This window comes from Trachemys scripta, chromosome 1 (genome assembly GCF_013100865.1).
Source record: "Trachemys scripta elegans isolate TJP31775 chromosome 1, CAS_Tse_1.0, whole genome shotgun sequence".
Taxonomy (NCBI): Eukaryota; Metazoa; Chordata; order Testudines; family Emydidae; genus Trachemys; species Trachemys scripta.
The window spans coordinates 210,505,929-210,569,865 of NC_048298.1; the positions used below are offsets into that span (position 1 = coordinate 210,505,929).

General features: G+C 41.7%; 2 protein-coding genes across 7 annotated transcripts in view; one reads left to right on the forward strand and one right to left on the reverse strand.

Moving 5' to 3' along the window:
- PHKA2 (phosphorylase kinase regulatory subunit alpha 2) overlaps positions 1–17,064 on the forward strand; it is a 70,951-nt gene extending 53,887 nt beyond the window's left edge. For 4 of the 6 annotated variants that reach the window (XM_034755834.1, XM_034755824.1, XM_034755816.1 and 1 more), the window contains 4 exons: positions 4,359–4,532; positions 6,458–6,511; positions 13,440–13,640; positions 14,502–17,064. In XM_034755834.1, coding sequence (XP_034611725.1) covers positions 4,359–4,532; positions 6,458–6,511; positions 13,440–13,640; positions 14,502–14,675 — 603 coding nt within the window. In that variant the 3' untranslated portion in view covers positions 14,676–17,064. The other 2 variants (XM_034755851.1, XM_034755862.1) reach the window with 2 other exon arrangements.
- Positions 17,065–28,305: 11,241 nt separating this feature from the next.
- On the reverse strand, positions 28,306–60,243 carry PPEF1 (protein phosphatase with EF-hand domain 1; the record flags this gene model as incomplete). Its single annotated transcript, XM_034771944.1, has 13 exons — positions 28,306–29,982; positions 30,179–30,263; positions 31,330–31,493; positions 33,636–33,742; positions 34,757–34,899; positions 36,859–37,044; positions 38,281–38,604; positions 40,286–40,435; positions 40,920–40,956; positions 42,701–42,867; positions 53,071–53,117; positions 56,951–57,065; positions 59,995–60,243. Coding segments are annotated over 13 exons (1,959 nt in total), but the record flags the coding sequence as incomplete, so codon positions are not given.
- Between the last annotated feature and the right edge of the window lie 3,694 nt (positions 60,244–63,937).

Below are 63,937 nucleotides of genomic sequence, written 5' to 3' on the forward strand. Positions count from 1 at the left end.
TGGGCTGGCCACTGTGGACAGGGATAAATATCACCCATTCTGAATATTGACAAAGATTACTGGTCCAAATCCTGGTCCAGTACAAGAAGATGAATTTAAACCCATGGCTTTTACTAGTGTGACTTTCTTCAGCCAGCCAGCCATCTTTCTTCAAGGCCTTTAATGGAGAGATCTTCAGCAACTTCTGCTCCAACTAGGCTCTCACTCTTGAGAGAAGGGAGCTCTTGTCCCCTTCTCACCATGCCTTACTCTAGTAACCTGCAGTTCCCAGATGCCCTGTCTGCTTCAGGCCCTCAAATTCCCATCATGCCGCAGTGGACAGCAGAAACCTGAAACTGGGCAATGCTAGACCTGAAAGCATCCCTTCAATGTCTTAAAGGGACAGTAAACTTCATTACTCCCACATTCACCCACCCCTTGTGGTTTTGGCCAGTGGATCCATGTGTGCACAGACCCACAATGCATGTTACGCCTCCCAAACCCCATGGATATTGTACAATGTACTATATCAAAACACTTTTCTGACACGGGCCATGTACCTCTTTGTGGTTTCTCCCTGGCCTGCCTGGTTCCTGCACAATAGGTGTGTTACTTTTTAGTCCTTCTGCACCAATGCAAAGAGGGACAGAATTTGGCCCATATTCTCAGTGCACTTGATTCAAATGTAGTGAGTTATTAAATGAGATCTGGATAAACTGCTTAGTCAAAACAGGGACAAATGAAAGAAGTGTCTATGCACACAGTAATTACTTCAGCACTGGCACTCCTGCTGAACTCCTTCATTACTTAACTGTCATCTCTGCTGAATTAGAGAAAGAAAGCTTGACTGTGCATCAGTCAGGATGCTGTACAAAGAAAATGAACATACTGCATCAAACCAGCAAAGGTAAGCTGGTTTGGGTTTTTTTTGCATTAGAAGGAAAAGCCATTGAGTAGGTATATCACGTTTTAGAATTCACGTCTGTAGTTTTCTAGCATTCCGATCCTGCAGACCTTACTCTGGTTAAACTTCCACAATCTTCAGTAGCAGTTTCCTTTGAGAAAGGACTGGTGGGATCAGGCTGTCAGTGAGCTCCTCTCTAGGCAGTACTCCAGGCGCAGTTATGCCTGGCCCTGCATGGGTGTGCAAGAGTGGGCAAGGAGCCTTTCGTACCTTAATACAGAACTGGGCGCAATCCAGTTGACTAGAAGGTTTATGCAAGTCTAGAGCCACAGCTAGTGCAAGACTCTTCCCTCTTTGCACAGGACAACAAAGCTGGTTATATGCATGTGCATCACATAGCATAGTCACTCTATGCTCTTTTTTGGGCACAATACATTCAGAAATTCTTGCAATAGTCTCTGCACCACTCTCAATCACCACTGCTCCCTAAAAGGCACTAATTTAGCCCTGAGAGTGTTTAAACAGATGAACTGTGGAAGTTGTCCACACTAGCAAGAAATCCCACTTTAATCTATGCACGCTGTTCTGGTCATGGAACAGAGCCTGCCTCTTAAGTATTTCCAAGTTAGATTCAAAAGGAAAGTCCTCTGAAATATGAAGATGTCTTTTAAGTCATTAAACTTAGATTTTACATAATTGTCTTTTGCTCTGACAAGCTCATTTGTCCAGTTGGTTGACTTGAAAATATTTGTGTAAGCACCAACAGATACAGTATAAATCAGCTCTCTTGGTCTAGCAGCAGGAGCCCAGCTATGAAAAGTTGCTTCTTCCTTCCCAAAAAATGGGAGGGACTGCTATTGTTACTTTGATTCCCCCTTTAAGACAAGGGGATACCAACCCCCAGATTGAGTACCATGAAGGATATTTGTAAGCAAGGGGAGAGACGCTTGCTTCTCTGTAAAAATCCGAGGAAGATGGGAACATTGCCCAGGAGTCCTATAGTTTAGGAGGATTGAATGATTCATGTATTATAAAAAGATTCCAGGATTGCCAGGCTGAGTCAGTGTGAAGCGATGGAAGAAACTACAAGCTGGGTTGAGAGCTGTTGTTTAGAATGTCACTAGGTTCAATCCCCACTGGGTTCCATGAGAACAAAATGGAATGTTGGCATCCAAAGGTTCTATGGCAGTTAGAATGTGAGAGTTGAGCAGAGGAGGTGGGAGTAACAGCTACACGGACTAACAAAAAGGGGGTGGTGCCTCCAGCCAGGGGGCACCTCTGTGTATGAACTTTGGGGAACAAGTACAAACAGCAACATGGCTCGTTACAACACACAGTGCATGGAAATAATAGCCCCTCAATTTTACCTACCTATGTGTCTTCACTATCTGATTTCCTATTCACTAGTACATGCTGCTTTGTGGTGTTAGCATGTTTACTGCTGTGGTGTTTTGTGTGTGTTTCCCGCTGTGGTGTTCGGCAGAATAATACACAAATGTACTGGTGTGAAGGGCTGCCACAAGTACTAAAATAATCTGATTCCAAGCTGTACAGAATTGGGCACAAGTGTAAACAGTCCCCATGTGTATCGCAATATGATGGCACTGTTACCAGGACCACTCTGAGCTTTGACCACCTAATGCTAGGAAAGCAAGCTACCCGCGCTGGCCATAGAAAGGCTAAAAGAAGGAAAATGCTATGGGAAAATAATCAGATAGAGAGCAAAGGTGGTGGTTTACTTGGCCTAAATGCCATACCCATATGACAGCACTGGCTTTCATCTACTGATAGTGTATGTGTGATTTATTGAGTGGTCCCATGTATCAAAATATGGGCCCTTGTCTCTCTCAACCTATGATGCCCTTTGCAATGCATTCCTTTAAATGGGTGGCTTTTGCTTCCCCAGGCTGTGGACTGGCTGCTGAAGAATGCCAGAGCCATTCTTATGCAAGAAGGAATGAGGGCTTCTAATGCAGAACACATGTGATTTCCACTGACCCTGGAAATAAGAATTTAATGATGGTGCCCCAACTTTACAGATAACAAAGAGCAATAATCTGTTTGCCCAATTTGCTCATGATCAAGCCTGAAAGAATAAATAACAGTGAAATCAAGAGCAATAATGACAGCATTCAGGATATAAGTCTGACATGTGGAGAAATGTAATATCTCAGGGGTTGGCAACGTTTGGCACGCGGCTTGCCAGGGTAAGCACCCTGGCGGGCCGGGCCAGTTTATTTACCTGCTGACCCTTGTAGCTCCTTGCAAAAGTGCCTTCCTGAAATTATGGACCCATCATTTGTCTTAAAACACAACTGCAGATCCTGTAATCTCTTTCACACTGAAGGCTGTGGTGCAAAGAATTTATAAGGTCTGCAGACATGCTTGGCAGAGCTGGTAAGTTCCACAAACCAAATAAACTCCTGTTCAAGGAAGTTATACACTCAGCTGGCAAGACCAGTAGAATTTTTAAAATTCCAGGAAAGGTCTGATGGGGGAAATGCCATTTCTGCTCCTTATGTCTCCCAGGGATTACTGAGATGGTCCAATGGAAGGTCTCCTCAATGGGGTATGAGGGCATTCCTTTGCCTAGCTCTAGTAGATAGCCGCAAAAGAAATCTGTATCTGGGTATCAGGAAACTGGAAAAAGTCCAAGTTAGGATAGTTGTCCCATATACTGCACTAGAGGGGGCAGAGAAGCAATCCAGATATTTGTCAAATGGACAGATTAATAATCATCCCTTGACCATGGCTGGCTGGATCCCTCTCCATACACATATACTATGCAGTGTGAGCAAACAAATCTACTAATCTGTTCTGTTTAGTTTAACCACTTTTGCATGCCTGTGACCTTTTCATAGTATACCTTAAAACCACCATTGATCTTACAACATATTTACAAAAAAGTTACAATTCCTTCCCCCTACTTTTAGCACTAAAGTTTACCTCTAGCCAAATCCCCAATATATATTTTGATCTCAAGCTAAGGAGAGTCCAGCCTGTTTAGTTTTTGAATGGGAGAGCAAGGGGAAAATAGCCGGTGCTGCCAAGTCAGAAGTGAGGCATTTGTTCCCAAGTTTAAGTACTTTAACAGCAGTGCCACTTAGAATTAGGATTCAGTCTGTGTGGTTGCTCTGTCAAGTAAAGACATCCCCTCTCCCCACCCCAACCATGATAGAAGACTTTTCTAAAATCACGTTATTAATTGGGTCAGATGAAGCTGCAAAGTCAAGCTGATTTTGTTTTGCTGACTGCTCATTGGTTCATTTTGAAATTGAGGCAAATAAGTAAAATGTGAAGAGATTTGTTGTGAAAGAAAAACGTTTACCTTATCCTGTCAACGTCTTCAAAAGAAATCAGTCAATATTCACCAAAAACTGCATTGAATTGAAACTGTAACAGAGTGGTGTAACATGCAAGAGTGGGTGCTCTCATGTTAACATGTTGTAGTTACTAAATGGTCTGTCTCTTGCAGAGGGGCAGTATTCCATCGTCTCCCACTAGGACTTCATCTCCTACAGGGTCTACTGGAAACGACATTAGTTGGGGTGATCGCCAAGGGCAATGGCTCCGCAGAAGAAGGCTTGATGGTGCCATTAACAGAGTTCCTGTAGGGTTCTATCAAAAAGTATGGAAAATCCTTCAGAAGGTAAGTTAGTAGTAGTAGAGGGTGTACAGTATCTTGGGAGGCTGGTATTTCAGATGGAATATTACTGTGGTCAGGAAAAACTATAATACTTCGTGGAATATGTCTGACTAATACACAAGAGCTCCATTCACATGTGCTCATAAATCAGTTTGTCAATGTATTTCCTCTGAAAACCAGCACTAAACTGCAAACGAATGATTAAATTCTACAGTTTCACATTTTTCCCCATCTTAAACAGGTCATGGTCATTAACACTGAAGGGCTCACAATCTGCACATCCTCAATTCAAGAAGATAAGTTGGTAGAATAGGAAGGGTTAAATAAGAAGCTATGTTTCTTTAAAATGTCTGAGTTCTACTGCTGGATTTCATAAAAGCTATACTATATTCAAAACCAATTTTTAGTTTGCTCTACTGTCACTGAAAATAATCTCTGAAGTTGCTCCTTAGTTTAGTAATATGGTGCAGTAGCTGAACTTGAGAATGATTTAAGAAACAGGGGAACATGAATTCCAGTTGACTTCAATGAGATTATTCACTTCCTTTTGTGTATTGCTGGATTAGGGCCAGAGTGTTCAGCACCCAGCAGCATTGAACTGTATTGAGTAGTAAAATGGAGGTAGGAATATATGCCATGAGTCTAGATAGCTCACAGTTGTGCAATTCAAAGCAACACTCTAAAATACAAGCTTAACTGATGCCAGCAAAGACACAAGTCTTTTGTGAATTCATCCACTAGGTTTATTAAAGGGACACTGCCAACTTAAATTGCCTTTGTCTGAAATGTACCATTTTTACAAATAATATCTAAAGTAACTAAAACTAACAGATCAGAGGAAAAACTATTCAAGTTTTCCTTATGGATGACAGCATTTTTTATAATCAGTGTCAGTTTCCCATGAATAGTCGGTCAGTTTCCCTTGTTGTTTGAGTGACTTCTACACAGCGACCATGGAAAGGAAAAACATTTAAAAGATAGCAAACTACAATTGTAAAATGACTGAGGTCGTACTTAATTTGCAATGTGGTGGAAATTGCGGATTCGACAATATTAGGCTTCCACCATCATTTTGATTTTAATTAGCTCACTTTCCTGAACTACTGTACATGTAAGATGGTTTTGGGGTTTTGTTTGTTTGTTTATTTTGGAGAATCAAATCGAATTTTATTTAGTCAAATTCAGCCTATAGTTTCCTTTGCTCATTATCATCCAGTTATTCTTAAAATCCCTTTGGACAATTCTTAATACCTCTCCCTCCTTGGTGTTTTCAGACTTCAGATACCTAGATGACCATCATGCCCTGGTCATGCCTTAGCCAAGCTACATGTATTTAGTTTTAAAAAAAACTCTTTCCTCATATGCCAATTTGTCTAGCTCCTCTGTAGTTTTTGTTGCCCATTTTGAATGGCACCTTTCATTTACTGATATTCTATTCTGGTGCTCCAAGTCATATATCCTAAAATAAGTGGTGTTTGACCCTAGAGCAAGAGAGAGGGATCTTCACTTTCCTGGTCCATAGTAATGCTTCTCTGTTGGTGGGCTTATAGTTTTTTTACCCTCCCCTAATTGTCCTTTCGTATTGCAAGCTCATATCTAATTTGCTGTACTTTCACCTTTAGATGTCTCCTGCTGTTACTGCTTTCCAAGTACCTCCCTCCCACTGAACAGTTGTGTTTCAGCTTAAGTGTGGCATAGGGTTATTTATAGTATCCAGTCTTTCTCTCCAATAGTTTTCTTGTCATAATGAACTTTTTAGGACAAATGAAATAACATTTTTATATGGGTTCACTGTTTTTAAAACTTGTCAGACATCAGAACAGCTTTTCCAGGAAGAATTTAAAACTCAAAAGGAATACAAGATTCCAGATATACTTTTAAGGATTGTGTTTTTAATCAACCCTGATTTTTTTAAATTTTTTTTTTAGTGCCATGGCCTGTCCATAGATGGCTATGTCCTTCCTTCTTCAACTACAAGAGAGGTATAGTAAATAATAATATTAATGGGGTCTTTCCACGATTTTATGATAAGTTGTATGACTCTCAAGCACACGATGTAACAGGATCATTGGAGAAAATGCTTTGTTTTAAAACATTTAAAATCTAAGCTTACAATGGAAGCTTTACAGTTTGAATCTTAACTAATAGTTCTGCTGAATGTATGAGTGACGGATGCTGTAGGGCAGATTTTAATCTGAGATCCATGATGTTCACAGATGCAAGTCTTGAAAATACTAGGCTTTCCCACGACAACATAAGATTATATTTAAAACATCTGAGGTTTGCATGTGTTGGTATAATTTCTATGGTGTACCATAATGTGAGCCTCATTCACTTATTCAACATCACTTTTAACTTGTATCCTTTTCCCTCTGTGCATTTAAGAAAATGAAGTTATTTTTAACCACAGGCAATGAAGTATCAGAGCTCTGCACCTGCAGTGAGTTGATCATTAATCTTGATGGCACATTCTGAATTTCGATGCAAGATTTCCCATCCTTGACCTCTGGATGCAATTTTCCTAGAAAATAGCAATAATGTAACATTTTTTTGGTGGCTAATGTGCAGTCAGTCTTTTTCTCTTAATTTTCCCTGTTCAAGTATTAATTTTTTACTAAAGACAGGTTAAAGTTTACTCAGTTCTGTTTAAGTATTAAAACAGAGAGTGGCAAATACAAAAGGGAATCGAAGCTGAGTTAGGAAAATTAAACAATTTGCTGAAATTAAACAAAGACAAATATCTGTTTAGAATTCTGTGACTGCAGACAATATTCCAGCACTGTGGTTATAAAAACAAATATGAATCACAGACATGTGGCTGACCCAAATTTTGTCTTTTTAAACCTTTGTTCTTTCTTCATATAATTTTTTGAGCTGTTTCAATCTGAGAGAACAAGTGCTACAGTCTTGCTTCCTTTGTGTGTTGCAACTATCCATCAATAGGACTCAGTGATTCCAAGTGATTCCCTTGTCAATGTAGATCATTTATGCTACACCTAGATGTTTTATTTTAGTTTTCCCTTTCATTCACGATCCTAGACTTTGAAGAGACCCACCTACCACCTCTGCCACCACCTGAACCACAAACAATCTTGCATGTTAGGACTTTGACGCAGTATGATATAGTATAATGATGCTCTGAGCCAATAAAACAGGGAACCAAGTCATAAGGCTACCGAGCTGTAGAGTGAGTAGGTTAAATTATTGTCTCTAAACCTTTCCACTTGCCTGTTTCTCAGCATCAGGAGAGTAACTGTTTCACAGATTGCAAACTGTAATCATTCTTGTCAATTGAAGAGATTTGAGTATGTTCCCTCCAGGAAAAGAGAAGCATGTGAATTTCACCCCACCCCCAACCAAAACCCTACAGTGCTCCATTCCTGTTTCCGCTCTCAGGGATTTTTGATCCCAAAATTGTCTTTCCTTGGATAGCTGCTTACCACCAGGGCTGCTTTGTCTCCAGAAATGATGGTTTTTCTTCACCGCAGGAGCAGATCTTACCTGCTCCTCCAACAGTTTCCAGGCAGCTCTTTGTTAACCATGATAAAAAACCTTCTTTTCTTGCTCTTAAATGCTACAGTTGATTCAATTGTGCAATTTGCACAGGTGGCATTACACTTGTGAAATGCAAAATCTTTCTGCAGTGCACTTGGTACAGCAAGCCATGTGTTTTAACAATTTCATGTATGCCGATGACAGTACCTCTGATGGTGTGACTGTCACCCATACCACTTATAAGGTGGCACCTCACTCATGGGTATATATTAATGAATATCAGTGTAATATTGCTGTTTGAGTAAAATGAATACCATCCCTTGTAAAAGTGTAATGTCTGCCTTGTATAGTGTAATACTGAATGATTCTCATATTCTGACTTGTATCAGAGGGGTAGCCGTGTTAGTCTGGATCTGTAAAAGCAGCAAAGAGTCCTGTGGCACCTTATAGACTAACAGACATATTGCAGCATGAGCTTTCGTTGGTAAATACCCACTTCGTCGGATGCATGTAGTGGAAATTTCCAGAGGCAGGGATAAATATGCAAGCAAGAGTGAGTCAGGCTAGAGATAATGAGGTTAGTTCAATCAGGGAGGATGAGGCCCTCTTCTAGCAGTTGAGTTGCATATTCTGACTTGTAAGCTTTATTGCCATTTAATTGGTTAAAACACTTGGAGAGCATTCACTCTCCTTCAAATCTGTTTTCAGAATTAACAGGATACGGTTAGATTGATAGGCCTAAAATTAGACAGTCTGGCTTTAAGTTTACAGATGTATTATACATGCAAACGATGCCATCCTGCCTATCTGCCTCACTCTTGTAAGTATGTAGAGTATTGAAATTCACAACAATCCTACTGAATTCCTCTGTAATGCAGACTCCTGTCTGCTCATACAAATAGAGAAGACAAGTAGAATGGAGGCACAGCTCAGTGTGCATATCCCTGTTTGAAACATAGGCATCACTCTATGTTATGGTGCTGGTAACAGCTGCAAAAGAATATGAAATTTTCTGTGGTATTGCAGTCCTTATTTTGTGGAAGTGATAAGTTTCCCCTCCTCCCCACATCCTCCTCCGACAACAGGTGTCAGGGCTGGATCCCCACTTTGAACTTTAGGGTACAAATGTAGGGGCCTGCATGAAAAACTTCTAAGCTTAACTACCAGCTTAGCTCTGGTTCGGCTGCCACCATTTCAATGGATTCCCTTCCTGGGAAGCCTTGAAAAAACCTTCACCAAATCCCTGGTGAAAACAAATCCAAACCCCTTGGATCTTAAAACAAGGAGAAATTAACCATTCCCCCTCCTTCCTCCCACCAACTCCTGGTGAATCAAGTTCCAACCCCCCTGGGATCTACAACAGGGAGAAATTAACCATCCCCCCTCCTTCCTCCCACCAACTCCTGGTAAATCAAGATCCAAAACCCTTGGATCTTAAAACAAGGAAAAATCAATCAGGTTCTTAAAAAGAAGGCTTTTAATTAAAGAAAAAGGTAAAAATCATCTCTGTAAAATCAGTATGGAAATTAACCTTACAGGGTAATCAAACTTAAAGAGCTCAGAGGACTCCCCTCTAGTCTCAGGTTCAAAGTACAGGAAACAAAGATAAACACTCTAGTAAAAGGTACATTTACAAGTTGAGAAAACAAAGGAAAACTAACACGCCTTGCCTGGCTATTTACTTACAAGTTTGAAATAGGAGAGACTTGTTTAGAAAGATGTGGAGAACCTGGATTGATGTCTGGTCCCTCTCAGTCCCCAGAACGAACACACTCCCAAACAAAGAACACAAACAAAAGCCTCCCCCCCCCAAGATTTGAAAGTATCTTGTCCCCTTATTGGTCCTTTAGGTCAGATGCCAGCCAGGTTACCTGAGCTTCTTAACCCTTTACAGGGAAAAGGATTTTGGAGTCTCTGGCCAGGAGGGATTTATAGTACTGTACACAGGACAGCTATTACCCTTCCCTATAAGTTATGACAACAGGCTAGTTACAAAAAAGAGGATTAATTTTTAGACCTGACCGTATTTAATTTCATTTCTGACCTTGACCGTATCTAATTTCACTATTAATAGGAATCAAACTAAATAAGCACAACTTCCTGAGGCTATCATTTCATGTGACATCTGCACAGCTCTGCCCATGCAAAGTAGGTTGTTTTAGCAGCAATGTAGATATCAATCTTTGGGATAACATTCACTCTTAGCAAGTGATGTTGGTTTTGTTTGTTTGTTTTTTTAATCTCTACAATATCTTTGGCTTCATAAACAAAACCTGTGATCCAAAAAGATGCCTACACAAAATAATGTGAGGTTAATATCGTGATCAAAGAATGAATTTGCAAGATAATAAGCATCAACATTCCCATATGTAAGCAACGTGTGTTGACAGATAGTAATAGTGTAACAGACTTTTCTGAAAGTTACAGAATTTTTTTTTGATTGCTAGGCCTTGAGTCTGCAAACAGTTTGCAAGGGCTTAGTTTTACATATGCAAGTAGTCCCATTCATTTCCATGGGACTATTTACATGTGCAAAGTTAAGCACATGTTTAAGTGTCTGAAGGATCTGGGCCTTATCTTCTTGCATTTATCTGTTTATCTTTTCACTAGAGCTGTCAAGCGATTAAAAAAATTAATCATGATTAATCACACAATTAATCACACTGTTAAGAATAGAATACCATTAATTTAAATATTTTGGATGTTTTCTACATTTTCAAATATATTGATTTCAATTACAACACAGAATATAAAGTTACAGTGCTCACTTTATTTTTGATTACAGGTATTTGCACTACAAAAAAACAAAAGAAATATTATGTTTCAATTTACCTAATACAAGTACTGTAGTGCAATTTCTTAATCATGGAAGTTGAACTTACAAATGTAGAATTATTTACAAAAAAAAATGCACTCAAAAATAAAACAATGTAAAATTTTAGAGTCTGCAAGTCCACTCAGGCCTACTTCTTGGTCAGCCAATCACTCTGACAAACAAGTTTGTTTACTTTTACAGGAGAAATCGCTGCCCACTTCTTGTTTACAATATCACCTGAAAGTGAGAACAGGCATTCTCATGGCACTGTTGTAGCCAGAGTCACATGATGTTTACGTGCCAGATGCACTAAAGATTCATATGTCCATTCATGCTTCAACCACCATTCCAGGGGACATGCGTCCTTGCTGATGACAGGTTCTGATCGATAACAGTCCAAAGTAGTGCAGACTGACGAATGTTCATTTTCATTATCTGAGTCAGATTCCACCAGCAGAAGGTCGATTTTCTTTTTTGGTGGTTTGGGTTCTGTAGTTTCCGCATTCTAGTGTTACTCCTTAAGACTTCTGAAAGCGTGCTCCACCCCTCGTCCCTCTCGGATTTTAGAACGCACTTCAGATTCTTAAACCTTGGGTCCAATGCTGTAGCTATCTTTAGAAATCTCACATTGATACTGTGACATTCCCCTCTGGTGTTACCTGGACCGGTGATTTGCTAGGTCCTTCCAATCCTTGACTCTGGGAGCCAGCCTTACCCTGCTCTGCTGTGAGAACTCCCACTCCTGGGCTGTTCACGCACAGCCTCTGGCATGTAAGCTGCTCCCAGCTACTTGCAACCAAATGACACTAGCCAATATCTCCGGCCCCAGACACAACCCTAGGAACCTCCGTCTTGCAGTGTCCAGTTATGCCCGCTGGACGCTGCAAGCTTATATGAGTTCGTCAATTTAACAAAGAAATGGATATGTACCAGGCTTGTTATCCCAAGGGGAGTCTCTGACATGCTTTAAACCAAACGCACTGCTTCAAGTAGAAAAACAGATTTATTAACTACAAAAGATAAATTTTAAGTGATTATAAGTCAAAACATAAGTCAGATTTGGTCAAATGAAATAAAAGCAAAATGTATTCTAAGCTGATCTTAACACTTTCAGTGCCCTTACAAACTTAGATGATTCTCACCACAGGCTGGCTGGTTGCTCTTCAGCCAGGTTCTCCCCTTTGATCAGCGCTTCAGTCACTTGGTGTGGTGTCTGTATGTCTGTAGATGTAGGTGGAAGAAGGAGAGAACATGGCAAACGTCTCTCCCTTTTATCTTGTCCTTTCTTCTTTCTTGGCTTTGCCCCCCCCCCCCTTCAGAGTCAGGTGAGCATTACCTCATCGCAGTTCCAAACTGCCCAAAGAAAGGCGGGATGACCCAGTCGAGAGTCCAACAGATCCTTTTGTTGCTGCCTAGACCAGCGCCCTTTGTTCCTGTGAGGCTGGGCTGGGTTTGTTCCATACCTGCCCTGATGAGATGTGAACTGCCTCTCCTCTTCTTGGAAAGTTTTTGCCTGGGCTTGCTCTAAGCCATGAGGATTCATTTTCAGCCTCTTAACTATATACATGAAATTGTAACCTATAACCTTACTATAACATTACTGTAACAATTACTATAACATCACTATAACAGCCATTCTCAGTGCATCATGAGCCTTCGGAAGACACCCAACATGATAAACTTTGCATTGGATACCACACAATCATTTTATAAAGATGAACATGGGAGTGTAGGGTGTTCCCCCAAGGTACAGCGTGTCACAGATACTTTCTTTGCATTTTGTGAAATCTGCAGTGAAAGTGTTCTTAAAATGAACATGTGCTGGGTCATCATCCTAGACTGCTATAACATGAAATATATGGCAGAATGCAGGTAAAACAGAGCAGGGGACTCCTCTGCCAAGGAGTTCAATGACAAATTTAATTAACGCATTATTTTTTTTAACAAGCGTCATCAGCATGTCCTCTGGAATGGTGGCTGAAGCATGAAGGGGCATATCAATGTTTAGCATATCTGGCACGTAAATGCCTTGCAATGCCAGTTACAAAAGTGCCATGCAAATGCCTGTTCTCACTTTTAGGTGACATTATAAATAAGTGTTTGTTTACATTTATCTCCTGTAAATGTAAACAAACTTTTTTGTCTTAGTAATTGGCTGAATAAGAAGTAGGATTGAGTGGACTTGTAAGCTCTAAAGTTTTGCATTGTTTTGTTTTTGAGTGCAATTATATAACCAAAAAAATCTACATTTGTAAATTACACTTTCACGATAGAGATCACACTACAGTACTTGTATGAGGTGAACTGAAAAATATTATCTTTTTGTTTATAATTTTTACAGTGCAAATATTTGTAATCAAAATAATATACACTTTGATTTCAATTACAGCACAGAATACGATGTATATGAAAACGAAGAAAAACATCCAAAACATTTAATAAATTTCAATTGGTATTCTATTGTTTAACAGTGCAATTAAACCTGCAATTAATCACGATTAATTCTTTTAATTGCAATTAATTTTTTGAGTTAATTGCATGAGTTAACTGTGGTTAATAGACAGTCCTACTTTCCACTAACCTATCCCCTAACTTTCCAGATGACCCCTTGTGAAATCAAGTTTGCTGTGCATGTGGAGTCAGTGCTGAACCATGTACCCCAGCCTGAATACAGACAGCTGCTGGTGGAAGCTATTCTTGTTCTCACACTGCTGTCGGACATAGAGGTGACCAGCATTGGGGGCATAATCCATGTGGATCGAATAGTGCACGTGGCTAACGATCTATTTCTTCAGGAACAGGTGGGTACAGCAGATTTCCAGTAATATCTGAGGGTGGGCTTGGGAAGGTATTGCATTTGAAACGGTCTAACTCCATTTTTGGTATTTGTGGGGAAAAAAATCCCCTCCTCAAAAAGCAAGTCATGGAAGCATCTTTTGAAAATGTATTCAGAAGATTAAAACCTCCTGCAATTAACGAAACACAGTTTCTTTTGGTGCAGTTTTACAGTTATAGCAGGGGAATGTTCTTTCAAGTCTAAATATCTGTTTAAAATCACTTTTTACATCAGCAGAATACTAAAAACCAAAGGGACACTGTTTAAGTAGAGATGGAAAAAATAGCTAGTTGTGTGTTACCAGAGAAATGCAAAAAATAAGGTCCATAAAGGGGAAGTTAAGAGAACTGAATTAGCATAGGTAGAGAAAAAGGTTCTAAATAACCTATAGGAGTACTTGTGGCACCTTAGAGGCTAACAAATTTATTAGAGCATAAGCTTTCATGGACTACAGCCCACTTCTTCGGATGCATACAGAGTCTGCAGCCCACTTCTTCGGATGCAGACTCTGTATGCATCCGAAGAAGTGGGCTGTAGTCCACGAAAGCTTATGCTCTAATAAATTTGTTAGTCTCTAAGGTGCCACAAGTACTCCTGTTCTTTTTGTGGATACAGACTAACACGGCTGCTACTCTGAAACCTGTAAATAACCTATGTTGTCCTACAGTCTTTGGAAAGGAATTCATGAAGGGAGAACTGTTTTCCATATTCAGTGCCGATACAATAGTAGTCCTAGTCTAGGATTTATTTTTAAGCTTAGTAATTCTGATCTGAACGTGGATATCTGATTTTTCTCATCCCCTCCTTTTTATTTTCCCCCTCTCAGAAATCACTTGGAGGAAATGATGACTTCTTGGAGCGAGACCTCGCCACAGGAATTTGCCACTTTTTCTATGACAGTGCTCCAAGTGGGGCATATGGAACTATGACATACTTAACGAAAGCTGTAGCCACCTATTTACAGGATTTCCTGCCTAGCACAGGCTGCCTGATGCAATAGGCTATGCCTCTTGATAAAAAACAAAAGTAAAGATTCAGAAGCTCTTTTTCCCCCTTTCCTCTCTCTTCCCTATCCATATCTCTTTCAGTTGGTGAACATGTATCTTTCACTCCACAGAATTTAAACACCACTCATCATGTGTGAGCACCAGTCTGTAGGGGAGGGCTGAACAATGAAGATGGAATTTGGCCTAATTCCAGAACTATGAGAAACAATTACAATGAGTTAGGCCTATTCTGTCCTAAATGCAATGTGCAATTTAAAGTAAATTATGTAAGAATTATGCACTTATGCCAAGAGGAAAATAATTAGTGTAGAGATGAAAAAATATAAATAGGGAGATGCACCTCTGGCATAAATTCCCAACTACAGAGAGTGTATTTTTTTTTTTTTTTTTTTTTTGTATATTGGAATTAATGAACTCTCTTAAGCATGGCTTCTGTAAGTTGATGTTGTGAATAGTTAAAGCACAGTTTAGTGTTATCCTTCTCTGATTTATTCCGTTTCCAGGTGATACCCAGGCATTATTTTTAATACACATTGAGCCGGATTCTGATCTCAATTACACCAGGGTGATACAGGAGTAACACCATGAAGTCAAGCATGAGATCAGAATTATGGCTTTCATAAGTTGGTAGCCTCTCTCTGACGACATAGCATCTGCCTTGGGGAAACCTACATCGTTTGGACCAATGCAGCTTTGAAGAAGCTGATCTCTGACTTCCCCTTTTAATGACAGTTTTATGCTTATAATCGTTTTGGCTAGATGAATAAACAGCTGTCTGTAGATCCAAAAGATACCTTTCCTTCACTCAAGCACTCTTTCTAAATCTTAATATCTTGTCTACTGTAAATGGCCTAGAAGATGAGATACATAAGCATCATCCTTCCAGAATACCATGTGTACTTACTAGCGGAAGAGTTGATGTTGTTTCATGTCCTTTGATTAGACAGATGCTCCTTCATCAAATGTAATAGAACCATTAGTGTTGTTCTCCCTAGTAGAAAAATCTCTCTCTTTGAACAGCACCATTATAATATTTAGTACCCTTTAATGTGTAGGCTCTTGTTTTGTATTTGTTTATATTAAATATACAGAGCCACAGTGCTCCCTCCTGTGGCTTAACCCAGGTGAGCTCAAGGTGGAGGAAGACAATGATTTCCCCTTGTTGACTTCCACTGAGTGGTGAGGCTTGCTCCTGTGGAATGGGCTGAACAAGTATCCACTGGTTCTTAGCTAGAGCCATGTTAAAGAGAGGTGACATAGTACTGTCATTTGTTGGTGTAATTACTGGCCAGTGCACAAGAAACGGTTGGAGTAGATTCCAAGTGGCAGATTAGTAAAAGGGTAAGTAGAAACTGTACCATCCAATCTCTCATTTTTACTTATTATAAGTGACCTTGAGTGGGATCTTTCCTTAAGCACCAACACCCTGATGAAGAAATGGCCCTAGTGCCGTTAGAACTTTTGAACAGCACTTATCTGAGTCTTTCTACAGGGAAATAGTTTTTCCATCTCATACATTTTAAAATGTTTTCCTAATTCCAAAATGTGTTGACAGAAGGAAAAACAGTATCATCTGCCCAACCCCCATGATCTCAATCAAGCTAGGTGGCAGGAGTCAGATTCACCCCCCAAACCTGGGTATATTGTGAGATACTACAGTGCACTGCTGCCACAGCAATGCACATCCAGACAGTATTTTGTGCAGGCTGGAGAGATGAGTGCCCTAGGTCAGAGTTGTCCCTTACAATGTTTTAGGCTTAGGAATTTCCCAAAGAGCAAGAGGATGCACAGCCTTTCTGGATAGACTGTACCTGGGGGAAGAGGCAGGTGCATGTGTGCATATTACCAAGGCAAAGACTTGTTAATGGTGTAAGGAGCAGGGATGTGTAGCTCAAATGCATTTGGAAGTCAGTATCTTATATATGCCCATTTGCACTTTTTTGTTTAGTCTTAGCTCTTAGTTTGTATACATGTGATGAGAGAATGATTTAGCTCATTTTCTAATTAAAATAAAAAATGTCTCCAGTTTAAACAGGGCAAGCCTTGCATTGAAAAGTAATTTATACTGTGTATGAATGTTCATATGTTGGGGACTTATATAAGCTCTTATTTTATTAGATTCCGTATAAAGCTTTGGTAACATCCCTTTTCATGTGGAGCTCTTTGATTGAGATGCAAGAAGGTTCTCTCTCAAATCTATTTTAATGTGCTTTTTTTATTCAGTCTGAGACATTAACAGTTTAAAATTTGTAGAACAAGAGAAGACTGCTGAAATCTGACATTTGTATGCTGCTAAATAGAGGTTTAAAATAGATTAGGGCCCACAGCAAAATACTACCCATTTACAAATTCAAATTTGAGTGTGTATGTAACTTTTTTTTTTTTAAGTTACCATTTATAATATGAACTAGCTTGGTATACATGGTTTAGAAATACTGGTTTTTAATCTGTCTAAAAGTGATACTAACACAATCAGTGAAGTGCAGTCATAGGAAAAATACTTTTATGTAATTTGGAAGTCTGGGACAGTTCTGTACAAAAAGGTGAGAGACAGTACAGCGAATTTTGAATTGCAGTGTGACTGGACCAATCACCCATTTATACTTCTAGGTTGACTCACTCATCTGTTGCCTTTTCCCCTGAACTTCTGTTTAAAGGAATATATTAAAATCTGTACCATTCATTGCTGGAATCATTGTTCCTGAAACAGGGCAAACTTAATTGGGTCATGAAGGTGTCTTGTAGCAACCTCTCTGGAGAGGATTCAGATGTGTTAGGGAGTTTATGAATCAACCATTATTGAGTCTAGAGCAGGGGTCGGCAATGTTCGGCACGCGGCTTGCCAAGGTAATTTACGTGCTGACATGGCAGGTTCGGCCGATCGCGGCCCCCGCTGCCCACGGTTCGCTGTCCTGGGCCAATGGGGGCAGTGGGAAGCCGCAGCCAGCACATCCCTCGGCCTGCGCCACTTTCCGCCGCCCGCATTGGCCCGGGACGGCGAACGGGAGCCGCGATCGGCCGAACCTGCTGTGTCAGCAAGTAAATAAACTGGCCGTGCCCGCCAGGGTGCTTACCCTGGCAAGCCGCGTGCCAAACGTTGCCGACCTGTGGTCTAGTGTGTGTTTCCAGCTAGACAAACTCTTTTTCAGTTTATTTAGGGTAAACTCATTACCAAAGACTTAATTTGGTTGTCAGGAATCCCCGAGGAGTGAAAAATGAATGAAATGTCCAACTTCTAACTCTGGGAACTAATTTATGGAAAATAAATAAGACAAGGGTAAACAGACACCTCATGTGTCTTGGAAATGAGGGCATTAATGGAATGAAAATAGAATCAACTGAGACCCACTGTTTTAGTTTGACAGGCAGTGCTGTTGCAAGAGCAGACTGCAGCTGTCACGAAGGAAACACCTACACTGCTTCCTTGAAATATCAGACATGTCTGAAAACAGAAAATTGGGCTGAGATGGTGCAGGAACCAGAATAATAAAATGGTACTAGCATACAGTGGGTACTGTATAGTGGTACTAGGTCCAACTTTTGCATGAAGTAGTATTAGGGTTCAGTCTCCATTCATTGAATCAATACTCTTTTTCTCCCCTCTCCCAATTGTATCAAATACTTAACTGTTTAGCATTGTTAGAATTTTGTTAAGCTTTTACAGTTTAATCATTGGTTCTGACCTGTTGCCTATACTTAGCACTCTTCACTTTCACTGTGTCTAATCAGTCCTCAGACAGCCTTACAAAATAGTGAGGAAAACTTACTAGGCCAGGGACAAAAATCTATTCATATTAGTTATGAGTTACTTACTCATCAAAAAAAAAAAAAAAAAAGCTTGTTACAGGGAAGTAGAATTTTGGAAAAGTTGTTTACAACATCCTTGAAGGTAAATACTATTCATACTTTACAAATGGGGAAACTGAAATAGAGCAATTAAGTGACTTGTCCAAAGCAACAGCATATGTCAATGCCAAGATAGCCTATCTTTTACCTAAGGATAAGTGATATGCATCATCATGAAGTTTACCTTGGCTATTAGTTACAAAGGAATCCATGACAGAAGTCACTAGGGCCATTCGCTTCTTTACAGCATAAAGGGAGAAAAAAATCAAGGACTGAATATAAACTATCGTTTCATTAATGCCCCATTTCCCCCAGCAGGGCCAAGCCTAATTTAGGGCCTCATCCACTGCCCGTTGAAGTCAGGGGAAAGACTTCCATTGACTTTACTGGGCTGCTAGCTAAGCACTCTTGAAAAATCTGGCTATTAACGTACAGAGAGAGTTCAATAGAATATTCCCAAGAGGCAGTCTGTATACTTGTTATGGAAGCATTTTTGCAGTTTAAGTACAGCAGAAATCTCCATTGGATATTGCCAGCCACATCTCTATGGATCACTGAGTGTTAAGCCAATGGTGCTGGGCTTGCCACCAGTGTCATACAAAATCGGGGCTAGAGGTAGTGTACACATCTCCCACTAACAACTTGTTTTACATACTAAGAGAAATTGATGTACTTTTAACAAGTGTAGTAACAAGTGCTCTGAGAGGTTACAGTAATGGATCTCTTAATATGCATCTAGCCTAATATCCTTTCTTTCCCATTGGCCAATGCCAGGTGCCCCAGTGGGAATGAACAGAACAGGTAATCATCAAGTGATCCATCCCCTGTTGCTCATAATGCACAATATAGACGGGATATGTGTTTTCTGAAGATGTTATTCAGAATGCCCCAGCAGGTCCTCCCAGCAACACCTGCTCAGAGTTGTATCATGGGCTTACTTTTAAAAAGTGTCTGCTCTCAAGAGAGGACTCCTCCAGGAGAGATTTTAAAAAATGTATTTTAAAAGTAGATCTTAAATACTTCTTTCCCATAGGTGCAGTTCTCTCTCTCCTAGCACTGGAGGAAGGTGTGGACAGCATGTGACCAATATCATTAATACAACATACACTGTAGGAGTGTAGGTCAATATTTAGGGCAAAAAAATGCATGCTATCTAGCCATTGTGGCTCATAGCCTTGTGTGTGTATATATTATGTCCATGCTATGATCGTCAGTACTTTTTTTAAAATTAGAATGCAGTGCCTCTCTTTGCACCAACTGTATTCATATGAACTGGACTATTTTAAGTGTAAAGTTGGACAATAATGCACCATGATTTACCAGCTGTAAACAGACTTTAGAAATGGTGGCTCAGCAGAGGATGTTACTGCATTTTGGGATTAATTTAAAAAGCTTTAAATGTAGTTATTTTCTTCTGCTCACCAATAAACTCTGCTTTGAGTATCTGAGTTATTCAGTAAAATTAACTCTGGCTAAATGTATTTTTCAAATCCATGGGCTGAAACTTTAATTTGTTTTTTTTACTCTATATGATGATATTTACAAAATTTGTTTTTGGCAGGGTTTCTTTTTCTTTCTTTTCTTGTTATAGGGGACCCCAAAATGCTTTTAAAACTGCACTCAGATCATCCCACGCCGCTTTCCGCAGCCCCCCCATTGGCCTGGAGCGGTGAACCGCGGCCAGTGGGAGCCACGATCGGCCCAAACTGCAGATGGGGCAGATAAGCCCCCTGGCAGGCCAGGCAGGTTTGTTTATCGTGGTGGGCCACGTGCCAGAGGTTGCCAATCCCTGATATGCAGGGTTTACAGTTCGGTTCAATGGCTATCAGCACCCCCCTATACAAATTGTTTCAACACTTCTGCCAGAGCTCCTCACCCGGAAACTGGCAGCATGAAGGGAAGGGACTTGAGCATTTTTTTCCTCTCAGCAGCAGCCCCTTTGCTTATCCAGGGAAGGGGCTCAGGGCACTATTGCCTATGACTGAGCATGAGGTGATGAGCTCTCCATTCTCCTCCTACCTCAAAATCCTCCTGCTGAGCAAGCTTCTCTAGGAAACTGCTAGGAACCCTAAAGGGGTTGAGGGGTATCATGTACCACCTCCAGCCAGCTGACCGAGGACACTTTTCTAGAGTGTGCTTCCCCAGTACTATTGTACCTGCTTGTTTTCTCCCACAATGGGCGATGTGCTTTGCCTCCACCCCCTAGCCCTGGCCCTTATCACTCCATGTGAAGGTTTTCCTCTGTCTTTTGAGCACAAGCTATTTTTAAGCCAACCCCAACTACCACGGGCAGAGTTTTTAACCACCGTAGTGGCAATGTTTAGGGCTAGCACTGATCAGAAAAACCTTGAGGGAACCATTTTCCCATCAAAAAATGCAGTTCTTTTGAAAAGCTTTGTGAAGTTGTGGTAATTCCACCCACATGGCATTTAGGAGAAAATATGAAAAAGTTTCAATAATGACAAAACATTTTGGGAATGAAACATATTGATTTTTTTGTTTTGGAATTACTTTGGACAATTACAAATTGTCAAAAGTCAACATCAAAATAAAAAAGCAATTTTCAGAAATTCTCCTAAGGCGTATGTGTCTACGCTTTCAGGTTTTGTTCCAATTTGAAATGAAGCCAAATTTCAAAATCCTCCAGGAAATGGAATTGCCTTTACCTAGCTGTCTCCTGGGACTATTTGGGGGGGGATGGGCACATGTAAGACCTTCCCCTGCCCCCAACTTGACACTTTTATCCATATTTAGCATCAAACTAACCCAGTTTGAGCATCTGAAATGTACAGAACACCCTCCACCACCACTCCTCCCTTTATTCTTTATCTGCCTTTGAACCTTCATATTCCAGCGATGGGTGCAGCATAACAACAGACTGACATGCCCAAATTCTACGAGTGAAGTGGAAGGGTATTCTGATACCCTTTGATGCAAAACATCCAGTCACTTCAGGTTAAAGTTGTTTACATTTCTGTGTGCTACATACCTGCCATTTGATTATTTTAAATGAAAGCCTGTTGTGACTCCTGATTGACAGCCCATTTTTTCCATAGGCAGGGTCACCTATTAGTATACTGCAACCTTTCAAATTCCTATTAATTACAGTGTGGTAGTTCGATACCACAGAGTTGGGATTTTAGATCCGTACCCACATATAGTGAAGAGGCATGTACAGCTTCATAGACATATTCCACGGTCTTAAAAACCTTTTGCATGCTATATAGGTGCTGAGGCATGGTAAAAAGAACCTGAGGAACATAGAATTCTAACTTTGGAAAGCAAAGTTATTGACATCTGCACATAACACAGCACCCTACACAGTTGGGATTATTTAGAAATCTGCCTGAATTTCATAAGGTGTCACACAACAAAGCGTTCTTTGTAGTTAGGTACTGCATTTCTGCACCCAAAGGAGCAGATCGTATGGAACAAAAAACTCAGCTCCCAAGCTTGACATTCACAATGTTTGCTCTTAACAGCCCAAAACAATGCAGCTGAAAGGGCCAAGGAATAGACTGTCACCGGAGCATACTAGGTGCTTTGAGTTTATTTCCAAATTGTTGTCAAGTAACTGGAGGCTTGGGCCTAATTATGAGGTATGTATGTTTCTAGAAGTGTGAGTATTCTTTTAGTGATTACAAAGGTAAATTTGCATGGATCCCGCTCAGCTGTACACTGTTGTTGTGAGCATTACAAACACCTTGCACCTTATCCTGCAATATTTACACAGCCGATACAGGAGCCGCCGCACAGAACAATGTGATGGCACACAAGCAGCCCTGCTCGAAGCCATAACATGGAGCAATTCGCAATTGCTGGCAACAGTCACGCATCACCTTGACACGGTTGAGTGCCGTTTCTGGGCCCAGTAAACAAGTATTGATTGGAGGGACCACATTATCCAGCTATGGGATGATGAGCAGTGGCTGCAGAACTTTTGAATGCCACTTTCCAGGAACTGTGTGAAGAGCTTTCCTCAGCCCTGAAGTGGAGTAATACTAAAATGAGAGTTTCTCTGACAGTGGAGAAGTGAGTGGAGATAGCCCTGTGGAAGCTTGCAACGCCAGACTGCTACTGGTCAGTGGGACATCAATTTGGAGTAGGTAAATCTACCATGGGATCTATTGTGATCCAAGTATGCAGGGCCATCGATAGACTTTAAGAAGAGAAATGACTCTGGGCAACATGCAGGACATAGTGGAGTTCCCTAACTGCGGTGGGGCAATGGACGGGATGCATATCCCTATCTTAGCACCAGACCACCTTGCCATAGAGTACATAAACCGAAAGGCATACTTCTCAATGGTGTTGCAAGTCCTGGTGGATCACAGGGGCCGTTTCATCGACATCAATGTGGGATGGTCGGGAAAGGTGCATGACTGTTCAGGAAGCTGCAAGCAGGGACGTTATTTCCAGACTGCAAAATAACCGTTGGTGATGTGGAAATGCCAAATGTGATTCTGGGAGACCAGCCTACTCCTTCCTTCCATGGCTGGGAAGCAGTAAGGATTGGTTCAACCATAGGCTAAGCAAGTGCAGAATGGTGGTGGAATGTGCCTTTGGACATTTAAAAGGTCACTGGTTTGTTCACTTACTAGGTTAGACCTTAGTGAAAGCAATATCCCCATTGTTATTGCTGCCTGCTGTGTGCTCCATTACATCTCTGAAACAAAGGGAGAAAAGTTTCCGGCAGGGTGGCAGGTAGAAGCAGACCGCCTGGCAGCCAATTTTGAGCAGCCAGACACCAGGGCAATAAGAAGAGCACATTGAGGTTTGAAGGCTTTGAAAACCAGTTTCAGCAATGACCCACAGTAATGTGACACTTGCGTGTGTTGTTCGTTACCAAGCTGTCCCCTTCATTACATGTACTCCCCTGTAAACTCCATCTCCACCAATCACTGTGTGTTGAACGAATAAGGAGGCTTTTCTCCTCAATCTGTTAAGTTTTATTATGCACACAAACGCTGAGAGACAGCAAAGAAAAGTAAGATAACCTTTTGCCCAAGGTTATCTGTTATACTGTGAGGGGAGAAACAAGGAAAGCTTGCTTACAGATGCACTGCAATAACAATCAAAGGTGTGGGAATGGGAGCCTTCTGGTCTTTGTACCCTCCCCTGCTGTTGAGTGCAAGGGATGCCGAACTTTCCCGCCCCGCCTCATAGGACGTTGGTGGAGGAGGATGTAGAAGTGAGTGATGATGTCAGCAGGTTCAGTATAGGCTGCAAAGGGACTCTAGCATCCAGCTGCCTTTCTTGAACCTCAACCGGACGCCTCAACATATCTATTTGCTCCCTCATAATCCGCACCATCTCTTCCTGCCTGGCACGCTCTTGTTCTCTGCATGCTCTCCTGTCCTTCCTGTCCATGTCCAGGTTCTCGGACAGTGTCATCCTCCATGCTCTGAGCTCTGTCTTGTCACTCTTAGAGGCATGCATTAACTCACATTGAACATGTCGTCTTGAGTCGTCTTTTTCTGCCTTCCAATCTGGGACAGTCTGTGTCCCGGTGTGGAGGATGCGCCAACGGACAAGGTCTCAGCTCCAAAGAATGCAAAGCACAAGGGTCACATTGACAGTGTATACATTGTTTCTGGTGCAAGGATAATTTTTTTAATTAAAAAAAACAGCCCTCAAAACACTTCACTTCAAGCTACAACGTAATCATAACCGCAGCTATTGCAAAATCAGTTTGCTGCTACAGCCATGGTGTGTAAGGCCACGAGGCATGGGCGAGAGGTCTTGTGCTGTTGCTTTTGTGAAGACATCCTTGGGATCACAGGTTAGAACTTGAAAAAAGCCTCCTTTCCCCCAGCAATCTGGATGGTGTTTGAGGGCAGGCACCAGCGTAAAGCCCCCAAATAGTTTGTTTTTTTACAAAAGTGACACTGGGTTGCGGGGGGAAGGGAGACAAACAGGAAGCCACCACCCGCCCCTTTTTTTCCCAATACTGCTTACAATACATGGTGATGCCTTCCAACCACAGCCATTGCATGCTCAGGAAAGCGTGGCTGCATGACCCAGATTTCACCAAACGGGACGGATTACTTGTTGAATTGTTTGCGGTTTAAGGGCTAGCAGTCAAAACTTCCCCCCGTTTCCCATAGGTGACCCTATGTGATTTCACTCTCCTGAGGGTAACAGAGGTAGCAAGGGAGCAGATGCTGTAAGTGTCTGGGTACAGACCTGTTCCTTATGCTGCAATGCTGGGTGCTGCAATGATGCCAGAAGAGTTAATACTGGCGTGGCATGGGAAAGTGTCCTACCGTGATGGACAAAATAAGGCAGTCCTTCCCAGAAACCTTCTGCAAAGGATTGCAGAGAACCTCCATGAAAGCTTCCTAGAGATCTCCATGGAGGATTCCTGGGCACATAAGCAGTTTTTTTCAGAGAGCACCCTCTGTATAGCTGGAGTGGCCACCGATACCCACTACACCTACTTTTTTGTTCAGATTAAACAAAAAATAATAGCATATAACCCTTACAGTTTGATTGGAAATGTGTACTCACCAGACATGCCTTCCCCGATATCACACTCTGCCGCCAACTGGTCCTGTGAGGCGATGGGCTCCAGGGTTAAAAACAGTTCTTGGTTGTCGAGGAGAATGCATCCTCCACTTGCCTGCCTCACATTCTCCTCCTCCTCAACAATGTTCTCTTAGTTGTTGCTCAAGTTCTCCCAGGGCTCCTGGGAAGCATCCACAGAACACTGTGGGATAGTGGTGGGATCACCGCCAAGAGTTGCATGCAGCTCCTCATAAAAGCAGCATGTCTGTGGGGCAGAGCCAGAATGACTGTTCACCTTCCTTGTCTTCCGATACACTTGCCAAAGCTCCTTTATTTTCACGCAGCACTGCTGCATGTCCCTGGGGTAGCCCTTCTCCCCTATGCCCCATGCAATCTTGGCATAGATGTTAGAGCTCCAATCCAGCAGAAGAAACACTGCCTGCACAGACTCTTCTCCCCACACAGCAATAAGATCTACAACCTCCTATGTGCTCCATGCTTAAGCACGTTTGCGGCCTTGAGCATCCATGGTCAGCTGTGCTGACGAGCTCTCCACGCCGATCAAACAAGAAATGAACATTCAAAAGTTCCTGGGGCTTTAACAGGGGAGTGGCTGTTTCCTGTGTACATGGCTGATGGGCAGTGGAATTGAAAGTGTTCTCCACAGCGGTCACAGCATAGCACTGTGAGATACCTTCGAATTACACAACACAGTGGCTACGCTATCCCCATGTCAACCCATGGACATCAAATCAAGCGCTACACCTCTCACGGAGGTGGAGTACAGAAGTCGACTTTACAGGCCAAATAGGTCGGCGGAAGTGACTCGGTAGTGTAGACACATACACATTATTAGATCGACTTAATGTGGCTTATGTCAGCCTAAGTTTGCAGTGTAGACCAGGCCCCAGTTTAAAAGCAAGAACTGATGCTAAATTCCAGATTTTGCTTTCTTCTTGAAGGAGTCTGCAGAGTATCATTTTCTTTATAGTACCTGTAAATCACCTGTACACACACCAGGACTTCCCAACTTGGAGATCATGTTAACATTAAGGTGGCCTGTTGTATATTTCCTAACTTTCCAAGTTAGAATGGTATATACCGAAGAAAAGAAAAATAATGCATTATCAAAAGCATCTTCATTCTCTATAAAGCAGAATCTTCTAAAGACACACTGCAACAATAGTCAAAGTAATTCTGCTGTTCTCCATCAGCCTGCTTGAATAAGAAAATGAGGGAAAATAAAAGCCACACACATTTCTATTTGGGATTGTCACTTTTTTATTTTAAAGCCATATTTTTCAATAAAATGCACCTTCTTATATTTCTTACAAGTGAATTTGCATTTTTGAGACAGGAGGTAGTCAATTTTTAACAGTTTCAAAAAACAAAAGAGCTCAATTTATCTACTATATTTATATCAGCACTGTAGCAAAGCGCCGACTCACCGGCACGGGGCCTCCTGCTGGTCATCCAGGAATTAGCTCGATTCTAACCTTGGAGCGCCTCCTGCTGGCCGGTATCTTCCTACCTGCTTTCTGTAAATCTCCACCACTTGTAGCACTTCAGGTCCCGCATCCCTCCTGGACCCCGGTGCCCCTTATCTTGGGGTGCTGCCCCACAGCAGTGTCCCCACACTCTGGGTCTCCCCTCCCAGGGGATCCCCAACCCCCTATACCCACCTTGCCTCAGTGGCTACTGCCAATCGTCATCTAGCCCCTTCACTCAGGGGCAAACTTCATTCCGTAATGGCCACTCATCACTGGCAAGGCAGTTTGGACCTGCTGCCTTTTAGCACCAGCTGCCTCCTTGCAGCCCTAGTACCTCCCCTGGACTTTAGCAAGGCCCCAGCCTGGGGACTCACCAGGCCAGAGATCTTCAGCTCTGCCTGCCTTTCCCCAGCCCTGCTCTGCCTCAGGTACCCTGCTTGCTCGCCCAGGCAGCCTGGTCCTCTCTGCTCCCCACTCTCTCCCACTCTCTCAGCCTGCCCTTTTATCAGGGCTAGCTGTGCCCTATTTGGGACAGCTACACCTGTGGATGACTACCCAAGCAGCCTCCCTTGGCTGCTTTTAACCCCTCTCTGACTGGAGTGGTGACCGCCCCACTACAAGCACTAAGCACCGAAGTATCTAAAAACTATGGGCATGACACAAAGTTTGTTGAAGTCAATTAAAAACAAGACACCTAGATCCTGTACTACTGTCTCAAGCAAAATTCCCATTACAAATAATAAATAATGGGAGTTTTGCTTGGATAAAGAGTACTGTTTTAGGCCTATGATAGTACTTGTCTATTAATGTGAGTAGACAATTCAAACTGTGAATTGTCAAATCACCTAAAACAGTCAAAATATATAAATGCAAATCTACAGTACAAGCATATTTTACCTCAATTACAACTGAAAAGTAAGGAAGATATTTGGAAGGAGGGATAGCTCAGTGGTTTGAGCATTGGCCTGCTAAACCCAGGGTTGTGAGCTCAATCCTTGAGGGGGCCACTTGGGGATCTGGGGCAAAAATCAATAGTTGGTCCTGCTAGTGAAGGCAGGGGGCTGGACTTGATGACCTTTCAAGGTCCCTTCCAGTTCTAGGAGATGGGAAACTCCCAAAAAAAAAAAAAAAAAAAAAAAAAAAAAAGATAATTTCCCTCCCATTTTGTTTTCGAGTGCGGTACCACCATTATTTTTTTCCAGTCCTGTGGTACCATCCTTGTTCTCCATGCTTGAAAAATAATTGGAATGATTCAAGTAAACTCATGAGTTCACTGCCTTCAAACCTCAGACAAGTGTCATCCAAACATGCTTCTTACTGATACCCCTTCATGCAGAACTCACAAGGTCTTCAGTGCTTCTAACTGGGACTGATCCTTCCAATGAAGTCAATGGAAAAATATTCTTAGACTTCAGTGAGAGTGGGATTAGGCGCCAGTGGCCAGAACATTTTGTTGTTAAAGTAAAACTTCACAAGCTCTCCTACAGACCTTCAGGGCCGGCTTTAGGCACCGTGGGGCCTGATTCAAAGGAGCTGCTGCCGAAGTCCCACCGTTGTCTTCGGCGGCAGCTCAATCACTGCCACGGAGGAAGGACCCTCCGCCGAAATGCCGCCGAAGACAGCGGCAACGATTGAGCTGCCGACGACGACAGTGCCGGGACTTTGGTGGCAGCTCAATTGGCTGCCGGTGCCTTTGGCGGCACTTCGGTGGAGGGACCTTCCTCTGCGGCAGCGATTGAGCTGCCACCGAAGACAGTGGCGGGACTTCGGCGGCAGCTCCTTTGGGACGTTGCGGGGCCTGATTCCAGGGAATCGGCTGAATCGCCCTAAAGCCGGCCCTGTAGGCCTTTATTACTCTACTTATCCCCTTTGTATCACACTAGTTGATTCTGCTTTTTTTGCAAGCTAATTCTCTGCACACACAAATACTACTTCTTCTGTTAACCCTAATATCACTAAGCAGTCCCTTCTAGAGTGACACTGGCCACCTATTATTCTTTCTTTCTTTTATTTTTTTCAGAGGAAGTGTCATTTGTTGCAGTTTATGATGGCACAGAATATTCCAGTATTGTTCCACACATAAATTTAAATACTTCCTCCCACTGCACCAAGCTCAGTCATTTTCTTAATATCTCACACGTTGCTTTCTTGAAATCTGAACCCCATTGTACGGCTGTGCTCCATGACCCCATTCCATATGATGTTGAAATCCAAGAACTTTTTCTTTGCTATGTTGAAGCATCTCATGCTCAGTGCCACCAAGCTTCCTTATTACCATCATTTTCTTAGTCAATTCCTCTTCAATAAAATACCCAAGTTATTTATGGAGGAAATCAATGTTCTACTGTGTGATCCATACAATACCAAGAGCAGTGAGGCAGGATAATATACCACATTTCTAATTGCTTTGAAAGCTAAGATTTTTATTCTGATATTGACCACATATTTATGCCCATTCAAGACAGTAACGTACTTTGAGTTTAAACTGACTGGATCTCCATTCTTATTATAATGAGACCTATTCAGAAAAAAAAAAATAAGGGCAGGCTTTTCAAAAGAATACTTATTAACTACCCTAGCGCATGGGGGAATCAGTAACAAGAGCAAACACTTTCTGTTTTTAAATAATAGGCTATGTATGTAAACAATAGTAAAAGAGGTAGTAGTGAGCTGAAACTATTAATTTATTATCATCATGCAAAATACTAGTTTAAATGTAGAATAATTTCTGTAAATGGGTGTTTCTCCTCTCAGTTTTCAACCGTAAGATAGCTGGTCTGAAGGATCTCTTTACTTTTCCCTATCAGAAAGGACTTCCTTCAGAGTACATCAATTCTTCTAATCTGTGAGGACTGTTGTTGAGCCACACAAAGAAGTTTATCTTAACTTCCCATAGGGTTAAAGGAGCTACACTGGCAGTGATCAAGTTCCCAATGGTCAGGCGATAAAGAAACAAGAACTGGAATCAAACAAGTTGCTAATATGGCAGTGTCCTGTTCTACCATCGGGCAACCACCCCATAAGAAGGATGTTAAAGTTTTTCGCCTCTTCTCTCTCTCATCATTAATATTCTCCAGTGTAGCAGCTGTCCATAGTTTACAACTGGCTAAGAAATGACTTCCCCAAACAGCACCATGCTTCTGGTTCTCCACCTCATACGTTTACCATGCAGTCCCTTCTTTCTCAGACAGGCATTACGTTTCTCAGTGCAGCATATCATCACTGGCAGATAGTCAAGCTCCTGACAAGAACTATTGAAATTAGTTCTGGTTCTACTTGTTTTCAAATTTATTAACCACATGAAAGGCCTCTAAAAATTCATTGAAGTCAATGCTGCCATCTTTGTTGAAGTCAATGCTGCGGGCTAGGTTGTCAATGGATTCATCATCTATGTCAATTTTGAGATGAGAATTGAAGAGTTTCCATGTCTGGCGAAATTCCTCAATGGAGATCAGACCTAAAGGAGACAGAAGGGAGAAGCAGTGCACTATTCAACTCACTTGTCTCCCCTCAAAAGGGCTATCTGCCACCTATCACCATTGGAATTTATTTGCTATGTAATGGCCGCCTAAGACACACATCACTTATACACAATAACAACAAATATATGCTTCATAGACTTTTAGTAGTAAGCAGAAATTACCCTAATGTACCTGAATGATCTTTGTCAATGATGTTAAAGATTATCTCCAGATCAGTTCTGTATCTGTACAGGGTTTCCACCAAAGCTGGTTGAACCTAAAAAGATTTTGAAATTACATGCTGTGGGCAGATCGTACCTCAATCTGATTTAGACTAACAAACAGGACAGACATTGTACCAATCTAAAAAGGAAACAAATACATGAAGCGTACATTTTCAAATATTAAAAAGACTCCTTTGGCACAGCTTCCAAGCAGGGATTTCTCCTTGGCCCTGAAAAAACAGCAGTAGACAATACCTGTCTGTCTTTCAATTGCCAGATATATTGCCACTAAATGGCTAAGAGAATTGTCGCTGGGATAAGGAGCCTTTCACATCTATAATCAGTGATTATTAATGAAAGCGCAGATAACCTGTTGGGGGTGCTGCATATTATGCACTCAAGACACACAACTTAAAGGTGCATATGGGAAGTGACCCGGCTGTTGTTACTTTGAAAAAAATGGAAACTTCAACTACAGGCCAGACTTGCAAAAGGGCTCAGCACCCAAGTGCTCCTATTTAGGTCTCCATGCATCTGAAGAAGTGGGTTTTTACCCACCAAAGCTTATGCCCAAATAAATCTGTTAGGCTTTAAGGTGCCACCGGACTCCTCATTGTTTTTGTTTAGGTAAATTCACACTGCAAGTGAAATCATGAATAAGCACAGGTAGGCATATCCATAGCAGCTTTAATCTAGCTAGCACAACTAACATTAGAAATGGAAGCACAGGCTTCAGCACAGCCTTGCAACCTGAGTATGTACCCAGGGTCCCCAGCAGACTTGCACTCAGGTGGCTAGCCCAAGTACAAGCTCATGCCACCATGTGTTCACTGCTATTGTTACTCATGCTAGCTAGATTAAAGGCATGCCTATCCATACAACAATCACACCTTCACTTAAGTCACTTTAATGAATGGAGAGATGTTAAAAGAGCTCACTTCGTATTTAGCACTTTTTGAAAATATGACCATTTTATTTAGCTTCCTGCATGGAAATTGAGCATTTTGAAAATCTGGCCTCAATTGTGAGTGCTGAACATTTTTGAAAATCTGGCCCTAAGCAGCCAGCCTCCAAGAAAATGTTCCTCTAAGATTTGGATATGACTTTTTTTCCTCTTACCTCTTTTATGGCTGGCTCTATTTCCAAATCATTAAAACATGAAAGATACTCGACACTTCCATCCGGAGCAAGCTGCACCAATCGAGAACGCAGAGTCCTCCATGGGAGATCCAGATGTAAAACAGATTCCACTGCTGAGGCCCATTCTGTGGCAGAAATTCTTCCTGTCAAAATGGATCATTTCATGGTTATAAATTATGCATGCCAAACAACACACTCTTACTAACTACTAGTCATTTTTGTTGCTGTTTTTTTAACAAGTTGCAGAATAGTCTAATGCAGATATTCTTTGACACAGAAAAACTAGACAATATTTGAAGTGTTTCAGTACTTTTGAAATAACTGTATACTGAACAATTATACAATTTTTGTGCAGTTTTGTGCAGTTTCCTTTATTCAAAAGGAATGTTACAGATTTGAGGTCCTGCAAACATGTACTGTAGCTATATTACCACGCACAGCTGACAGGGCAACATAAGACCTAGAAATTGTGACTTGACTGTTTAGCTCTGAAATGGTGTTTACGACCTGAACATTTGGGTTATCATTTTAAAGGACATTGGGTGAGGTACTGTCATGAGGAAAAGATTTTCGGTGCCCCAAGATTTCAATCCCTATTCCTATGCAAATAGTCCATCCAATGTCAAACAACCACAGATTTACCTTCACTTGATACCTTATGTTCTCTAGTGGCATTGCCCGACAGCTTCACCCATTCTAGGGACTTGTGAGACTATATGGCGGAAGTGCTCACTCTCTGACTTTTTACCCTTGACCTCAGTTCTACACCGACATAGCTTTCTGAAGATGTCTAGCAATGGAGGAGTTTGGAAATGCTCCCCAAGGCAAAGACTGACTTAGCACTGCTGGACTTGTGCCCACCCAAACCCTCACTCTCATAGTTGGGGCATTTTCTATCTGTGAATTTCTTCAGCTGCCTACTTCTTTCTTAGTTCGATTCCTCTTCCAGTATGATGCGTAAGGCCCTGAGGCCTGCACTTCAATACCAACCCCTTCACTCATTTCACCTGGAAAGAAGCATGCACCATTGACTAACTGTCACACCTAAAACCCACCTCCCAGGAAACATGAGATGGTTTCCCACACAAAGAGTAATTGGAGGCTCCCCAGCCACTGAGGCAGCAAATCAGGCTGGATAATCAAACAATTCCATACTTCAAAGCTCTACTATAACAGAGCTACACAGGATCCAACAGAATCCATCAGGCTCCTATATGAATAAGTGAACCGGTCAGGTTTCTGCCCCTCCCTCCCCCGTTTTCAGAAACCTTGGGCTGAAATACAGTGAGGGGCAGCTCTGGACACTCCTGACTTGGAAGAAGCTTTTGTGCAGTTCCTAATTCCCAGGAACAAGAAACCGGCTGGGCCTAAGTGGAGTAGTACAAAGTGCTATGTGTTATTCAGTGGAGGATGGTAGATTGACACTCAAAGGTATGGAATCTAACTGCGCAGCATATTCTTTGGACAGAAAATGGAGTGGGTGATGTCTTGTCCAGGGTGAAAGGCCTCCCTGAGCCAGGGACATTCTTCAGACTGTCATCTCACTTATGGGGAACTCTGGGAGCTCGGGAAACCCAGACCCACCCGGCATGGCTTGGGTCCGTTCGCCAAGCCTCACAAATGCAAAACCCTGAAATTCTTCACAAGACCTCCATCCAGCAGTGCACTATGATGCGTCCTTGATTCCCTGGCATATTCTTCTATTCTGCCTTGTACTTATATAAGCATTGGCAAAGATCCAGTGATGAAGGACAAAGCAGGAGACTGCTTTCTAGACCTACTCCAATGGCATCCTTTTCACAGGCATATTTAAGGCCTGATCCCTTTGAAGTGTTGAGCACCTCCCTTAGCTCCTATTGACTTCATTGGGAATTGGGGACACTCAGTCTCTCACAGAATTAGGCTCTTCCTTTGTTTAATCATGTATTTTACAGATTACAGTCGCCTCAGTGGATGTCATTCATGTGAAAAATATGTTGTGCTCCTGATCTGTATCAAGTATTAAGACAAACGGTACTCTTGATGCACTCCAGTTTGGGGGAAGTTTGTTCTATGCAGTGTTTGTATGCCTTTACATAGGAAACTATCCTAGTACACAGAAGAAATAATGTTATATTAATAATATAATAAAATAATAACACAAATCCAGATATTTAATAGCTGTTAACTACATTTTAGAGAGCGTGGATTTTTAGTCCTATTCGATGACAATGCTGGCAACTTAATTTCAAGAGCTAATTACTTTCATTTGCAAATGAAAGGAGACGTGTGGTTGGTTTCATTACCTGTGTAATTTGGGTCGTACTGTCTGAAAGCTGCAGTGAGTTCTGATCTCCGGGAGTAAAGTTTCTCTCGTAATGACTTTAATGCAGACCATTCAACCACACTCACCCTATGAGGAAAATAATCAGAGTGGACAATTAAAGGGTTGAAATTCTCTAGCTCTTCAAATTTTTCCATATGCAGTATTTATTGCATACCAATCCTCTGTAACACACAATCTCAGTTTAGGAGCCCCGCAACAAGCCCTCCTAAAACAGTGACATTAAAAAACCAAAAAGAATTGTCTGAGCTTATCTGGTGGCTCAGTTATTTATGGCAGACATTACACAGTCAAGTTATAAGTCCTTTACATTAGCAAAGCTGACTCTAGTGCCAGGCATGGCAGAATTGTGCTGACAAAATTCTTGGGCCTGATTCACACTAGTATTACTCCAGTTTTATGCTATGGCATTACACCGGTGTGAAAATGGTGTCATACAATGGCGAATCAGGCCCGACATATATCCTATACATTTGCTGTCTTATACAATTCAAATCCTTGATTCTTTTTATAGCACTACAAATAACTCAGAACAATCAAATTAGAGCTGTTGGAACCCCTTTTATCTGTTATCACATTTGTTTTAAATCTGTTAAAAAAAGAAAGAAAACCAAGTAACATAAAGAGCTGTGCAAATACAATTAAACCTCTCATGTAACTTCTACCGTGAACAATTAATACATTCTGGGTTCGTATTCATACACTGTACATGTATCCACAGGCGCCGGCTTCTAATTTTCCCTAGGGGTGCTCAATCCCCACTTAGTCCCAGGCCCCACTCCCACTTCACCCCTTCCCCCAAGGCCCTATCACCACCCCACCTCTTCCCATCTCTGCTCCACCCCCGCCTCTTTTCACCCCCTCCCCCGAGCACCCCTCATCCCTGCTCTTCCCCGCTCCATCCCAGTACCTCCTGCGTGCTGCAGAACAGCTATTCAGGAGGTGCTGGGAGGGAACAGGAGGAGTTGATTGGCAGGGGCCACTGGCTGGCGGGAGTGGGGTGGGGAGGGGTGAGCTTGGCTGGAGCACCCACGGAGTCGGCGCCTATGCATGTATCCATTAGATGTGTTGTCCTTACTGTACCTCTGGTGAAGAGTCTGTTTGCGTGTGGATTTACTGACTTGATACTGCACAAAGCGAGGTATCAAATCAGGATTCAATTTGAGATAAGCACCACGATTGCTGCCATCTTCATAGTAGTTAGAGGCAGAAAAAATAGTGATAACCTGATAATAAAAGAAAAAAGAAATAAGTGGGATTGATTAAAGCTGCCGCCCTCTTTTTGGACTTTAGAAAACTGAGATAGGTTACAAAATGAATTAAATCAAGTGTAAAACCCTAATAAATCTATAAGTCTGCCAATGGCTGCTCAGCTAAACAAAATGTCAACTCTAGTCCTGCTTCAGGACTACATTTTTTATTTGTTCCATGAGGACTTCACTTTATAAGACAGACAACATATAACTACACTTGCCACAAAGGCAACAGTTCCCTGGAGTCTAAATGGTTTTGAATTTCCTTCCCTTCCTTCTAGCCATGAGTGTCAGAGAGAGAGATAGACAGAGAGAGAGGCCAAAAAGATGAAGGAAATTACTTGGAGGAATTCAAGTAACATGTATATTGATATACATATAATACAGTGGGCCTTGATCTTACTCACACTGGAACTCACCTCCCATGTAGCAACACGAGAAGGACAGGGTGGTCATGACCTAAGCTGCACGGCAGCGCACCATGCTATCAAGAGCCATGCAGATGGGGAGAGGTGCCCCGCCCCTCCCCCAGCCTGGGAGCAGCTGCTGCAAGGCGCCCCTCCCCTGGCCCCAGCCTCAGAGCTTCTGCAGCCAGGAAGAGGCGCCCTGAACCTGGCCCCGGCCTCAGAGCTGCCCCGGCCGGGAAGAGGCACCCCAACCCTGGCCCTGGCCTCAGGAGCTGCCACGGCTGTGAAGAGGCGTCCTGGCCCCGGCCCTGGGCTCGGAGCTGCAGCAGCTGGGGAGAGGTGTCTCTCCCGCAGATCCGGGCTGCTGCGGTGAGAGAGGGCTGGGGGGAGTCCTCTTTCCCTGCCGCAGCTCCAGGGTACCCCAAACTCCTCATCCCTGGCCCCACCCCAGAGCCCATACCCCCAGCCAGAGCCCTCATCCCCCTGCACCCTAATCCTCTGCCCCAGCCCTGAGCCCGCTGCCACACCCTGAACCCCTCATCCCTGGCCCCACTCCAGAGCCCGCACCCCCAGCTAGAGCCCACAGCCCCCTGCACTCCAACCCTCTGGCCCTGAGCCTCCTCCCGTACCCCAAACCCCTCATCCATGACTCCACCCCAGAGCCTGCAACCCCAGGCAGAGACCTCACGCCCCTGCACTCCAACCCTGTGCCCCAGCCCTGAGCCGCCGCCCACACTCCAAACCTCTGGGCCCCACCCCCACCACACATCACCTCCATATTGGTGCACATAAAATTCATTCCGCACATGGCTGTAAAATATTAGAGGGAAAATTGGTCATGACCCTCAGTTCGTAAACCCATGTAATAATGAATGTAATTCATAATAATGGACTAGCATAGATACAAAAAGATTATTGGAATTTTAGGCTTAAGCAACAGCAAATGACCAAGAAACATCTTCCCTATCAATTTCCCAGTCCTAGAATTTACCCAGGGTAAGATTTCAGGCATAAAAATGTAGCTCAGATTCTTTCCCTGCCTTCATTGGTGCAGCTCTAACTAGCTTTTGAGCTGACAAATTTCCAGTGTGCAAAAAAAGAGTTGCAGAAGCACTTGCAGTAAGCTCTATAATGTTTCTATTACAAAGTGCCAGTCCTCACATTCAGTGGGCTTTTAAGTGAGCCTTTTGCCTAGACACAAAGACACGCTTTTTTTATAAAATGCACTTTCCTAAGGAGGAGATGGTGTGACTTGAGCGGAGGTTTTTAGCAACTTCAAAGCACAGATGGCTACGGCGCCATCTTGCAGTCATTAACAAATCTCCCCTTAAAGGTGAAGGGAGTTTTTCCTAAGAAAGAACTTCATGATTCAACCTCACATGAGTACTGTGAATATTCCCAATACCTATTTTATAGAACTCACTCTTTTTTGCCAATCATCTTAGCTGATAAGTTTGAAGTTACTCCTACAGGGTTTTCTGGGAAGTTCACAGCAGCATTTTATTTTATAAAGTGACGCTCTTACCTGCCCATCATGACTGATCTCATAACCTTCTTGTTTACATTCATGAGACCTGATCAGCATCTTCAGATTATACCGTTTAAGCAGCCTGGCAGTAACATCAGGCCCAAAGTAGCAACCACCTCCTCGAACTTTGTTTGGTGTGCAGCCATTTTTGTTTTTTGGATCACTCCAAAGAATATCAACCACCTTTGAATACCAAACCAACGCACATGATTACTGACAATTAGTACAACATCGGCAACAACCTGGGACATTATTTAGAAATGATGGCCATTACAGGGTCCCCAAGCACAATAAGATACAGCTAAGTGCCAGTATGGTCTTCTCAGGTTTTCTTTATTTCCTTAAACTAGTACATTCCTTTTGCTTGGAAAACCTTTATTTTTATTTGCCTTTATTATAAAAAGCCATCTGAGTTGAGCTTTTAAATGTAAATCACTGGGTAGATTTTATACTGTATTTCCAAACAATTTCAGAAATTAATACTCTCAAGAGAGAACAAAACACTTGCTTTTTGTTTTCTGTTGCCTTTGGAAGCCTCACATTTCAGAAGAATGGGCTAATTTCTACACTACAGTTTTATCGGTCTCCATTGTATTGGTTTAAGGACCTGCCTTCCTAAGTCACATGGGTCAGTGGCAGGTGACAGGTTTCTTATTTTAGAAGAGAGTTGCTTGTAGAGAAGCCAGTATAACCATCCACTTCTGCTTAAAGGAGCTGACCAAAGAGAAATTTAGAAAATATGCCCCTGCCTAACAATTATATTTTCAGATTCTAAGCAGCTCTGTGAATTAAAATCTCAGAGTTGTCACAATTTATTAAATTACTATACACCGGGGGCTTAATCTTGTTCTTTGGTAAACAAGGCAAACGTGGAGGGAAGATGACAAAGGTAAATCCCTTTTCCCTGAACAAACAGCAGGCCCTGCATACCAGAAATCCGAAGAGTTGGGATTTGTTGGGTAAGTCAGCGTCCAGCTCCCCAAGCCTGCTCGTGTGTGCATTGCAACCACAAAATAGGTGCAGTTTTTGACTGATGACTGGGAAATTATAGCCCATTTAAACTAAAAGTAACTTTTGTACTGTCAGATCCTACCACACAAGGACACTCAACTGCATCAGATACTACTCAAATGGATTGAAATGTTTGCTATTGAAACATTTTGAACACTGAGGAAATATAATACTTAAAACACATTTATTTGTAGAATAGAGTGTTGTGTCTTTAAACGCATCTGAATGACCAGAGGCAGAAGATAGATTCAGCTATAATGAAATCACCTTGACTGCCCAGAATGATGTCTGAAGTTAAAAGTTTTCTCTATTCATCTCAGAATCAAAACATCCTGTTTACACAAAATAAATTCCATTTGTCTATACAGATAGGGTTTTTTTAAGAAGTCTGTATTTGGTTTCACATACTTGTTTCCATTCCTTTGCTGTTAATTCTGAAGGCACACTCGGCATACGAACACTGGACTCTAGATACTGTGCCTCTAGGAGCGGGCCAGAGTTGACACTATCATGAAGCAGACACATGTGCTCCCCAACATCCGACAGATCACTGGTGTATCGTCTTCTATGGCTAGATGATGATGAAGGCCTGGTCATTCCTTTGACAGCAATATCCTGCCCAGGAAGGCATCTCTTGACTCTTCTTATAGGAGAGTACTCTGCAAAGTCAGTTCTTTCTGGGTCATGGTTTCTCTCTGTGCTTGATTTTGGTGGTCTCAGCACCGACTTCATCTAAAAGACAGACTCATTAGTGCATATTTACTGAAGCTTTTATAAATCAAAAAAGTCAAGGATGCACCATATTTCATCATATGCTCCATAGCTCAACAACAATTGCTTTAAGGAAATATTAACTCATCACAACTCTGGATTCAAACTCTGGGTTTTAACTTTTCACCAAATACAGTTCTTGAACTCAGGGTAGAAACTTTGGTACTTAATTCCATTGGAAGTTAGATACCTATGTTGAAAATCTGCCCCTTTATCAATAATATTGGGGATGAAATGGTATTCACTGAGAAACATGGACCTGATTCCCCACTCTTTACTCTAGCATTACTCTGGGTTAACTCAGTTGAAATCAATGGAATAACACCAGGATAAAACTGGAGTAACCCAGTAGTGAATCAGAAACTATATCCTTAAATAAACCTAAACTCCTTGATTGTTCACCAGGGCTAGTGCTCTTCTGGAGTTGTATAGGTTGACTATGGCAATTTATTTTAAAACAAATCTTTTCTTGAAAGAGTTGGGCTGCTTCTTGCATTCTCTTTTGAGATTCACTTGCACTAGCTCATTTTTTTAGCCAAAAAAGTGTGTGTATTAAACAATTTATTAAAGAAAAAGAAAATTGATTCTACTACTACTATAATTTTCTTCCACAGAGTCCTAAATATCTGAGCAGAAGCTGTCTTTCCCCATTATCTTGGCCAACCACCCAAACAGTTGTTATCTACCTAAAGCACTGACTCAAAAATATGAGCTGGCCCCAGTGGGGATTGTGTAGCGTGCAAAAAAATAATAGCTAGATATCAGAAACTGCTTCTGGCAGCAAATTGTGCCAGGGATCAGTTTGGAATAGCACAAATGCCAGCGCATAGCCTGGAATCCGGCCCACAAATGTCTGACTCTTACTGAAGTATTTCAATACCCTCCTGCGGAGGTGATTTCACATGTTAATTATGAGTTGCATAGAAGCTGCATTAATATCCGCAAATAACAGACCAAACATAGACTTGATGTTAGTAACTTCCACTGTTTTCAGCAGGAGTTGCACCTGCTTAATCTCAGGGCTGAATTTGACCTCTTGTCTTCTGAGTTTCTTTCAATTATGAAAAGTGGAATTTTGGCTGCCTCTGGGCCTGATCCTGAAACAGGATCCAAATAGGCAGAGACCCTTGACTTCTGTGGGATTTCATCCCGGTGTAAAGTAGCTCCACGCAGGCTGAGGGGTTCTCAGACCAGATTGTAGGGCTGGGGCCCCAGTGCAAAACTATCACTAAAGGAAAGTTGAACTGGATTGAAAAGGAAGAAATTCACACAGTGATGGATTTCCTAGTTCTCCTGAAACTTCCGTGAGTTGTTAAAATGAGGTAATTTTCATATTTTCTAGGCAAACATATGGTCTTACTATATAGTGGATCAGATGCTCAGGTGGTGTAAATTGGTGTAGCTCCACTGATCTCAATGGACCTACACTCTTTTACACCAGCTCAAAATGTCCATTGGCACCATTCATCACAAATGGCTCCTTCTGAAGCAGTCATTGTCTCGATTTTGCTGTATTTTCTTTAGGTTAGATCTACTGTCTTCTTTAAATCTATAAAATGCTTAGATACCTTTATCTTAATATTTTTACTAGTAAACACTTTCAGAGATCACAAACAAACAGTATAGAAGCATGGTCTCTTACCTTATTTCTCTTAAATAAATTCAGGAAATCCAAATCAGTGGTGTCTGATATTCCTCCATGTACTATTAGTACTTTGCTGTCAATGACAGTGGCAAGGGGAAGCCAGCTATAAACATCTTGCAGAAGATTTAAAATTTTTTTGCTATGGGACTGTAAAATGTATTATTTTATTAGATATCATTCTTGAAAGCCTTTGGTGCTAATCACAACAAGTAACTAGTGTAGAAGTTTCTTTTGACCTCATTGTTTTGCTCGGACTTCAATAATCTGTATGAACAATTCTGCCCATTGTTTTAACCCAGAAATATAGTATGAATATATACATTCCAAAATTTACCTTCTGCCTTGATTCTCCCTTGATCATTTCGTTGCTCTTTTAGCTTCATTTTTTCTGATGTTTATTGTTTGACTTCATAAACTTTTCCTATTTCACCTCATACATCTCTGGACATAAATAAAACTAACAGTTCAAATTCTAATCTCATGGTTACACTTGTGTAAATGCAAAATAATTCCACTGATCTTGATGGAATTATTCTGTATTTACACTACATTCCTGAGAGCAAACCTTGTTGACACACACTTCAGTTTGCACATGTTGGAAGCAAATAAGGGGGGAGAGAGGATATCTTACCCGGTACTTCTTCATAACTTCTTTTGTGAAGCCATATCTGAAAAACAGAGGCAGCATCATGAACTGGCTTTCTGCATGATCACTTTTCACTATAATCCTGCAATAGTTTCTATGATTCAACACATCTGCCATTATAGCTAGTGCACACGTTGTAAATCTTTAACAATAATAATTACAAAAAATGAGGACTACAGTAATTTCTAGGAATTCTCCATTCCCTCTTTTCCTCTTCCATCCCCATAACTTTTCCAACATTTTCCTGATTTAACCGTATAAACAAATGGCTTTCCTCTACTCTCTGATTCATTTAGTTGAGGATGAGTTTTGACCATTATACAATGTTAATGGAGCCAGAACTTTCTGGGCAGAAACAGAACTCAGAGCAAAAGGAATTGGTGGTCTCTTGCCCATTAGCAAAAGAGAAACTTCATGCAATTCAAAGGCACCTAAGTGACTTCAGAGCACAAGTCCCAGTGAAAGTCAATGGAAACTGTCCTCTTAAGTCATTTACGTTCTTTCCAAAAGCTTGCCCACCATGTCTGTGCTTCACGAAGGGTAGGATTCTGATCTTCCATTGGTTTTATATGATTGTAACTCCACTGATTTCAGTGGAATGAAGTCCCCACACCTCTCAGCCTTCAAATTAGCTAATGTGATACAACCACCCAAAATATATGACAAATGACCTTAATGTGGAACACCTTAGCTTTCTTGCACATCACACCATAATTGACAGATTTATGTTTTTTCACTATAAACCCCATTTTTAAGGATATTGTCTCACTGTGTGAATTAAACAAACCAGTTTTTTAAAAAACAACATTGGAAAAATAAATGTCATTATGTGCAACCATAAGGATCCTCTCCTATGGAACATCAACAAGATTTGAATTCTGAACCTGTACTCCCCTGCATAGCTCTCTAGCACTTGAGCTAATAGAGTAATTTATCCTCTGTGTAATGATCACAAGAGGGGGACACAACTATTTGGTCAGGCAACTATTTTCTAGACAGCAGTAGAATGTTGGGGAATCAGGATTGCTGGATTCTCTTCCTGTGCCTGGGAGAAGTGTTGTCCAGTGGTGAGACCCCTGGGAACAATCAGGATAGCTAATAATGTTGCTTTGGCACATCTTTTTCTGAGCTGCAGCATGGCTGAATGGATGAGATGTGGGTCTGCCCACATCCTTAGCTTTTCCCGAGATCACTTTGTGCAGCCTTTCAATTCTCTTATTTGTACAATGAAGGAGGTCTGACGCTAACCTGTCTCCTAAGGCTGGGGTACGACTCCTTGGTCAATAATAAATGCTGAGAAACAGCCGCCAGTAGCAGTAGGATTTTAGCTCATGGTCTCCTGGCTCCTATCTTAGTGCATTTCTCTTGGTGTTACGACGTATTTGGACAGGGAGCATCGCTTGTTTGTTGATGGAACACCACCTGCCTTATCAGTGCTGTGGAACAGGCAACCCGATTCAAACAAAATATGGATTGTGCCTCAAAATCTCGTACACTTGAAAGCTCTGCAAAGTCGATTGACTTCAGTGGGCTTTGAATTGGGCCCTGAGTGAGAAATGAATCAGATCCATGTTTAAGTTAGTAGAAATATCCCTTCCCCCTGCTAGATTAAGATGCATCATTAACATCTGAGTGCCCAATAAAACACTGGTTTCTGTATGAGACAAGCCTGTGGAAACTAGATTCATCATAACCTTAGCAAAAGGATCAAAAAGGTGTTCTTCTCTGTGACATTTGCATGGTAAAAGGACCGAAGAAAATGTTACCTCAGATTCATGATATGGTCTTCATGGTTCCCTCTGTTCAAGTGTAAATGGTTGGGGTAGACAAGAAGAAAGGCAAACAGGATAATAAGTATTTCTATGGAATTTTCCCCCCTATCCACAAAATCTCCATTAAAAAGGTAAGGGTTTTCTTCTGAAGGCAGGCCGTTCTGCAGGAGGAAACAAAACAAAGTTAGTGAGGCAATGTACTTAATAGGTATAGCTTGAAATTAATTTCCAAAAACAAAGGCTAGAGGTTTTCAGATTGTATGTCATGTTATGGTTGTTTTTATAATATGATAAAGTGGAGCTGCAAGCAACACAGGTTATATTGCTAGATCATCTACATAATACATGGATTTAGAGAGACAGTACTGTCACATTGTTCTCTCCTTTTTAGGACAGAGGTGCCCACACTGTGATCTTTGGACTACTAGAGGTTTGCAAAGTACTTGCTGGTGATGACTCATGGAAATCTGACTCCTTATGTGGTGCTAACGCTAAGCCTTGCTTCCACCTGCTAAATTATATTAAAAAGGAGCAATCAAATCATTACTCTCCTAATGTAATATTATTTTCCCATAAATGCCATTGCTGCGAGGAAGTGGTACAATTGGAAATGGCAGGGAGGAGGTCTGTTCATCATGAATAGGAGGCGAGGTGCCCATGAGACACTCTACAGTTAAGAGTGAAAAAGTCTGAGAAGCCCGGAGTTAGCATACTCAAGAAGAAAGCTATGATCTAAAAAGTTCTCAGACTCGGGACAAGGGATCTGGGATTTGTAGGTATAGTAATAATCCACACTTTGTAGTTCAGAAAATATAGGGTAATTCATTTTTATTCATAGATTCATAGATTTCTAGGACTGGAAGGGACCTCGAGAGGTCATCGAGTCCAGTCCCCTGCCCTCATGGCAGGACCGAATACTGTCTAGACCATCCCTGATAGACATTTATCTAACCTACTCTTAAATATCTCCAGAGATGGAGATTCCACAACCTCCCTAGGCAGTTTATTCCAGTGTTTAACCACCCTGACAGTTAGGAACTTTTTCCTAATGTCCAACCTAGACCTCCCTTGCTGCAGTTTAAGCCCATTGCTTCTTGTTCTATCCTTAGAGGCTAAGGTGAACAAGTTTTCTCCCTCCTCCTTATGACACCCTTTTAGATACCTGAAAACTGCTATCATGTCCCCTCTCAGTCTTCTCTTTTCCAAACTAAACAAACCCAATTCTTTCAGCCTTCCTTCATGGGTCATGTTCTCAAGACCTTTAATCATTCTTGTTGCTCTTCTCTGGACCCTCTCCAATTTCTCCACATCTTTCTTGAAATGCGGTGCCCAGAACTGGACACAATACTCCAGTTGAGGCCTAACCAGCGCAGAGTAGAGTGGAAGAATGACTTCTCGTGTCTTGCTCACAACACACCTGTTAATACATCCCAGAATCATGTTTGCTTTTTTTGCAACAGAATCACACTATTGACTCATATTTAGCTTGTGGTCAATTATAACCCCTAGATCCCTTTCTGCCCTACTCCTTCCTAGACAGTCTCTTCCCATTCTGTATGTGTGAAACTGATTGTTCCTTCCTAAGTGGAGCACTTTGCATTTGTCTTTGTTAAACTTCATCCTATTCACCTCAGACCATTTCTCCAATTTGTCCAGATCATTTTGAATTATGACTCTGTCCTCCAAACAGTTGCAATCCCTCCCAGTTTGGTATCATCCACAAACTTAATAAGCGTACTTTCTATGCCAATATCTAAGTTGTTAATGAAGATATTGAACAGAGCCGGTCCCAAAACAGACCCCTGCAGAACCCCACCTATTATGCCTTTCCAGCAGGATTGGGAACCATTAATAACAACTCTCTGAGTATGGTTATCCAGCCAGTTATGCACCCATCTTATAATAGCCCCATCTAAATTGTATTTGCCTAGTTTATCGATAAGAATATCATGCGGAACCGTATCAAATGCCTTACTAAAGTCTAGGTATACCACATCCACAGCTGAATGACAATTTAGAGATATACCTTAGTGAATCTATTGTACTATGTTTTACCTGCATTGGTTGTCAACATACCAGTGGGTACTGTCAGCTTACAGGAAGCATGACGGCAATGTTTGTATCTCCATCATTTCTAAGGGATATGAATGTTAAAACGGTTTATTCCACTTATGACTTGCTATAGAGATCACCCTGCCAGAAAGAAACCCACTAGACCTTGGCATACAGATGCATTACTGGCAGATTATCACCATACACATTAACACAGTACAACTCCAATACTGTGAAGTCATCCAAAGCATTACATACCCAGGGCACAGCACAGGTTACTCAGCATTTCTTGGACAGCTATGAGATTCCTTGACAAAGTGCCTCCCAATTGACTTCATTCTGGGGAGTGAAATGGGACACTAATGGGCCCCACCATTGTATGCAAGTTGGTGACCTAAGGCCTGATCCAAAGCCTGATGAAGTAACAGGGCATCTTTCCATTGATTTCAATGGGTTTGGATCAGGCGTCTGATGATTGGTGTTTGCCCTGCTATTAAAAGAGAGCGGTATTTGATTTCTGATTCTGGTCTCTCAATTCTCTGGAGAGCACAGGCTGGGAATGTTTCAAAAGCAGCATGCTGATCCCCTGCAGCAACTTCCCTCTGATTCAGGGAGTTTCTGAATTAAAGGTCACAAAAAGGACTATAACTATGAGAGTCTGAAGATGAATTAAAGTAATAATTAAAAAAAAAAGGAGGAAGGAAGGAATCCTTGAGGCTTCAGAAAGGGCAGGGACATCCACAGAGGAGGAAAAGGCAAGGAACTGATATTAGTATGTGGAAAGTTGGATTGATTGGAGTAACATCAACTGGCGTTAGTTCTCTAAGCTCTACCAATTCTCTCTTGGAAAAGCTTGAGACAGCCCTACTTTTTAAAAACAAGTTTAGATTTTGAATTTAAAACACAATTATACCTGGATTCCAAATTCAAAGTGGTATTTTAGCTCTTCGATGTTCTCTTGTCAAGTTTTAAAGTGATTTCCATTTCTCCAATGTTCACTTAGAAACGTAAATAGCTGGAGAACCGCATGGTGACTTGCCTGCCTGGTGCAAAGGTTGCGGATCTCTTGAGGCATCTAGACAGACTTATGTGTAGTGCTGGGGAGGAGCCGGTGGTCCTGGTACATGTAGGTACCAATGACATAGGGAAGGGTAGGAGAGATGTCCTGGAGGCCAAATTTAGGCTGCTAGGGAAGAGACTGAAATCCAGGACCTCTATGGTGACATTCTCAGAAATGCTCCCAGTTCCACGCGCAGGGCCAGGTAGGCAGGCAGAGCTTCAGAGTCTCAATGCGTGGATGAGACGATGGTGTAGAGATGAGGGGTTTACATTCATTAGGAACTGGGGAAACTTTTGGGATGGGGGGAGCCTATACAGGAGAGATGGGCTCCACCTAAACCAAAGTGGAACCAGACTGCTGGCACTAAACATTAAAAAGGTTGTAGAGCAGTTTTTAAACTAGGAGATGGGGAAAAGCCGACTGCTGCAGAGGAGCATGTGGATTGGACAGAGACTTCTCTTAGGGGAGAGTCTAACGATAGAGAATTTCCAGGTTATAGTCAGGAGCAGAGGATGGAGGAGGATAATGTAAGGGCCAGATCAGATGATAAACATTCACATAAAGAATCGGACACATCAGAAAAGGGCAGACAAATAAACAGTGACAAGTTTTTAAAATGCATGTACACAAATGCTAGAAGTCTAAATAAAGGAGGATATTGATATAATAGGCATCACAGAAACCTGGTGGACTGAGAGCAATCAATGGGACACAATCATTCCGGGGTACAAAATATATCGGAAGGACAGAACAGGTCGTGCGGGGGGGGGGGGAGGAGTGGCACTATATGTGAAAGAAAATGTAGAACAAATGAAGTAAAAACCTTAAATGAATCCACATGTTCCATAGAATCTCTATGGATAGAAATTTCATGCTCTAATAAGAATATAACATTAGGGATCTATTATAGACCACTTGACCAGGACAGCGATAGTTATGATGAAATGCTAAGGGAAATTAGAGAGGCTATCAAAATTAAGAACCCAATAATAGTGGGGGATTTCAATTATCCCCATATTGACTGGGAACATTTCACTTCAGGATGAAATGCAGAGATAAAATTTCTCGATACTTTAAATGACTGCTTCATGGAGTAGCTGGCACAGGAACCCACAAGGGGAGAGGCAACTCTAGATTTAGTCCTGAGTGCAGCGCAGGAGCTGGTCCAAGAGATAATTATAAAAGGACCGCTTGGAAATAGTGACCATAATACAATAGCATTCAACATCCCTGTGGTGGGAAGAACATCTCAACAGCCCAACACTGTTGCATTTAATTTCAAAAGGAGGAACTATGCAAAAATGAGGGGGTTAGTTAAACAGAAGTTAAAAAGTACAGTGACTAAAGTGAAATCCCTGCAAGCTGCATGGGCGCTTTTTAGAGACACCATAATAACTTCAATGTATACCCCAAATTAAGAAACACAGTAAAAGAACTAAAAAAGAGTCACCATGGCTTAACAACCAAAAGAAGCAGTGAGGGATAAAAAGACTTCCTTTAAAAAGTGGAAGTCAAATCCTAGTGAGGCAAATAGAAAGGAGCATACACGCTGCCAGATTAAGTGCAAGAATGTAATAAGAAAAGCCAAAGAGGTGTTTGAAGAACGGCTAGCCAAAAACTCCAAAGGTAATAACAAAATGTTTTTTAAGTATATCAGAAGCAGGAAGCCTGCTAAACAACCAGTGGGGCCCCTTGATGATCGAGATACAAAAGGAGCGCTTAAAGACGATAAAGTCATTGCGGAGAAACTAAATGGATTCTTTGCTTCAGTCTTCACGGCTGAGGAAGTTAGGGAGATTCCCAAACCTGAGCTGGCTTTTGTAGGTGACAAATCTGAGGAACTGTCACAGATAGAAGTGTCACTAGAGGAGGTTTTGTAATTAATTGATAAACTTAACATTAACAAGTCACCGGGACCAGATGGCATTCACCCAAGAGTTCTGAAAGAACTCAAATGTGAAGTTGCGGAACTATTAACTAAGGTTTGTAACCTGTCCTTTAAATCGGCTTCTGTACCCAATGACTGGAAGTTAGCTAATATAACGCCAATATTTAAAAAGGGCTCTAGAGGTGATCCCGGCAATTACAGACCGTTAAGTCTAACGTCGGTACCGGGCAAATTAGTCGAAACAATAGTTAAGAATAAAATTGTCAGATACATAGAAAAACAAACTGTTGAGCAATAGTCAACATGGTTTCTGTAAAGGGAAATCGTGTCTTACTAATCTATTAGAGTTCTTTGAAGGGGTCAACAAACATGTGGACAAGGGGGATCCAGTGGACATAGTGTACTTAGATTTCCAGGAAGCCTTTGACAAGGTCCCTCACCAAAGACTCTTACGTAAATTAAGTTGTCAAGGGATAAAAGGGAAGGTCCTTTCATGGATTGAGAACTGGTTAAAAGACCGGGAACAAAGGGTAGAAATTAATGGTAAATTCTCAGATTGCAGAAGGGTAACTTGTGGTGTTCCCCAAGGGTCAGTCCTCGGACCAATCCTATTCAACTTATTTATAAATGATCTGGAGAAAGGGGTAAACAGTGAGGTGGCAAAGTTTGCAGATGATACTAAACTGCTCAAGATAGTTAAGACCAAAGCAGACTGTGATGAACTTCAAAAAGATCTCACAAAACTAAGTGATTGGGCAACAAAATGGCAAATGAAATTTAATGTGGATAAATGTAAAGTAATACACATTGGAAAAAATAACCCCAACTATACATACAATATGATGGGGGCTAATTTAGCTACAACAAGTCAGGAAAAAGATCTTGGAGTCAACGTGGACAGTTCTCTGAAGATGTCCGCGCAGTGTGCAGAGGTGGTCAAAAAAGCAAACAGGACGTTAGGGATCATTAAAAAGGGGATAGAGAATAAGACTGAGAATATATTATTGCTCTTATATAAATCTTGAATACTGCATACAGATGTGGTCTCCTCATCTCAAAAAAGATATACTGGCACTAGAAAAGGTTCAGAAAAGGGTAACTAAAATGATTAGGGGTATGGAACGGGTCCCATATGAGGAGAGATTAAAGAGACTAGGACTCTTCAGCTTGGAAAAGAGGAGACTAAGGGGGGGATATGATAGAGGTATATAAAATCATGAGTGGTGTGGAGAAAGTGAATAAGGAAAAGTTATTTACTTATTCCCATAATACAAGAACTAGGGGTCACCAAATGAAATTAATAGGCAGCAGGTTTAAAACAAATACAAGGAAGTTCTTCTTCACGCAGCGCACAGTCAACTTGTGGAACTCCTTACCTGTGGAGGTTGTGAAGGCTAGGACTATAACAGCGTTTAAAAGAGAACTGGATAAATTCATGGTGGTTAAGTCCATTAATGGCTATTAGCCAGGATGGGTAAGGAATGGTGTCCCTAGCCTCTGTTTGTCAGAGGATGGAGATGGATAGCAGGAGAGAGATCACTTGATCATTGCCTGTTGGTCCACTCCCTCTGGGGCACCTGGCATTGGCCACTGTCGGTAGATAGGATACTGGGCTAGATGACCTTTGGTCTGACCCGGTACGGCTGTTCTTATGTTCACTGACAGTCATAGTTCCAAAGCAAAACAAAATTAAAATCTATAGAAGCTTGAGACACTTCAGAGATGAGAACAAAAAATAGCTCTCCAATGATTTGCAGACTAGTTCTGTGAGGCTGTTTGCTGCTGGGCATCATTATTGTCTCTTCTGTGTTAGTGGTTAATTAGCTTCTCTTTGTTATCTGCCTTCTATTCAGCTTCAGGGTATCTCTACACATCAGTTTAACAGAGTCTAATTTAGCAATAAACAATTTAAAATTTCAAGGCGTTGGGTGAATGACTGGCAACACTGTAATTTAACAAAGACTCATGCACGGAATGAAGCATCTACAAATTGGACACTTCGGTTAAGAAAAGGTGAGATAATCTTCTTTAAAAAATGAAAGCAAAAAGTATCAGGCATAATATTATGTAAAATACTTCAACTGATCATCAATTTTTTCATTTAAACCTATGTAACTCCTATCCTTTTTTTTATTCATTAATGGTTCAGAGATGTGTATACATTGTGGCAAAAATCATAAGGATAGAAAACCAATGAGTGTATAGTAAGCAACATCTGTAACTGAAAAGGGGGTTAGCAGCCATGTCCAATCCACCAAGCTCAGTAGACAGCTGAGTTAATGGAATTCTTCAGCTGTGTGTGTTTAGAGAGTTGTATCACTTTGTCCCTCTGATGGGGAGCTAATAGCCCTTGTTAGCTCAAAGGAAGAAATTCCTTTTAAGTTTAAGAACGTGGTGCTGATAGAGTTGCAAATGGATCCCAGATGTGGTGCTGGCCAGATCCCCAGCTGATATAAACTGCAGCTCCATTTCCTTCAACTGAACTATGCTTTACACAAGTTGAGGGTCTGGAGCTTGTAGGATTGGGCAGGGGGAGGAAGGAAAATTCATTCCTGACCTGCAGCCCTTTTGTGCTGACTATGCCCATGAAAAGTGGCCACAAAACAGCCATTGCCTATAAGCCACCTCCCCCACCCAAGGACACACCTGACATATGGTGCATCCCTGGGATGTCCAGAGCCAGTATAGACCGTTGCACATATATAGGGCCCTACCAAATTTACAGCCATGAAAAACACATCACGGACCACAAAATCTGGTCTCCCCCTCTGAAATCTGGTCTTTTGTGTCTATCATATACAGATTTTGCAGTGGAGACCAGCATTTCTCAAATAGGGGGTCCTGACCCAAAAGGCAGTTGCAGGGGGGTTCACAAGGTTATTTTAGGGGGCTTGCAGTAATGTCACCCTTACTTCTGTGCTGCCTTCAGAGCTGGTCAGCCAGAGAGCAGCAGCTGTTGGCCAGGCGCCCAGCTTTGCAGGCAGCATCCCACCAGAAGCAGCGCCGGAGTAAGGGTGGCAATAACATACCAGGTCATCCTTACTTCTGCGCTGGTGCTGGTGATAGCTCTGCTTTCAGAACTGGGCTTCTGGCAAGCAGCTGCCGCTCTCCAGCTGCCCAGCTCCGAAGGCAGCGCCGCTGCCAGCAGGAGCACAGAAGTAAGGTTAGCAGTACCGCAACCTCCCTACAATAACCTTGCGACCCCTCCTACGCCCCCAATTGCTTTTTGGGTCAGACCCGTTACACTGTGAAATTTCAGATTTAAATAGCTGAAATCATGAAATTTATTATTTTAAAAATCCTGTGACCATGAAATTGACCAAAATGGACTGTGAATATGGCCACTGATTCCAGCAGAATCACGATTTCATCTCTCACACTGAGGGCTGTTTTCATTATTTCATCCTGATTAAGAGACAAACCCTGTTCTCCAATGTCATATTTTAAAAGGGTACATCATATCCAGGGCTGTTTACAGCTATAAACATTCCAGTATTCCCTCCCAAAATAGAGTGTTTTACCATGTCATGTGTTTTGAGTATTGAAAGTGTGCTGAATCCAGCCGTTCTATCATGCTGGTCTAATATGCAATTTGGAAATGGAAAAGTTGTCTCATTGAACTATCAGCTAAAAAGCAGGGAAGCAAAGAAGTAGCTAAAATTGGTAACTTAATAACATGGGAAGTTGACCCCTGCATAGGTCAGTATTGTACTAAATTTTTTTAATTAGGTTTCTGCTTGGACAAAATATTCACGTTTTCAGCTGACAGATGAGTGGAAAGTCTAACGGAGCCAATTAAACAAAGAGGGATTACATCATTCAAGCACCTGGATTAACTCACGCCAGCCTTGGTTCAGTGCAGATGAATACAGAATAATCAGTCACAAAAAGAAATCAGAGGGAGTATCTGTTAAACGGTAAGGTGGTGAATCATACTCAAAAGAAAAGAAATTTGGAACTTATTGTAGGAAAATTCTTATGCCTTCAGCTAAATATACAACTGCAGAGAAGACAGCCTGGAGTTTTATTTTTTCCACGTTAGCAAAGCATAATTATGTTTTATTTAACATGAAACACATGAACAGCTGCTGCAGGCTAAATAGAGGATGCCCAAGATATTTTCATTTTGTGCAAAATTGCATGACTGCTTTCAAAAAAGGGAAAGCTTTTAAGCAGCTAGAAGTGCTCTGCACTTCACTTCCTGTAAATAATTAAAAAAAACACTTTTGTAGATATTGATTGAAAGTGTAAATGGGTTTGGAGAGGTTTGAGAAAACTGCTGCATTCTTCATGATGGCTAAAATCAGCCATGATGTAGGGTTACACCAGAGATGAATTTGGCTCCTTCTCTTTGAAGAACTGAGACTTTACAAAATATTAGAGTAGCACCAGGACTTTGTAGAAGGTACAAGAAGCCATCTCTCATTTTGGTTTATCACACGAGTCCAGGGGCGGGCAAACTTTTTGGCCTCAGGGCCGCACTGGGTTTTGCAAATTATATGGAGGGCTGGTTAGGGGAGGGGGTCATAGCCCAGCCACCCACCTCCTATCTGCCCCCCCGCCCCAGGACTCCTGCCCCATCCAACCCCCCCTGTTCCCTGACGGCCCCTCTGGGACCTCTGCCCCATCCACACACACCCACACTCCCTGTCCCCTGACTGCCCCCAGACCTCTGCTTCCCCATCCAACCCCCCCTCCTTCCTGACTGCTCCCCTGGGACCCCTGTCCCCATTTAACCCTCTTTTTCTCCCCCGGCCACCATCCACACACACCCCCAACCACCACCCCTAACTCCCCTGCCCTCTATCCAACCCCCCCGCTCCCTTCCCCCTTACCACACTACCTGGAGCACCGGTGGCTGGCGGTGCTACAGTCGCGCAGCCCAGCTGGAGCCGGGCCACACACACCCCACTGTTGCCACCACCATGCAGCACAGAGCACCGGGTCAGGCCGGGCTCTGCAGCTGCGCTGCCCCAGGAGCTCACAGCCCTGCCACCAAGAGCATTGTGCCGGTGGCATGGCGAGCTGAAGCTGTGGGTGAAGGGAAACAGCGGGGGAGGGGCCGGGGGTGAGCCTCCCAGGCCAGGAGCTCGGGGGCCGGGCAGGATGGTCCCGTGGGCCGGATGTGGCCTGTGGGTCATACTTTGCCCACCTCTGCACTAGTCTATGCCCTCTGCTTGGCATTCAGTTAAACCATTTGGTTGCTGAGGTGGAAAGATAGCAGTAGCCAAAGAATTGCACAACCTACTGTTCTGTGACTATATATCACATATACAGTACCTAACAATACCTATGTGGTATGCAGTTGCTTTCCTAGTGCCAGCCTAAAGAGTGAAAATGCTCAGGAATAAAGCATCTAATTACCTTGTAGAATATCAGCAAAAGATCATCCAGTTTTCCATGCAAATCACCTAGAGGGAACAGGATATTCAAAGTTTTGTGACAAAGTCTGTTATACCACTCTGATTAAATGAGGTGTCAATATGATTTTATCACATTTTCCCTTGTAGAACTGTCCTTGCACTTGGATTATACAGACTAAATTTTCAAAACGGTGTGCCTGAGCTGCACATCTAAATCTGGCAATTACACACTGCAGTGAGCCTACAATAGCCTTGCATGAAGCTTTAATCTTTTTATGTGGGCCTGTTGGAGGGTAGAAGATCACTTGCACCCTTGAAAAGAGTTAGGTATTTGAAGAGATGGGTACACTATGGACAAACATATTATGAATCTTAATTCTTATATCTGTGCTTTGTTATCAGTGAAGGGTGCCCTAGAAATACTTATGAGAAAAAGACAGGAACCTAGAAATAAGTGTTTAGCATACCTATCATAGAATCATAGAATATCAGGGTTGGAAGGGACCTCAGGAGGTCATCTAGTCCAACCCCCTGCTCAAAGCAGGACCAATTCCCAACTAAATCATCCCAGCCAGGGCTTCGTCAAGCCTGACCTTAAAAACCTCTAAGGAAGGCGATTCCACCACCTCCCTAGGTAACCCATTCCAGTGCTTCACCACCCTCCTAGTGAAAAAGTTTTTGCTAATATTCAACCGTAAGTGCACGCTGGCACTTAAGCAGATGGCCATGCTTAATTGGGCAACTAAATTAATGGTATGCTCACATGTAAATTATTGGGATTTTAAAATACTATTTTTTTTTTTTTAAATCACCTTGTTATCTGACATATATTATATAGCATCTGTTTTATTTGTCTAATTCTGGACCAGAGTTTGGCTGTTATGGCCGGGGATGGGCAGAGAGAGTATAAATAATCTTTCCAAGAACAAGATGCACCAATAATCTCAGTTTTAGCTCTGTCAGGGGGGTTTCTTGTGGAATAGTATACAGTACTATTCAACAGGAGGAATTCATCCCTGTGTAAAGGGATCCTGCACTACTTTAAGTCTTCAAAGTAGACTAAGGAGTGAATTTCCCCTGGATGAGAAGGGGAGCCAGAATCGGGCTCTTAACTTGTATCGCATCATCCAAATAAACATTAAAAAAAGTCTTCCAAATTTACATAAATATATTCAATGATTTCATCCTTTCACCGTCAGTATTAAAAATGGGGTGAGCAGAGGCATTTTTACTCTGTTCATAGGACATATATGCAACTATGTCAGAGCTTGAATCAAGGCCAATTTTAGTCAATTTAAACACTCCCGTAGACTTCAATGGGCTATGGGGTTCAGATAGGAAAATATTTCAGAACAATATTTAATCCTCAGTTTCTGTATGAAGTTCAAAGGGGATCTGGAGGCAGGAAATCTTATTTTAAGTTAATATTTTGGTCTCAACATCAGTAAAAATTAGGCTTTCATCTGCTACAAAACATCTTTTTGGTTTCAAAGGCCATTATTTATTTGAATGGCAGGAAGGGACATCTTTTATGCTGCTTAAATAGTGCAAATGAGGCTCCAAATAGGAGGATACATGTATATTGATTAGCAAGAGAGTACTGATCAGTCAGCAAACGTGAACATACGCGTATTTGGTTCAGATTTTTGGTTTTGTTTTTTTAAGTCTAGTGAACAATAGTTTATCTAAAAGACCTCAATTAGGTGCACAGCTGCACATGTAAAATCCCTTGTTTGCAATTGTATTACATGCTCAACCAACTCTTATGAAAATTGTACACTTAATAGCACCTTATTATTGTAAGTAACTTTGGACAAGTTATAGTTGTCATTTACTATAGCCATTACCATTCTGTTTTGCAGCTAAAACTCCCTACCCAGGCTCTGTTGTCCTTTTATCTATAATCTATGACAGCATAATCAAAATGGATGGATGGTTGGCACTTTTCATTATGAAACTTCTTCCCTGTGTCCCACTACAACACCGCATGAAGATTAAGCCCTATAATGACATTAATCTGTTTAGAAGGCAGAAGGTTTAATAGGCTATTACACATGTTGTTAAATACAATATAATCTATTCCAGAGGCAGGCACGTTGTCAACCAAGGGCCTCATTCTGCCATCTCCATCAATGGCAGCAGTCACGTGAGTGAGGTACGACTAAATGTAAAGATGGCTGAACTTGGCCTGAAACATGGTGAATTTCAGCGTACTGACTACACCCATGGCAGGATGTTTCTATCATATACTCCATAACTCTAATCTTATTAACTGGGAAATATAGGGGCATCATGTGCTACCTCAAAGTAGCACCCTGGAACCTCCATATTCACCATGGTGATACAATTAAGATATGTTTTGTACAAAGTATGCCTTGTGAGGTATCATTTTAAAAGTCTTGATCTGTTGAACATTAATATCCTGTTGGATTGTATGTCCTGTCATTGTTTGTGGAGTTATGAAGTATTGCTATATGTGTGTGTTACTGAAATATGTTGTGAGGTTGGGAACACCCATAACCAGCCTTTCAGTTACAACAAAAGAGTAGCCGTCAATAGCCAGACAGTATTAATGGCTCATCAACACCCAACAAGAAAGAATCCACTATCCCAGAGATTCCTTAGAAAAGGCAAATATAAAATGGAAACTGCTTGATCAATGGGAACTGCCTGGTCCCCACATCACAGCAAAGAGCTTTCCAGCAAGCTGGAAGAAAGTAGAGAGACAGTTACATTATTACTTGGCCTCTCTCTCCTCTCCCCCAATCTCAGCACCTGGAAGCATGTCTGGGAGACAAAGTTTTATAACAGGGGAAGTTTGATCTCAGGCTGGAAAGGGAGTCCAGTCTGTGTTTTGGGGAACTGTAACCTGCTTGTACCATCTGTCAGGGGGGAAAAAAGATGTTCATCTACTCTTGCTTAGAGAAAAGTTTTGGATTTAGAACACGTGTTTCTATTTTTATTTTCTTAAGGAAACTATCTCTGATCTTTATGCCTACCACTTATAATCACTTAAATTCTAGTTTCTGTACATTTTATCCTTACCAGTGAGTTTGTCTAAAGTGCTTGGGAAATCTGTTCAGATTACAAAGGCTGTACATGTCCACTTTCTGCTTCTGGCCAGTGTAAAATGGTACAGTTCTAGGGTGCAAGGCTGGGAAGCTGCGGGAATGTGTATGTGCAGTGCCTATCAGAGGTTGGTAGCTTGATATCAGCATCACAGCGTGAGAGACATCCCAGGCTGGTGGATTTTGGAGAGCTCAGTGGTCCCACAGTCCAGGTTGCACCCTGGGGACCCCGTCACAATGAGTTTCATACCCTTCAGCCCTATTAGGAAATTTTACATCAACTTTGAAATTTTAGGAAGTTCCTCGTGATTTACTGAACATAGAGTTTTAGTCTCTTTGTTTATTTGATACAAAGCATAGCCCAAGAGGGAGCACAGCCTAAGCATTACCCCTTAACTCAGGGAAACACTTACTGAAATTATTGTTGAGCAAGACGTGATGGAAAGTTCTCTTTCTCAAGGACATGAAAGTCAAGCAGTGATGCAGAAAGTAAATGTTGACAACACTAGGTGGCATTTTATATATGGTTATGCAACTTTCAAAAAAACAAACAAAAAAACCCACAATCCCTACTATACTGCAGGTTCCATGTTTTAACACTGACTCACCAAGCAACATCTGACAGGGGGGGGAAAGAGAGGAGGTTTTTGGCTCTCTTAAAATATACCAGTGGTGACTCAACAGCATGAGTTGTAGCAGTTTGGGGAGATTTGCACTTTTCTAAAACCAACTACAAAATTACAGTTATGGCTGCAGTCAGTAATATCCATATCATCCTGTGGCCAAAACCAGCTATATGCCCGGTCATCTTACCACAGATGGTTATCTCCTTGGAGTAGGAGGTCGACAGATGAATGATGTTAGGCATCTGTTTAAGGAGTTTCTTGGTTTCGTGTAGCAGCTGTAGGACATAGCGGGCATGAAGGTGCTGTGAAAGGAATGTGGTGAGACAAAGGAGGCATATTATAAATATACATAAACCATACTACTTCATAAAAGTTCTGCCAACACAGAGACCCACCCACTACCAACAAGTTTGCTACAGGTACTTGCCATTTAAAGATTGTTTACAGTAGACATTTACTTTCTAAACACAATTACAGGCAGCACGGTCTAGGATGAAGAATCAGGAACTCATAAAAACATAAGAATGGCCATACGAGTCAGACCAATGGTTTATCTAGCGCAGTATCCTGTCTTCCAACAGTGGCTGGTGCCAGATGCTTCAGAGGGAATGAACAGAATAGGGCAATTTTTTGAGTGCTCTGTTCCCTGTTGTCCAGTCCCAGCTTCTGGCAGTCAGAGATTTAAGGATACCCAGATCATGGGGTCTTAGAACTCCCAAATTCTAATCCTAGCTTTTCCAGTAAATTGCTTTGGAGAAGTCACTTCACCTGTGTGCCTCAGTTTTCCCACTTGTACAATGGGGTTAATAGGTATTTAATATAGCTCTTTGAATAGATAAAGGCTATACAAATGCTAAGTGTTGTTAAATAACAAAAACAGACTTCCTTTTAGCTGTGAAAATTTAATAACAAGTAGTAAAGTACAAAAGAAAGAAAAAAAACAAGAGAGAGAAAACTAAAGTCAGGGCTGTAAAGTTAATAGTTAATCTGCCTTCTTGTATATAAGCTACTCCTGATGGAATTCTGAGCACCTGCATGGATGCAGAATTCTTATGGTCCGCAGATTTCTGTGCTGCTACGCAGAAAAAATTTGAGTGAGACACATGCCTCTTCCCCATTAGCCCAGGTGGCACATCTGTTCCAGCACCTGGAGCAGCCCTCAGAGACACAAATCACGGGGAGGGAGAGGAGAGGAGGGGCTGGGCATACATGCCTGCATAGGAGACATTAATCACCATCACGGGCTGGGCATGCCTGCCTGCGAACAAGCAAGAGAGACTCTGTCCTTCACCCTTGCTACTGTGGAGCACCCGGCGTGGAGAGGTAGGGCTTTGGGTTGTTAGGCATGAGGCAGGCTCTGTCCCCTGAGGCAGAAATATGGCAGCCTGCCTGCCTACATTCCTTCATTGCAACAAAGCAAGCAGCTGTTTTGCCAGGGTTGGAAATGCAATCAGCCAGTGCTATCCCTTTAAATTGCCTGGCGGCTCATTTTATAGCAGATAACAAGCATTGGAGTGATAGAAAATTCATTCAGTTTTTGCTTGAGAGGGGATAAGGTGTGGAAGAATAAGAGTCTGCTCTGTGCATTCCTACAAACTGTTTCAATGTTTGAAATAAAACACAGTTCTTGATGTGAAAAAAATACATTGTTAATGTTGCTATTGATAGAGAACGAGATTAATTAACTGAGGCAGAAATGTAGCAGCCTGCCTGCTAGTGACATTGTTAATGTTCCTATTGTTAGGTAACTGTTTCCATTCTCAGTAAATTCCCCCAGCAACATAAAATCTGTAAAAGTTTTAAGGCTCCTTTACATTGATATAAAGCAGCCTTAATACAAAAGACAGTAAGGGAATCCTCAGCTAGGAAAACTATGTGCTTTCTCACTTTTTTCCTGTGCCAAAGTGGCACAATGGGGTTAGATTACAGCTCAGGATTTATTTTACTTACACATTAAAAAAAAGACTTTGAAGGCAAATAAAACATTTACCAAGCAGTCAATAAAATGTCAGGACAATCAGAACCAAGCACTTCCCAAAGTACCCAGCCAGGTCCAGATGAAGTTACCAAAGGGCAAAGGGATATTGGTTCTTTTGCACAATGTGAACAGCCTTTACATCATGCATCAAAATCGGCTCCACCATCTTCTCATGCTCGAGAATTCTCTACAAAACTGCATGCAGATGGGGACAAATTATTTTGCACATCCTGGAATGTTGTTCTCAATCATGATTGATGGTCTGTAATTGTGGATCATTTTGCATAAAAAACCCACCTTATTTCGACAAAATATGCAGAATTTTAAAATATTGTGCACAGAATTTTTAATTTTTTGGTACAGAACTCCTCCAGGAGTAAGTAAGCATGAGAATGAAACTCTCAATCTTTAAAACTCATCCATTCTATCTCTTTAAATAAAGCAAAAATACTTTCCCACTGAGATTCCTTTTTTCTTGTACTTCTTGCTCTGTTAATAGTGTCTAGGATGATCCCATCATCCAATGATTGCAGGTCTTTTCATTTAAAAATAGCCATCTCAGAGCACCATCCACCTGAAATTCTACTGAGACTTGCAACCTCTTCCGCTCTGGAAGGTGATACGGGGAGAGGCAAATTCACAGCGGCTAATTACCCCTTCTCCAAAAACTTTTGATCAAAGAATGAGCCTTAAGTCCCACTTGGGAGCGAGAACATTGGTGCTCAAAGATGAAGCCTGTGTTTGATCATTTACTCTTCTATTTACCACAGCTCCTCTTCCTAGATCCATCATTCGAGATATATATTGGAAGCCCCATTTACTCAATAAATTTAAAACTAGGCTGGACTATTAATAGTTAGCACTGAAACTGCAGTTTAAAGTTTCAACTTAATCACTCCCCATAACACCCACCAATGTAAATATTAGCACCATTGTACAGATGGGGAAACAGAGGCAAACAGGCCAAGAATTTGCCCAAGAGCACATACAAGGGAGTCAGTAGCAGAGCTAACTTCAGCTTTCCTAGCTTCTTGACTCATGCTCAGTACTTTAGATCATAACAAATAATCAGTGAATGAACAGCAGAGAATAATCCTGCATTGCCAGAAAGAGTAGAAAGATGTATTACGTCACCTAGTTCACTTAGTTTCTATGACCCTATAATTTAGTCTTCATAACAACTTTTGACATTTCTTAAATTTAGTCAGGATAGTCATAGTCTAAAACCAATACAGTCCCAACTCCTAACTTGCCTGTTGATCCTTGAAAGCATGAAGAAGTGAATTAGTGTCCGCAACAGTCAGGGGAAATGACAGCCGAGGTCCACGGTAGGAGTCTGGGACCTCTATCGTCCGCTCATATTCTAGTAATTGTACATCTGAACCTGTGGTATTAAAATCACTGGGACTATTGAAAAATTGATAAATCAAATCTAGAAAGGGAGGGAGGAAGACAGTGTAGAAAGTCTCATCTTGGAAGGCAACACAAGTTCTGAACTCACATTAATCACTGGTATTTATACTGCTATAACAAAGTGGTTAATTAGTTCCTGCCATTAGTTTGTGGATCAACTACAACTTTCCAACAATTATCTCTGATTTATAAAATAAAAAATACAGTGTCTAAAGTCAGATTGAACATTGCTGCAAAATATTTTTCAACCACAGCCTGTAATTCTAGATTAGGAGAAATTTAGCTATCCAATCTGCCCTCCCTTCCCCCAACATAGATTTGAAGTTTATTGTTAATGATCGATAGCACCTTCTTTATTGTTAATCATCAATAGCTCCTTCACCTGTTTAAAACAATATAACGTTAAACTTTTAATGGGGTTTAAAGCTAATTAGTTTTGTTGTAGTTACTTTCCTATATAGACTCATAGACTTTAAGGTCAGAAGGGACCATTATGATCATCTGGTCTGACCTCCTGCATGCTGCAGGCCACAAAACCGTCCCTACCCTTTCCTTGACTCTGCTAATGAAGTCCCCAAATCCTGTGTTTTAGTGACTTCAATTGGCAGAGAACCCTCCTGCTAGAGATCCCTGCCCCATGCTGCAGAGGAAGGCGAAAAACCTCCAGGGCCTCAGCCAATCTACCCTGGAGGAAAATTCCTTCCCGACCAAAACCTCACTGAAGATTTAGGGCTTGTCTACACTCAAAACACTACAGCAGCACAATTTGCATCACTGCAGCGCTTCAGCACAGACGCTACCTACACCGATGGGAGGGGTTCTCCCACCGACGTAGGTAATCCACCTCCCTGAAAGGCGGTAGTTAGGTTGCCGGAAGAATTCTTACATCGACCTAGCGCTGTCTACATGGGGACTTAGGCTGGCTTAACTACGCAGCTCAGAGGTGTGGATTTTTCCAGACCGATGTAGTTAAACCGACCTAATTTTCTAGTGCAGCCCAGGCCTCAAGCAAACAAACCCTATTCTCTCACAGCCGTGTGCCAGCACTGGTGTTTCAATATCACCATTTTCACTAGAGCTGAGACGCAATGTCCCCACGTGGCCAGCTGTCATAAAACTATTGCCTGAACTGCAGCAAGCATAAGTGTGGCAGGAGAAAGAAACATAGTTTGTTCTCCTATTCTTCGTGGAGGGTGGAGAAGGTGGAAATATTTCTAATTGCTTCAATTCAGGGTTCTTTTTATCTACACTCATCTATACATGAGTATGTAGGGCACTGAAATGTTTGCTTTTGCACATCATTGGTCTGCCTCATTCCTTGGGCAGACTGAGAACCAGCTAGCAACAAAATCCTTATTAAAAACATTGTAGTGGTTGTTCAGGTCGAGCTATGGTGTTGCTCTTGTGAGGTTCCCATTTTTAAACAGCTTTTGTTTTCTTGTAGTTGAGCTTAATTTTTTTCATAACCCTGATTAGACTTGATCTGAAATTCATAAAAAAGGGTTTATTTATTATTTATCATCATAGCCGAAGAACCGGATGCAAAATAAAACTCACAGCAGCTGAATCCTTCTTGCATTCACATACATATTTTATATCATTCATAATTAATACAATGCCATCATATAGAAAGAAGTTCAACTCGGCCAGCAACTGAAGAAAGTTCAAAATAAGAAGTGTTATCTGAAGGAACAGAAAGGAACAGTTTCCTTTTTAAGTGCTTACCCCATTCAAACCCTGGGTCTAAGTCAATCTAACTGGAGCAAAGCATCAAGCAGCAACGCTAAGGGCTTTAGCCTACAAGGTGCTGAGCACTCCCAATTTCCACTGACTGCAATGGGAGCTGAGTGCATGTCACCATCTTGCAGAATGATCCATAACTGACTGACTAGTCAAAACTTACGAGTGCCTTCCTCTTTACAGGGGAATAACCAAATCGAGGTTAAACAGACTCCAAGGGCCTACCTACATGGAATCAATTTTGCCATGAAAGGCACAGGGACCTAATCATCCCAACCAGTGTGCACACCAGCTCTCACTGACAAGCCAGAGGAGAATAGCTCAGGCTATAGTTACTATCAAGTTAGTAGGGAGTATCTTGAAGATATGACACTGAAATGGGTTCTCCATTCTCTCGCTTCTATGCTCTGATTGGCTCCTGTCCTCACTGCTCCCCATCCAGGGCTCTGACAAACCTAGCCATTCCATCTTCTTACCACTATGCCCACTCTGTCTCCATGCCTAATCTCAGGATTTGCAATGTCTCCTTCTGCAGGGCTGGCTTACCCCAGCCCCTACCCCCACTTTAGAGCAATTCCATTTTAAAATTAAATTTTATTGCTTCGTTGGGGATTGCATGGGGTGACAGGCAGGGAATCAGGTCAGAAATCGAGGTATCTATGTTTGCTGTGGGCATACGGATGAGGAATTCTAAGAACAGTAACCAATCAGAGCAGGGATTTATAGGGGTCAGAGTACGGAGATTTACATAATTACTGAGCTTATACTGAGAAATAAGCATAGAATAATTATGTAAATCAGAGCCCCGCCCTAAGCCAGCATGCAGGGATGTGCATCACTGAAAAACACACGTCTAGCCGTGGATTAATAACTGTATAGTATCCTGTGTTCTCGACTAGTGGGGAGAACTCTCTTTCAAGGTGACATGCAATAAAGAATAGCTCTTCATATACCAAATAAACCAGTTCCTCACTGCATGTGACCAAAAAATTAAGACAAAACACAAAGGCGATCTACGTTTTTTTAAAATGTGTTCCCACACAGTACAGTCTGTTACTTTTTTATTTAAATGATGGAAATTACCCACAATGTGTGTTATGCCAATTGCTTAAAATTAATTTTTTTTTTGCCTGGTAGAGATCCTGGGGGTGGACTGAAAGGCTGGGCAGGTACATTCACAAAGTCCCCCCCACACACACACCTTTTTTTTTTTTTTTTTTAATACTGCTGAAAAGGCTTTTACAGCTCCCTCCCACAGACCTTTTTGAAAATCACCTCCAAACACCACCAGAATAACAAGACTGCTAAGTGAACAATTTACACAGTTATGAAGCATCTCGCTCGTGACGCTGAAACTACACTGACATCAGGAAGAGGAGGAGGAGATGAGAAATAGCTGTGGGCAAAACAAATCAAAAGGACAATTGCATTAAGTGGAAAGTGATCACAATTTTTTTTAAAACATTTAAAAAACCCAGGAAAGTAAACTTACACTGTGATGAGCCAGGAAGATTTTTTGGGGGCTTAATTATAATATAAGAAATACCAGGGTCTATAGGACCTTCAAAGATCCCCACCCCTCTCTTCTTTCCAGCACATAGAACTATTGAACAAGACAGGCAATCTCTGCTTCTACTGAGACTCCCACAAGGGTCCAATACAGAAGTTCTTGGGGAGGAACTTGGCTAGCGCGGAGGTTCAACCAGAAAAATCCAGAAAAAACATTAGTTAGATTTGAATAAAAAGATCTTAAAGAAAAATTGTCAAATTGAAAAACTTGACAAAACTGTGTGAATTGACAGAAATGTTTCGGATTGGCCCCAAACTAATTTTTTTCCCCAGTTTTTCATTTCAATCGATATAGTTTGGTGAACTTGAATAGATTTTTTTTTATTTTTTTCATTTTGATTCTGTCTTTTTCAGGTGTTTTTCATTCTGGTTTTTTTTTCCTGGTCAAATTTCAGAACAGAGCGGTGTTTCAGTATAAAAGGTTGAAACGTGTTTCAACGTGGCAGAAACAAAAACATTTTATGTAAAAAAAAA